Here is a 72,089-nt window from a genome sequence, read left to right as displayed (position 1 = left end):
GCAGGAGTACCCCCGCACATCTTCACCAGATGCAAGCTGCCATAGAAGGGACTTCAATCAGCCAAGGAAGATTGGAGGCCCCTCCCACTATGACCAATGCCAGAGTCTACTCTCTCGCTCAAGATGATGTGGCGAACGCCTCTACTATCGTCACAGGTCAGCTATCTAATTTCAGTCAGTATGCTAGAATTTTTTTTTATTCAATACTGAAAGCGAACTGATGAGGGAATCCATCGAGAAACTGAAACTTGTTTCGTATCCATTAGTTGAAACCATGTCCGGACAACTCTCTACCCTCACCATAACACCAACGTTATTTGAGAACATGTTAGAGAAGCAAACCAGGGACCCGAGCCTTCAAAGAATTAAACAAGAGACCGCAGAAGGAAAGAATGACGGGTTCCGTATCGCAGACGATGGAATATTATACCTCAGGGATCGATTATGTATTCCAGAGGATCCAGAGTTACGAAAGAAGATACTGGAAGAAGCCCATACAACGCCTTATGCAATGCACCCGGGTTCCACTAAGATGTACCAGGACCTGTAAAAGAAATTTTGGTGGTCCGGTATGAAAAGAGAAGTGGCTCAATACGTCAGTACTTGTCTGACCTACCAAAGGGTAAAAGCTGAACACCAGAGACCCGGTGGATTATTACAACCTGTCCAAATTCTAGAATGGAAATGGGAAGAAATCTCCATGGATTTCATTTCAGGTCTACCCAAGACGACAAACGGATATGATGCTATATGGGTGATCGTGGACAGATTGACGAAGTCTGCACACTTTTTGGCGATCAAGATGACTTATTCAACTGAACAACTAGCTCAGCTATATGTTAAGGAAATCGTCAGATGACATGGTATCCCTAAGACCATTATTTCTGATAGAGACGGACGTTTTGTCTCGCACTTTTGGGAGTGCGTTCAGAAGGCCCTCGGCGAAGTTGTTGTTTAGCACAGCCTTCCACCCACAGACTGATGGGCAGACTGAAAGAGTAAACCAAATATTAGAAGATATGTTAAGAGCTTGCGCCCTTGACTTCAAGGGAAGCTGGTGCCGATATCTATACCTGGCAGAATTCGCCTACAATAATAGCTACCAAACTACTATTGGAATGGCACCTTACGAAGCTCTATATGGGAGGAAGTGTAGATCTCCTATATGCTGGTATGAAAGTGGTGAAAAGAAGGAAATGGGGTTCCGAACAGAACTTATTGATGACACCACCCGAGCTATACAAAAGATCCGTCAACGAATAGAAACTGCTCAGAGTCGGCAGAAGAATTATGCCGATAAACGGTGCAGACCTCTAGAATTCAACATCGGAGACTTGGTATTCCTTAAAGTATCCCCCATGAAAGGGATAATGAGGTTCGGAAAGAGGAGCAAGCTAAGCCCACGATACGTAGGACCGTATCGGATTTTGGAAAGAGTGGGCCAAGTTGCATACAGACTAGAACTACCTTCAGACATGACCGCCATTCACAATGTGTTCCATGTATCGATGCTCAAGAAATGTACTCCCAGCACAGATCAAGTGATTGAGCCTCAGTCGGTACAGGTGCAGGAAGACCTGAGTTACGAAAGTAAACCCATCCAAATTCTGGACCGAGAAATAAAGAGGTTAAGGAACAAAGAAATACCCTTAGTAAAGTTCTTGTGGCGGAATCAACGATTCGAAGAAGCCACCTGGGAACGCGAGGACGATATGAAACAAAAGTACCCGGAGCTATTTTAAAGTTCGAGGATGAACTTTTTATGAGGTACGGGGTACTGTAACACCCACTAAGCTTGTAAGATAAATATAAGAAGGTGGGATTTTGCCATAGAAAAATAATAGGAAGTGAGTTGAGGCAAAAAGGAATAAAATGAAATAAAAAGAAGTGAAGGTCAAGGATTGAACCTTGAACCTCTTATATTATAATTCATAGAATTAATTAGTAGAAACCAATTGGGATAGAGAGAAGATATTGATAGCAAAGGAGGGAAACTCATGATAAAGGTAAGAGTAAAATCTAGCCAAAAGAAAATAAGAAAAGAGCAAGAGAAAGGCAACTTGCCTTCCTCCCTTTCTCTCCCTCTTTCTCTCTTCTCTTGCCGAAAATAAAAGAGGTTAATTAAGGGGATTCATTCCCCCTTATTTCACCATGAATGATGAGGATAATTAAATAAATAAAAATAAAAAGAAATAGAAAAAAAAGGCTAAGGGAGAAGGAAAGCAAAAACCAAGTTTTCTACCTCTTCCCCCTTAACATAAAAGAGAATATGTAAAGGGAAAATTCTATTTTCTCTCATTTTCTCTCATTCTTCCTCTTCCTCACCGAGAACACCACAGTCCCCTCTCCTCCATCTTCGGCCCCAAAGCTAAGTTTTTCCCTAAGAAAGCCTAAGATACAAGGAGGACTTAGCAAAGGAATCAAGGGAAAGGAACTAGAAGAAGAGACTACTTTTTCTTCACCATACCTTAGATCCACAAGCGAAAAGGATGTAAGCTTCCCCTCACCTGTGGTACAAGGTGTTTTAAGTGTTTTTCAGATTTTATGAAGATTTTAAAACCTAGAAACAAGTTTGAGAAAATTCGGCCAAGAAGGGCTTTCAAAAATCTAATGATGTTTAAACTAGTCTTCACTACATGATAGATTTTTTCTATGCTATGTAGAGGGGTTCTTCTTCATGCTTTTATACCTATATGATGCTTGATTAGAGGAGTACTGAACCCTAGAATTTCGGCCAAAAATATTCTTAAGAGGCTAGGGAAATTTATTGTTTTACCCAACTAGTACAAGGGTCTCCCTATGAAATATTAAGGATCATGTATTAGTTTTTCTTCCTTAGAAGATATTTTGAAACTAAAAGAAAACCCACTCATATGATTCGGTCAAGAAAGGGTTTAGGGTTAGGAAGACCTTTAAATTTAAATAACCATGCTCATGTGATAGAATACAAAGATCTTAAAGGATTTGTATGTTTGAATATTGCTAGAATTTCATGAACTCCTTCTTAGGGTTTTTCGGCCATGATGAGATGGATAGCTTAGAAAAGCTTAAACAAAATTTTAATATGCTCAAGACCTCTGTGCTGTTTAGATAGGAAAGTTGTTTAATGCCCTCATGCTTAATTAGGGTGTAGAAAAATTAGTTGCACGACATATAACATGTATGACTACAAGGGGTCCTAGCTTATTCATGAACCAATTTGTATATATGTTTCTTAGTAACTTTTGCCATGAAACTTACTTAGGTTTTTCATGATTTAGGCCACTTAAGAACCTAGCTAAAGAATGGTAGGTTTCGGCCATGAGAAAAAAATAAAAGAAAAAGAGAAAAAGAAACCTAGAAAGCCTAAGACACAATTCATATGTATACTCATTATGCTTGTCTTTACATATGCTATGAAACTCGTATGACTTCATATGTTTTTATGTTATTTGAAGTAAGTTTAAACACTGATGAGTTTCGGCCAAGTAGGGTTTAAATGACCTAGAGGCCTTAGAATTTAAACCAAAGGTGTTAAAATGCTTCTTATGAAAATATGATAACCTATTGCTTGTGTCACATGCTTGTATAATTTTTCCATGACCTAAATGGACCATTGTAAGTCTCGGCCATGAAGGTTTAGATACCCTAGGGACCCTAGGACTTAAATTAAATATGCTCATGTCACTCTACATGAAATATGATAAGTAGAAAGCCAAGGTTCAATTGCTATATGTTGTTTTATGACCTAAAATGATGCTAGGGTATGTTTCGGCCATAACTATTGTATGATGCCTTGTATGAATTTATACATAAGGTTAGTCCAAATTCACATGCTTGTATGCTTGTTTGTAGCCCTAATGAGAACTTGTTAAATTTCATCCATGACATATGTTAAGGGCTTAAAGAACTTAGGAACTAATTCAAATGTGTCAAATGTGTTTACCTTGTTCCTTGGTAAAAATGTTATAAATATGATTTAAAGTTGTCCATGCTTTTATGTCATATGGAACCTTGTTTCACACCTTAAGGTTTCGGCCACATGAAATTAGGGACTTGAAGAACTTAGAAACTAAGTTAATCATGTTTATATTGCTTCCTATGAAAATGTTATGATGATAATTTAGGTGTCATATGCTTAGATGTTGTGTTTAATCTAAATTAAGCTCTAAAGGGGTTTCGGCCACAAGGGTTTAGAAAGCTTAGAACCAAGATGAATATAATACCATGTTTCCTATGATAGGATAATCACAAGATACACCCTTATGCTTAATATGTATGCTTGTGAATTATGACTTATGATATGATATGCATGCTTTTATGATATGATATGCTTTGTGCTAAAAATATGCATGCTTATGTTATGATATGTGGTTAAATTATGCATGCTTTAATGCTATGTTTAGTGCTTAAAATATGCATGCTTTCATGATATGCTATGTGGTTAAATCATGCATGCTTGATGATATGCTTTATGCTTAAGATATGCATGTTTTTATGATCTATGCCTAAGTGATGCATATTGTTATGACATGATGTATGCCTAAGTGATGCATGCCTTTATGATGTGATGTATGCCTAAGTGATGCATACCTTTATGACATGATGTATGCCTAAGTGATGCATACCTTATGATATGATGTATGCCTAAGTGATGCATACTTTTATGACATGATGTATGCCTAATTGATGCATACCTTTATGATATGATGTGTGCCTAAGTGATGCATGCTTTTATGATACATGATATGTATGACATGTACTTTACTTTATGTGTGAGTGGCTTGTACCAAGGGTGGGCTCCATAAGCACCCCGGGGACTAAGGACCTCGTTAGGGATGGACTCCTAAGTGCCCCTAGGACTAAGGGCCTAGTATGTTTGCCTCGTAGGGTTCAAGACTTGCTACCTTGGACCTACAAGATTGCGCGCAATATGTAAGTGGTACATAGCCGGGATCCCCCTTATGTTGAGATTATTTTCTAGTATATATGTAAAATAAAATGGTTTTAAAGATCATGAGACATACACATGTTTTTCGGATACATGTTTTCCAAAATCATATTGCTTACACCTTATGATTATGCTATGTTTCATGTTATGCTCTTGATTATGATATGCCATGATAAGGTATGATTATGTTATGTTCATGCTATACCTTATAGACATGTTTCGGCCATGGATTTGTTGATTCTTGATATATAGATTTCGGCCATGAATATGATGATGCCTTGATGTACATGCTTCGGCCATAGTATGATGCTTTGATATACATGTTTCGGCTATGCTTTGATATACCATGATACTTGTTTGTTATGCCATGTCTAGCTATGTTTTATGCAATGCACTATGTATATGTTTCGGCCATGGTGATGCTTGATATGCTATGACTAGTTGTGATTATATTATGATGCATGATATGCTTGAATAGAATGCTATGTTATGCCATGATTAGTTGAGATTATGACTTGTTGATGCATTCTTGATTATGTGCTGATTGTTGGTTTTAGTGAGTAGGAAAGGAACTTACTGAGCCATGAGTGCTCATAGCTTACTTTCCTTGTACCACAGATAAAGGAAAAAGCTGGATGAGTTAGAGGAGCAGCAGGAGGGGCAACGAAGATGTGTGTGGCAGTGGCTAGGCAACCAAATAAATAAGAACCTGCTTAAAGTTTCTTTAAAGAACTATGCATTGGTATTTTATGACTTGTGATACCTAAACATGTGTGGCTTGACATTATGGTTCCACTGGATTTGATGTTATGATTTTGATGCCATGTGATAGTATAGTTCAAAAGAAATTTAAAAGAAAAAGTTTTATTAAAACTATGAAAATTATTTTAAGTCTTCCGCTGTTTTAAAAAGAAAAATTTATACGTAGAGTATCGTAGCCCCGTCCCTTAGGGTAGCAGGGAGGGCGGGCGTTACAGTCCACCACCTTCCGAGCGGAAGCCGCACACTGCTCATCACCCGCCCAGAGGACCTAGGGCCGAAGCAATCCTCTCCCCCCATACTAGGTCCCAGGTGCAAGAGGTAGCTGCCGAACGGCCCAAGCAAAAGAAGAGATGGACCCCAATGTTCTGCTCATTCCACCGGACGGACACGCATAACACCAGAGATTGCCGAAGTCTTCCTCTAATCGCCCATCCCGTTCCCCAGAGTGGCGGCCGTCGATTGCCATCATCCGACAGGCGACAAAGACCTCGTGAAGCCGAGCGGACTAAACTCGACAAGCGACAAAGACAGACTCCCGAGCGGCGTCATACTCCGAGGCGTGAAGACAATCCCCGGAGGTCTAGGGAGCTGCCAAGGCAATCCGTTCGGGAAGAAGAAAATAGAAGCAACACTTCCCGAGGCGAAATCAACATTATTGCTGGGGGGCCGACCGGGGGCGACTCCAACCGAGAAAGGAAAGCGAGCGTAAGACAGCTCCAGATCCATGCGGTCGGCTGCAGCCTGGAACGGGCGAGCGGACCCGAAATCAGCTTCGGGCCCAAGGACTTGGAGGGAGTCGAAGTGTCACATGACGATGCTCTCCTCATCAAAGCGGTAATAGCCAACTACACTATTCACCACGTTTTCATTGATACAGGAAGCTCGGTCAATATCATATTTAAAAAAGCCTTCGACCAACTACAAATTGATCGAGCCGAGCTGCTGCCCATGACAACCCCCCTCTATGGGTTTACGGGCAACGAAGTTCTGCCGGTCGAACAGATCCGGCTGGCGATTTCGCTGGGAGAGGAGCCGCTCAGAAGGACGCAGACAGCAAATTTTGTCGTGGTCGACTCTCCTTCAGCATACAACATCATTTTGGGGCGACCGGCGCTCAGCGAGTTCCGAGCGGTCGTCTCCACCTTCCACTAGAAAATCAAGTTCCCGGTCGAAGATAAAGTGGGAGAAGTACGAGGAGATCAACTGGCTGCTCGGCGATGCTACGTCAAGATGGTACGAGATGAAGCTAATGCCGCCTGGAAGACGCCACGAATCGAGGTGAACGCTATAATAGAAAAACCTTCCTCATTTGTTTATGAATAAAAAGAGGAAGTGCGGATTCACCCAACCCGACCGGAGGCCACCACATTCATTGCGGCCGACCTGGAGGCAAGCCAGAAAGAGGAAGTGATCGAATGTCTCCAGAGAAACTGTGATGTCTTCGTCTGGTCGACGCATGAGCTGCCCGGAATTTCACCGAGTATAGCGCAGCACGAGCTCCACGTCCGACCAGACGCTCGGCCGGTAAAGCAGAGAAAAAGGGATTTCAGCGCTGAACAGAATGCCATCATCCAAGCGGAGGTTGAGAAGCTCCTAGAGGCCGGCCATATACGCGAGGTTCAGTTCCCGAGCTGGCTGGCGAACGTAGTATTAGTCTCCAAGCCGGGCAACAAGTGGAGAGTGTGCATAGATTTTCGGGATCTCAACAATGCTTGCCCGAAGGATATTTATCCGCCGCCTCGGATCGATCAACTGGTGGACTCCACAGCTGGCTGCGAGTTGATATGTATGCTCGACGCTTATCAAGGCTATCATCAAGTGCCGCTCGCCTGAGAAGATCAGGAGAAAGTTAGCTCCGTTACAGCCGACGGTACTTACTGCTACAATGTGATGCCGTTCGGACTGAAGAACGCTGGAGCAACTTACCAGCGCTTGATGAACAAAGTGTTCAAGGAGCAGATCAGACGTAATTTGGAAGTATATGTGGACGATATTCTCATCAAATCCGTCCGATCGGCAGATCTCTTTAAAGACATGGAGGAGACTTTCCGAACGCTGAGGAGATATGGAGTTAAGCTCAACCCTCAGAAATGTCTGTTCGGAGCAAAGGGCGGGCGTTTCTTGGGCTACATAGTGACCGAGCGGGGCATCGAGGCAAATCCCAGTAAAGTGAAAGCACTACAAGATATGCCGCCCCCAAGAAATCTAAGGGAAGTGCAGCGCTTAACCGGTCGGATAACTGCTTTGTCCAGATTCATCTCCAAGACTGCCGACCGGAGCCTACCTTTTTTCAAAATCTTGCGCAAAGCCACTAAGTTTCACTGGGACGAAGAATGCGATCGGGCATTCGAAGATCTGAAAACATACTTGAACTCTCTGCCTGTGCTAGCCAAGCCAGCTATGGGTGAGCCACTTTGTATCTATTTATCTTCAACTAAGCAAGCAGTCGGCTCGGCACTAGTAAGGGCGAGCGGAGAAGAACCTGTATATTTTCTAAGCCATATTTTAAAAGATGCTGAATCTCGCTACACTGGACTCGAGAAGCTGACTTTTGCTTTGGTCCTCGCCGCTCGGCGCCTCCGTCCCTATTTCTTGGCTCATACTATCATCGTCCGGACGAATAGTCCATTGGGAAGAGTGTTGTTGAATCCAGAAGCGTCCGGACGGCTCATCAAATGGACCACGGAGTTGAGCGAATTTGACATTCAATATCAACCCCGCTCGGCGATAAAGGCGCAGTCCTTGGCAGATTTTATCACCGAAGTACAAAGACCAGAGCCCGAAGCTATGTGGAAATTATTTGTGGACGGATCGTCCACCCGGCTCGGTAGCGGGATTGGCGTGCTATTGCTCTCTCCACAAGAAGAAAAGATGCACTTATCCGTCCGGCTGGATTATAGAGCTACAAATAACGAAGCAGAGTATGAGGCCCTTATAGCCGGCTTACAAGCCGCCAGGCATGTGGGAGCCGGACGGGTGACGCTGCATTCAGACTCTCAGTTGGCCGCTCAACAACTCTCTGGTACTTTTGAGGTTAACAACACTCGGCTCAAACTCTACGCTGAGGCCTTTGAAAAGCTCAAGGCCAATTTCAGAGAAGTCATTATCCAGAAGATATCCCGAGCAAAAAACCAGGCTGCAGATGAGTTAGCCAAACTCGCAAGTTCAATAACGTCGGTCGTCATCGAGCAGCCAATTGAGCAAGTATCTTTGGTGGCGCACGTCGACCGGATGGAGGGCCTCCAGTTTCCGAGCGACTGGAGAACAACCATCATGGAGTTTCTTCGATCGGGGGCAACACCATCCGATCGGGAAGCAGCCCAGCAATTAAGAAGGAGAGCCGGTCGGTTCACACTCATTGGAGACCAACTCTATAAGAAGACTTTCTCTTGCCCGTTGTTGAAATGCGTGAGCTTGGAAGACGCGACGTACATCCTCCAAGAAGTGCACCAAGGATCATGCGGAGGGCATCTGGGCGGACGATCGCTGGTTAAAAAGATCCTGCTGGCTGGATACTTTTGGCCAACCCTGCAAGCTGATGCCGCTTGGACCTTCGCGACGTGCCTTTCTTGCCAAAAGTACCATAACTTCTCCCACCGACCGGTGGAGGAAATGAAGGCAGCCACCGTGTCCTGTCCGTTCGACCAATGGGAAATGGATATTGTGGGTCCGTTTCCTATGGCGACCGGGCAGCGGAAATTTCTACTAGTGGCGGTCGATTATTTTTCTAAATGGGTGGAAGCAGAGCTGCTAGCCAAGATCACCGAGCAGATGGTCAAGACGTTTATCTGGCAACACATCATCTGCCGGTTCGGCGTCCCCCGTCGGCTTGTTTCCGATAAGGGTCGGCAATTCGCGGGAAAGTTGCTTGAAGATTGGTGCAGAAGCTATGGTATCGAGCAACACTTCACGTCCGTGGCATATCCCCAAAGCAATGGTCAAGCCGAAGTAGCCAACCGGGAAATTCTTCGCATTGTGCGCGCTCGGCTCAACCATTTGGGAGGAAGCTGGGTGGATGAAGTACCGGGCGTCCTATGGGCCATTCGAACGACCCCGAAGGAGGGAACGGGCGTGACGCCATTCCACTTAGTCTATGGTGGCGAAGCTGTCATTCCGGTCGAAGTCGGCGTCGAGTCCGTCTGGATCCAGAATTATGGTGATGATAACACCGAGAGGAGGAACATGGAGCTGGATTTGGTCGACGAAGAGCGCGCGAAGGCGTCCGTCCGGCTGATGGCGTACCGGCAAAGAATGAAACAGAACTACAATCGGCGCGTGATCCCTAGGGCATTCCAAGTTGGCGACCTTGTCTGGAAGAAAGTAAAGTCGGTCGGCGACATCGGCAAGCTGGAGTCTCCTTGGGCGGGCCCCTTCAAAATCATCGAAAAGCTCCGCCCGGGTGCTTATTATTTGGAGGATGAAGACGGGCAGCAGCTGGATCGACCATGGAGTTTGAATCATCTCCAGCCGTACCGAGCTGGGTAAGAGGTGCGCCGATGTAATTTTGCATATGCTTTGGTCGCCTATGTACTTGTAATGCAGGCAGCAAAAATGATAAAGGATGACAAATAACTTCGCCGAACGACATTGCTAAAGTAAGCTTTGAAGACCGTCGAGCTCCGACGTTAAATATCGAGAGACGAGCCGGCGTCTATAAACCCTCCGAGCGGAAGACCGTCGAGCTCCGACGTTAAATATCGAGAGACGAGCCGGCGTCTATAAACCCTCCGAGCGGAAGACCATCCACACGTTAAATATCGAGAGACGAGCCGGCGTCTATAAACCCTCCGAGCGGAAGACCGTCGAGCTCCGACCTTAAATATCGAGAGACGAGCCGACGTCTATAAACCCTCCGGTCGGAAGACCGTCGAGCTCCGACGTTAAATATCAAGAGACGAGCCGGCATCTATAAACCCTCCGAGCGGAAGACCGTCGAGCTCCGGCGTTAAATATCGAGAGGCGGGCCGTAAAACCCCGGTCGGAAGACCGTCGAGCTCCGACGTTAAATATCGAGAAGCGTCTATAAACCCTCCGGCGGAAGACCGTCGAGCTCCGGCGTTAAATATCAAGAGATGGACCGGCGTCTATAAACCCTCCGAGTGGAAGACCGTCAAGCTCCGGCGTTAAATCGAGAGACGAGGCGGCGTCTATAAACCCTCCGGCGGAAGACCGTCGAGCTCCGACGTTAAATATCGAGAGACGAGCGGCGTCTATAAACCTTCCGAGCGGAAGAGTCGAGCTCCGGCGTTAAAAATCGAGGCGACCGGAGCCTATAAACCCGCCGGAAGGATGGTTCTCGGCGAGACGAGGCGGTGTCATAAACCCTCCTCAAAGGCCGTCGAGCTCCGACGTTAAATATCGAGAGACGGACCGGCGTCTATAAACCCCCCGGTCGGAAGACCGTCGAGCTCCGACGTTAAATATCGAGAGACGAGCTGGCGTCTATAAACCCTCCGAGCGGAAGACCGTCGAGCTCCAACGTTAAATATCAAGAGACGGACCGGCGTCTATAAACCCCCCAGTCGGAAGACCGTCGAGCTCCGACGTTAAAAATCGAGAGACGAGCCGGCGTCTATAAACCCTCCGAGCGGAAGAAGGCGATCAAGAGGACTTGTACTCGCTGTCAATATCGTTTGACCACCTATGCATTCCGCTCGGCCTTGTACCCAAAGGTACTTCATCAATACCCAGTGAATAACCTCTTCTGTTGAAGCAGAATATATTCATCCGAGCGGAAATATTGCGCAAAATACTTCATAAAAATACCTTTCGAGCACGAGAGGTGTGATAAGAGGCGAGCGGACAACACTCATATTAACTAGCAAAAGGACAAAACAAGCGAAAGGATAGCATATTAAAAAAGACCGGCCGAGTGGCCAAATTACAAAAGAGGAGTGTCTTTTGCCGAGCGGCCAAATTACATGTAAAACTTCTACTCTAGGTAATCATAGAGGTCCTTCGGGATGTTGTCGAGGAGCGCCACCTGATCTGCGGCCGGGATGACGGCGGACTCGGGAAGTTGCCCCTTGGACTTCAAGTATGTGGTGGTGGCGGCCATGGCAAGGTCGAAAGCAGTGTACATCCGCTCGCAAACTTTCTCCAAAAATTCGGGTGAGCGGATGTAATTCTGTCTCAGGGCGGCGACCCGGCTTGGCTCGACCTCTTGGTATTCTTTGAAGGCCAATTGGTACGCGGTGAGGGACTCCTGCAGAGTTTTCAGCTCGTCTATATGCTTGAGTGAGTCAACCGAGCGACCCGCTTTCTCGCCATCGAGCTGCTCCATCAGCTCCGTTACTTTCTGCTCCAAGCCCCAAGCCTCTACATTTTTCTTCTCCAGGTCGGAGATAGCCGTGTTCTTCCGCTTGGTCGCCAAGCTTATCTTAAGATCTAGAAATTTGTTCACTCGCTCGAGCTCGGCAAAATTGTGAGCCTGGTCGGCTGTCTTCTTCTGCTCGGCCGCCAACAAATCTTGAGCCTTCTTCAGCTCCTTCTGCAGCTCGGCATAGGAGGGGCCGTGAAATCCAAACGGACCGCTTGCAGCCTTCAGTTGTCTTAATTCCTCATCCACCATCGCCAGGCGGTTGGAGACAGCTATCTCCTCTACCCATCTATGCAATTAACAAAATCATTAATAGACCGATCGGAAATAATGTAGAAAAAACTTGGGAGAAAATGAACTTACCCCCGTGGCCTCTTGCATGTGGCTGTTGGCCAAACTACGGAGGGGGATCAGCGCGACGCGTGCCCGAGCGTCGGCCCACATCTCGGCTAGAGGCCCCTTCAGGGTGATTGTGTGCTCAGGCGTGGTTGGGCGATCGGCCTCGGGTAGCAATTCTTCAGTCGGAAGGTGAAGTGTAACCCGGACAGTGCGGCCATGACCGGGGGTCGTCTGAGCGGAGGATGGGAGAGGATCAGAGGCCGATGCCGAAAATTGGGATAAGATGGTTGAACGCTGGACTCGTTGGGGAGCGGGCGGATGGATGCTGACGGGAACGGCCTCAATAGGGTCCGCCGGCGCGTCCAATTGAGAAGGGGTCCGGTCGGACGAAATAGCCTTGACCTCTGGAGCCTTGCCGCGAGCGCTTGCAGTGGCCCGGGCGGATGGTTGAACCGCAGACGTGGCTGATCGACGGGGAGTCTCGACTCGGCGCCTTTTTTGTTGGAGAGGCCGCTCTTCTTCCAGAGCGGAGCCTTCATCCCGAGCGGAAGGCTCTTGGCTAATAGTTGCTCCATCCGCTGGCTTTGGGAGAGAAGCCTGAGCGGCCGACTCCCCAGCATGTGTCCCGCTCTCTTCTTCATTTGAGCCGACTGGCTGGATACCGAGCGTCTCCATTTCTTTGGCTGCCGCGGCTTCGAGCGCCGCCGCCTTCTTCTTGAGAATGCCAGCCATCACCGACTCCATGATAATATTCGCTACAAAGGGAAAAAGGACAAAATCAATAGCAAGCAAGGCAAATGTACAAAGTGAAAATCTTACCGAAACCGCTCGGGAGAGGTGTTCTGATTGGACTCAGCCCAAATATGTACATAACACCTTCTAGGAGAAATTTGTTGATATCAAAACGTAGCCCGGCGAGCATGTTGGCGGCGTGGAGATAATCCGGCCGGGTCTTGAACTTTTTGACCTCTGGGGAGAGAGGAAGGCCGACCTGCCACTGGGTTCGGAAGGTAGGCCGTTCGGGAAGGCGAATGTAGAAGTAGAATTCCTTCCAATGCTTATTGGAGGAGGGTAGGTTATTGAAGAAGACCAAGCCGGGCCGAGCTTGGAACATATAGGTACCCGGCTCGGATTGCTTGGGGTAATAGAAGTAATAGAAGACCTCCGGTCGGAGGGGAATGTTATGGATTTTGAAGATGACGACTACACCGCATAAAAGGCGGAAAGTATTGGGGACTAGGCTTTTGAGCGAAATGCCAAAAAAGTTGCAAACTTCTACAAAGAAGGGATGAATGGGGAGTCGCAGACCGACCGTGAACTGGTCGCGGAAAACACAAAACGCTCCGCGCGGCGGTTTGTGTGGCCGAGCAGAGTCTGTGGGTATGATGATTTCAAGGTTGGAGGGGATCTCAAAAGTATTAATCAGAAGGTCGGCGTCGCGCCGGTCGAAGCGCGACTCCATGGTAGTGTACCATGGGCCGAGGGTTTGGTCTTGGGATTGAGAAGATTGGGCCATTGTCCGAGCGGACGAAATAAAAAAAGACGATAAAAGAGGACGGCAACAAAACAGTACCCCGAGGATGAAAACCTGGGAAAGAAGTGCAAAGAAAACGCTAGAACCAAAGGGAGAAAGAAGGAGAACCTGGCAGCGAAGAGGAGGATCGAAGAAAGAGCACCGGAGATCGCCGAAACCACAGAAGTGAGATCGCCGGAAAGCTGGGACGCGAGTAGCTAGGGAGGCACACAGGAGCAAAAGTGCAGCGAAGGGAGAAAACGAAGATTTTATAGGGCGGAGCCCGAGCGGCCTCCACCGTTGGATCCATGTCGCGAGAATCGGAGCACGCATCGTGCCGTTCATTTCGAACTGCCTCGATCCCATCAAAGCACCACGCCGCCGCCGTACAATGACGGCAGCACCGCCACATGGCAGCCAGCCACTGGAAGGCATTTAATGGGCGCGTGCTAGACCATAATGATATAGATTGGTGAAAACTTCGAAGAAAGGCTGAGTAATGTGGCCGTTGACTGACGTTTGGCTACCCCCTTTATGCCGAGCGGATGGAAGTTTCAGTATGTTGCTCGGCCAAACTAATGGTCCAGTCAGTCGGACTAATCGCCTCCTTCGACTAGACTTGAAGGGGAGGCAAGTGATCCGGAGGTAAGAACGGGGGACCCCCTTTATGGGGAGTCAAGGCCACGTGGAGGTCAAAAACCATACGTCCGACCGGAGAAGTGTAGACCGTTCGGCTGAACGGGGTCCTAGCTGAACCAAAGACGACCCGACTAGGGATTCCGATGCTCGGATTAAACAGAATCATATGGCCGAGAAGATAGACCGTTTGGCCGAGGATATAAAGTAGCATACTGTGAACAGTCTCCACAAAGCACATTACCAAGAATCTCCCAAGTAGACCAGTACATATGGCCGGCCGGACGTGAGGTGAGAGCCGACCGGCCGAACGCCCAACATGGAGTAAGGAGAAAAGGACAAGGAACATCTTCTGACAGTGGGCATGCTCTATGACCAGGCCATACTCCAAACCTTACGACCAGGGGGTTCCGCTGTCCCATCGAAGACGTGGTTGGACTATAACAGTATGGTGTCAAGTAAGCTTTCTGAAAAGCCCTTACTGAGGTATGGGCTGAGGACACGTATTTGCCTCGATATGTGTACATGAGCCCCTTCCCAGCCCTATATAAGGAGCCTCGCACTTCACTGGAGGTACGCATGCTAGCATATTCGGAGCCACTTCTTTGTTGCCCACTTACCTGACTTGAGCGTCGGAGGATCATCGCCGGGAACCCCTTCCCGACCCGATTTCTTTGTAGGTTTGTCGGAGCGCTGTGCGACCGGCCGGAGATCTACGTCAGCAACTCGGAGAGCGCCACGTGCCCAGCGTCCATTGATTCAGCTTTCGGACAGGATCAGTAGTCAAAATCAAAAAAGAAAATAATGATTCGTAAGGTGGCCCAGTTTGACTGAGCAGATTGTCCTACTGGATATCTTAGCTATTCGGATCCCAAACTTAATCAAAATCAACGTCGGTCGAATCTTCTAGGGCTTAACTTCTTGCTTCTCTTGTACAACTCTCAGCATATGATCGATCAGCCCAAAATGACATTCAATTGGTACCGTGTCATGTTCACATATCTAATTTGGCACTGGGAGAGTCACCATTATTAGTAATATTCCTTCCATCCCTTTCTTTCATTTTGTTTTCTTCCCTCCTCGATCATGTCTTCTGGAGAACTGTCAATCTTGTGGTACAAGTCGATCCAATAGTCTTATACCAAGGATGACAGAGACCTGCTAATGTATATTAGGTTGAGAGAAGCAACGTCATCTTTATTCACATTCTTGTTAGGGAAGCTCGACGCAGGTGCAAGCTAAAATACGTTTTGTAAACATACCTAGCGGAAGATAAAATATAATAATAATTCCTAATTATTACAGCACACACTATACGCATACAAGGATATATCTCATGCAGACATGATCGCGATATAAAATTTTACGAAAATAAATTTACACTAAGTATACCTGATAGTTAGTGTTCGAACCTTATAGATAGCGTTTGTTACCCTTGCAAGGCTAGCATTCATCGAAATCAACTAGAGTAGAATTGGAATCAACCAAGCGATGCACAAGCCTCGCCTCTACTCATATCCACGCCAAGTTATCATCGAGATGACTTCACAAAGCCACGACTCATTCTTCTCCAATTAGTACTAGTCGAGAGTGGAGATGAAGCGATCAAGAGAACTCCAATGGCACAATTTGGTGGGCGGTAGCAGCGTATTGTAGGTGGCACCAAAATCGTCAACATTGAATCTGTCGGCACCGAAATCATCGGCACTGAATCTGTCGACATTGAAATCATCGACAGTGAATCAGTCAACACCAAAATCATTGGTACAGAATTTGTTGGCACCAAATTCGGTGGTTGGAGATGGTTGGCGGTAACTCTTGGGCAGCAAGAGCTTGGGCGATGACTTGAGAGAGGGAGAAGAGGATGAGAAGAAGAGAGGAAAGCCCTAATCGAATTAGGGTTTTTCTCTCTAGAATAAATCCACACATTCTACTCATAGAGAAGTATTTATACACCTCTAATGACTTGTGGAGTAAGTCATCTCCTAAACCCAATAGGTGGAACCAACCTGATATATTACAATTAAGATTAATTTTGGTTCAAAACCAAACCAGCTAGGTTTATAATTAAATCAGACCCTTTTGATTTATTATTAAAGCAAGTTTTTTTATAACTAAACCAAACCCTTTTTTGTTTATTATCAAACTATAATGAATCCATACCACCTTCAAAAGGCATAGTCCATTCATGCATCCATTTTGACAATCTCTTTTCATATTTGCCCTTCATCTGGTCTAACCAGACTCAATCTCTCTCAATCTAAGAATCTAATTCTCAAACTTATTTTAAGTCTCTAAGATAAACTCGTAGTGCGTGTTGTTGGTCCCTTTGGAGACCGACTAGAGGGGGGTGAATAGCTTGCATAATAAAAACAAAAAAACTTTTCTCGAACTTTTGCAACTTTAGTAAATCTAACACTTACATAAAAAATAAGAGACTAATTAAAGAAAGGAAAAAGCTATGATTTTTGACTTGGTTTCAACCGGGAAGGTTGTTAATCCAAGACTCTAAAGCACTCATCAAATTCTCCTTCAGACGTAGGCGGAGAAGCCTCTTACAACAGCTGAAGCACTAAATTACAACGCTAAATTGAAAAAGAAATGATTACAAGTGTTCTATTTTAGCTTCTGGAACTAGGGTTGTATTTATAGCCTTGGTCGGGGTGCCTGAAAGGGTTTCAGGCGCCTAAGGGGATAAACTTTTATCCCCTTCGCAATGAAACGCACTACATCACATTTCGGATAAAAACCTGCCCCGAGCACTCAGAAGGGTTCATGGCGCTCGGACCAAAGTTAACCTTATGTTAACTTGTTTGGTCCGAGTTCTAGCTCTGGCTCCACTCGCATGGGTCTAGGTCTACGCTCCGGCTCCGGCTCTACTTGGATGATCTCAGCCAACCAGAATAGGGCTCACCTGAACTCAACTTCCGACCTTCGAGCAAACTTCCGCTTCGGCTTCTCGTCCCTCGGAAACGTCGTGCGCCTCCTTCCGTCTACCCTCGTACTCTTCTACACCACCTCATACCTTGGACGCACCGAGCTCGTCGGCTCTCTCTCATGTTGTCCTTCTCGCTAGGTGCGTCTTTCGCTCAACTTCCTGTGCTCCTAAGTTCCTGCACACTTAGACATAGGGGTTGACCCTATTGAAATCTGTGAAGTAGTGCGCCGGGTATGGTGAACGACGATCCTTGATGAAGATAGCCTCCTGAAGATCTAGAAGAACCCCTCTACGATCCTGCATATAGTGAGACAAATGAACAAAGCGTTAGTGACCTAAGACTAAGGTGGAGATCCCTGGCTAGGCCCTCCGACACTTAAATCAATTTCTCTCTCTAGGGTGGAAGAAGAAGAAGAAGAACAGTTACTGAAGTACTTTGAAATAGAGTTTAGATGCTAGAACTTGCTTACCTTGCCAACGAAGAGGATCCTCCATTTTATACTACCTCATGTAACCTCTGTAGTCATAAAGTGGTCCCCGATTTGTTAGAGTTTGTTAGGAGATGAAGTCATCTCCTAAGCTTCGTGCAATAATCTTTTTAAGGAATCTTTTTTTACCCCAGATGCACCTCTTTTGTCATTTATGACTCATATTTATGATGAGATATGCACATGAACACGTCATTATAACTGAAGAAGCTTCTAAAAGACATTTCCCGTCGAATTTACCAGGTTGTCACACTTATATACTTTTGTTAAGCATTTCTCGACCGATCGTTCAAGCCGGTCATATATACATTGAGAATACCTTAAGAATACCTTTTGTTAAGCATATTTTGGCCGAGAATGTTTATGAGATTTATAAGGATGAATGCCCTTACGTTCGGTCGGGTTTTACCCGACCAAGCACATATACACACATTGATGTTTGCTTGGCTTTCAACCGGCTGATAATATACTAAGAGTTTCTATAAGGCTAAATGCCTTTATGCTCGGTTGGGCTTTACTTGACCGAGCACGTGTAAGTACATGGGTGCTCACTTGGCCCTCACTGGACCGACATCATACTAAAAATTGTAGATAAGGCTAAGTACCCTTACGCTCGGTCATACTTTGTCCGACCGAGCGCATGTACACATACTAGCACTCGTTCAGCCCTTACTCGATCAGTAATATACTATGAGTTTCTATAAGGCTAAGTACCGTTATGCTCGGTCGGGCTTTGCCTGACCGAGCGCATATAGGCACATTGGTACTCTCTCGGCCTTTGCTCGACTGGTAATATACTACGAGCTTCCATAAGGTTAAGTACCTTTACGCTCGGTCGGGCTTTGTCTATCTAAGCGTGTGAAGGCACCTTGGTACTCACTCAGCCTTAGCTCGACCGGTAATATACTACGAGCTTCTATAAGGCTAAGTACCTTTACATTCGGTTAAGCTTTGTTGGTGGAGCAGGACCGATAAGAGGGGAGGGGTGAATTGCTTGCAAAATAATAACTACCCTCCTCATACTTTCAACTCAAAAAATAACAACAATAAAATAATAAAAAATAACAGAAAAGAAGGAAAAGGAACTCAACAATTGACTTGGTTACAACCAAGAAAGTTGTTAATCCAAGGCGGTTGAATGATGCACTAAAAGTCTCCTTCTTTGAAGGCGGAGAAGCCTTTTACATACTTAGAGAGCTCAAGAGTTGCTAGGAATTGAGTACAGAGTTGAATGAATATTTTCCTAGCTTCAGGGGCCTTTATATAACTCCTAGAAATTCTATCTCATATCTTGAGGGCGCCTCCAAGGGGTTGGCCGGATAAAACTCTATCTGATTACAAACGACCACTTTGGCAAGGTCAAAGGTGCCTCCAAAGGCATTGAGGGCACATCCAAGGCTATTGAGGGTGCCCTCAATGCCATTGAGGGCGCCTTCATTCTGCGAAGGTTGGAGGAGCCTCTAACGACTATTGAGGGCGCCTCCAGCTCTCATTCCAGCAATTCTTCTTCTTCTTTTTACCTTCTGAAGTTCCATTCACTTGGGAGATTGCGACCAACCGAAATAGGGCTCACCCGAACATAATTTCTGGCCTTCTCCTTGAGCAGGCTTCCGCCCCGGCTTCTCGTCCCGCGAACGTCACACACGTTCTTCTCGTCCACCGGTGTACACTCTTCCACAGCTCTTTTGTCCTTCAGATGCACCGAGCTCGTCGGCTCCCTTCCTGTGCCATCCTTCTCGTTATTTGCATCTTCCGCTCGACTTCTTGTACTCCTAAGCTCCTGCACACTTAGACACAGGGATCAAACATAAATAGGACCTAACCTAACTTGGTTGATCACATCAAAACACCCACGGGGTCCTACAATCTCCCCCTTTTTGATGTGCATCAACCCAAGTTCAAGTTAGGGAAAAAACAGACAAGTAGTAATTTAAAGAAATTACTAAACTAATATTTCAAGAATAAATATTGCAATAATAGAATTTGCAATACTAAAAAAAATTTAAAAATATTAACTCCCCTAAAATTCCCACTAAACTTGTCCTATCTCTCTCCCTTTGATCACATCAAAAAATGGGATAATAATTATCAAGTTAAAATTTTTAAGTTTTAAATCATTTTTAAGTTTTTGCAAACATAAATATTTTCGAGAGGTAAATTAAGGTTTTACAAAAAAAAAATTAAGCAAGAAAATGTTCTAAATAAATTTTCTAACTCAGGCAATTTTTTAGACAAAATATTTTTGAGAAATTTTTTAAAAAAATGTTTAGAAAACTTGTTAAAGCAATATCTAATTTTTATTTTCATGCTTTATTAGTAAGTTAATTAAACATTTTATTTCAATATTTTGGCTTCTAGGCAGTGGCGAGGCACTAGGTCTTCTTGGTTATTGGAGCAACAATTACTTTCTTAGACAAAGCCTCATAAAGAAATTAATTGTTTAATTTTTTTGCTGAAAGCTCTAACTTAGAAAAATTTAATCTAGAAAGGATTTTGGAACCCAGTATAGGTTCCTTCCTACGGAATTCATCAAAAACTTAGGGGGTACATAACTTTTGGGAACTTTTCTAAGTTGTCCTTAATATTTTCTAATATACCAATTCAACTTTCCATAACTTCTAAGTTTTGATTTTGGAAATTTATTTAAGCATGCATTATTATTTTTTGATCATTCAATTTTAATTTTCAATTTTTCATTTTCTGATTTTAGATTATCATACATCTCAAGAGGACATGCCTTTGCTAAGTTTAATTTTAACATATCATTTTCCTTTTCTAATTTAACTAAATCTTTAGTAAGCACTTTAATGAACTGAAAAGACTGCTTGGGAGTTAGAGAACGTACCTTACTTACTTCTATTTTTGATGCTTCCCCTTCATCGTAGCTTTCTTCTTCTCATGATCCTTCCCCTTCATCTATGCTCATCTCCAAGCTGGTTTCTTCCTCTGATTGATGGTTGGCCATTAGCGCTAGTTCCGAGAAGGCTTCAACTTCTGATTCGGAGGATGATGATTCATCTCATGTAGCCTTCAGACTTTTACGTTTAGAGGACGTTGGTCTTCGAGACTTCTGCTTGTCCCTTTTCTTTAATTTTAGGCAGTCATCCTTGATGTGCCCTTCCTCGTTACAGTTGTAGCATTGAACCGCCCTTTTATTACATTGATGTTTTCTCGTCTACGATCTAAATTTATTAGTCTTAATAAACTTAATTAATTTTCTTACCAATAGCGCCGCTTCAGTTTCATTGATTGATGCTTCGGAGTTGGGATCGTCCATCTCATCTTATAGGGCAACATTGAGGTTCGACTTCTCTATTTATTTATGTTCTGCAATTCGAGATTCGTGAAGTTCAAATGTAGAAAATAAATTTTCTAGAGTACTTACCTCAAAGTCCTTAGAGATGTGGTATGCATCTACTAAGGACGCCCATTCTGGAGTTCTTGGGAAAGAGTTGAGAGCATACCGGATCGAGTCTTGATTTGTTACCGATTCTCCGAGGTTGTTCAGTTGAGTTATCAGGTCCTTGATTCTTGCTTGGAGTTACGCTACCTTTTCGCCGTTGTTCATCCGGAGATTTGTCAGCTGAGTCCGGAGAATGTCGCGCTTTACTAACTTCGCTTCAGAGGTGTCTTCGTGGAGCTCTAGGAATTTTTCCTAGAGGTATTTGGCGGAGTCATAGCGTCTGATTTGACTTACCTCCTGGGGCAACAGAATGCTGAGCAGATGGAACTTTGCCTTTCCGTTGGCCATGAAATCAGCTTGCTTCTTTTTCATCCAGTTGTATTCTTCCTTGTCTTTAGATGCTGCAAAACCATATTTCATAATTAGAAGAATATCATACTTTATTTTGAAGAATACCTCCATTCGGCGTTTCCATGTCGCGAAATCTCCGTCGAATTTTGGGGGCTGAATACTTGCACCGGCCATCATCTTGATCTTGATGCTTCAGTCGGCGGTCAGTCCTTCTAAGGCGGTCTGGCTCTGATACCACTTGTTTGTGAAGCGGGACCAACAAGAGGGGAGATGTGAATTGCTTGCAAAATAATAACTACCCTCCTCGTACTTTCAACTAAAAAATAGCAACAGTAAAATAATAAAAAATAACAGAAAAGAACGAAAAAGAACTCAGCAATTGACTTGGTTACAACCAAGAAGGTTGTTAATCCAAGGTGGTTGAATAGCGCACTAAAAGTCTACTTCTCTGAAGGCGGAGAAGCCTTGTACACACTTAGAGAGCTCAAGAGTTGCTAGGAATTGAGTACAGAGTTGAATGAATATTTTCCTAGCTCCAGGGTCCTTTATATAGCTCCTAGAAATTCTATCTCTTGTCTTGAAGGTGCCTCCAAAGGGGTTGAGGGTGCCTCCAAGGGGTTGACTGGATAAAACTCTATCCAATTACAAACGACTACTTTCTCTAGGTCGAAGGCGCCTCCAAAGGCATTGAGGGCGCCTCCAAGGTTGTTGAAGGTGCCCTCAATGCCATTGAGGGCACCTTCATTCGGCAGAGGTTGGAGGCGCTTCCAACAACTGTTGAGGGCACCTCCGGCTCTCATTCTAGCTTTTCTTCTTCTTCTTTTTAGCTTATGAAGTTCCGCTCACTTGGGTGATTGCGGCCAACCGAAATAGGGCACACCCGAATCCAATTTCCAGCCTTCTCCTTGAGCAAGCTTCCGCCCCGGCTTCTCATCCCTCGAACGTCATGGACGTTCTTCTCATCCACCGGTGTACTCTTCCACAGCTCTTTCATCCTTCGGATGCACCGAGCCCGTCAGCTCCCTTCCTGTGCCGTCCTTCTCGCTAGTTACATCTTTCGCTCGACTTCCTGCGCTCATAAGCTCCTGCACACTTAGACGTAGGGATAAAAAATAAACAAGACCTAACCTAACTTGGTTGATCACATCAAAACTGTAAAATACCGAAAATGGACGAATAATGATAAGGAAATTTTTAGAAAATTTTCGGGAGTTTTTCGGAGCTTGTATGGACGAGTTTACGGGAATAAAACGAGGCCCGAGAAAGCCTGTTTAGGCTACCCCGTTTTAATGAGGAAATGTTTGATTTTCCTTTTTATTTCCTTTTCTTTTTATTTTTCTTTTATTCCTTCGTTTCTTTTTCCCCCGCCGAACCCACGTCCCTGATGCCTCTCCTCGCGCCGAGCCGCCATTGATTTCCTTACCTTAACCGCACGTGGTGGTTCCCTACTTCTCCCTCGCCGATCCCCTTCCTTGTCCTCTTCCCCTTCTTCTGTGCCATAGCCGCTGTGAGGTATGAGCGGACCAATAGATCCATTGCTGCCGGCGACCTTTGAGCCACCGTCAACCAATTCTTCCCTTCCTCCTCCGACAGCCACTTCTCGCCACTGTCGAACGCCTCCTCTGCCCCGTTGCCTCTCGTCGTGGAGGTCCCAGCGCCGCCACCCTTCCTCTCTTCTGATCTGCGCGCCAAGGCCGACCACCGTGCCCTAGATTGGGACCACAATCGTCCGATCTTCCCCTCATCCTTTGGAGAGCATCGCCGCCACACGGGACCAGTGCTGGCCACCTCCACACCATGCCCTAATTCTCGTCTCGGTGCCCTAACTGTGATCTTGAAGGTAAGGGGTTACTTAGTACAAAATTTGGGGTTTTGGTTGGATTCTTGATCTCCTCCTATTTCGTTCAGTGAAGGATTCCAGTAAGGGTTGTTCGGTGGGTTTTCTTGGGGTCCAGCAGCAATTAACCTTTGCAGGCAGCAACAGTCCTAGTGTGGATCAACAAGCACGACTGTGAGTTTAGGTAAGGTATAGGGTTTTGATCTTGTTGTCGATGATTGATAGATAGGTTAGTAATTTATGTTAACCTAGGTATATGTATTGAATTAGGGATGTTTATGTTGAGTTGTTGGCTGATTACGGTGAATTCTGTCACTGTTTGTTTCCACAGCAGCAATTACTAGTTCCGGTCACTATATCCCCAAAGCACGCGTCTCCGGTAGTGACTCAACAGCCGGGTATACGTATTTGGGTGAGTCTTGATGTTATTTCATTTCTATAAAGGAGGATAATAGTGTGATGTGGATTAGGGTTCTTGGTTTAATAGGAATTTAATTTAGCTACTGGATACAAATCAGAATTTGCTGAAATTATATGTTTGATAATACAGGACTTTGATTCGAGACGGTGTCTCGACGAGGGATCTATTTCGGATTGGACCTTTCTATTTGGAGGCAGGTACCTTGACTTATCTTTGATAATGTCATGTTGATATGTTTAGTAGGTTATAACCTTTAGTAATGATTATGTTCATCTTTGCTTCGGTTGGTCACTACCCGATACCTGTTACATGTTTGTTTTGTTTACTTATTATGCACTTCATGTTAGTACCTACCTGATTATACATGCTTATAGGGGTAGTGACATAACCATGTGTTTATTATGTTCAGGATCTATATGTTTTATATTTTATCTGATCTGTGTACCTTTGATTTGGTTCATTGTCCTATGGTACACATTTTATATATATATGGATATTGCTATGCTGTTCAGGATTTTTCCATGCTTAGTGTCATACACCATTCGCATGATTGCATGCTGCGTGATAGTCTGCTGCTTTATTATTGAGCACATCGCCAGTTTCATCTCTGTCGGTGCTCCGCTGGTCCGCTCATGGGTAGCGTGACGCAGCGTGGTAGTACATCAGTTTTGCTCGGTGGTGCTCCGCTGGGACGCTCATGGGTAGTGTGACTGCAGTGTAGTAGCACGCCGGGATCCCTCCCCGTCATCGTGTACCGGAAGATGAGAGCATTGTGCTCCCCCACTTATGATTTGGGGTAGGAGGATAGGTGTACTCCGACAGCATCCCGTCCACTTGGTCACTTATCAGGAGAAGTGATGACAGAGTGCACGGTTATCACAGCCCTACCCACTCGGTCTCACCATCGTGTGTGAGATGACTGACTGGCAGTAGGGGTGACCAAGACATGTCATTGGCAACATATGCATGATGCATTTATTGTTTATGTTTGCTGCATTTATTTGCTGCATTTGGATGGATGCATATGATTAACATGCATACAGGATTTATGACACTCTCGGTCTGATGACCTGACTATTCTGATAGGAGGCCCTGGTGAGTACATTTCTCTTCAGCCTTTTCTATTATGCATTTCCAGCTTTTGTCGAGGAGACTGTACTCCATAGTTATTACTATTTGTCATAGTTTACTATACATGTCAACTAGGTATCTGCTGAGTTGTTGAACTCACCCCGTGGACACTATCTTTTTTAGGTACCAGGTTGTTTATGGAGTCGCTTGGAGTATCCTACCTGTCTGTCCCCACGTCACATCAGATGACCTGTCTCCTCTTTTGTTTATTTTTATTTTAGTATATGAAATTTGTGTATTTAGCTTTGTGTTCTGATTTTGTTTCTAGAGTGTTGTTTTGTTGTGTGGTATAAGCCTAGCCGGCTAGCAGTCTTCGTTTTTAGTTTGTATGTGTTGTCCATTGTATTTCCGCTGTGTTTGGCTTTGGTACAACCGAGTGGGCTGTTAGATCTACATATAACTGTGTGGTTGTGTTTTTATTATATCAGCCAAGTAGGTTGCATATAAACTGCGTGGTTGTGTGTATATTACAGCCGCCTGTGGCTAAGGTATATTGTGTCTGTAGAAATGATTAAGATTATCACCCGTATAGGGGAGGTGCTACCAGAATTTCCTCTGGCAGGGACTCCTCTGGGGCGTGACAATTTATTTGGTATCAGAGCTAAGTTTACGAGTCCTATTTTTTGGGTTGTAATTTTCATGATTTGGTTTTCTCGATGTGACTTTTCGAGTTTTGAGATCAGGCAGCAGCAGGACATCTCCAAGCTATAGGAGGTATGTTGGTATATTGTTATCCTACCTTTTTGTTAGTATATGTACTATTGACTATTATAGTTATGACATGTATTAACATTCTTTATTATTACCTGTCTAGTTGATATAACATATATTTTATGTATTAGGTAAACCACTGATTATGGTCGACCCTAATAGAGATCAAGGATTACAGTCTCTGGTGATTTTTCATATCATACCACCAGTAGTTTTAGCTTCTATTACTACTAGTTGGTTAGGAGATGGAGGCACATACCAACCTCTGCTATTATTAGCTGTGTAGTGGATAGTATCTACATATTCATGTTGACTTAGCCAGTAGTATGCCATTTTATCTTAGTTAATTTTATCAGTAGATAATTGATTTACTCTTGTTAGATCGGTTAGAAGAAGTCTGATTGACACTTGTTGATTTGGGTAGTCGTGGATTGATATACCTTAGTTGCTTGTGGAGGATTAATGTATTCTTGATTAGTTAGTAGATGATCGATTTAGTTTTGTTGGTTCGATCAGTAGGGGATTGCCATACTCTATTTTTAGATGTTCGAATCTTTAGATTATGTGTGCTTAGTTAGGTATCTAGAGCACATTTGAGTACATGGCTTGTACTGACGTGGAAAAGACATTGTCGGTTTAGTCAGTCTATAGAGGATCGATGTATCCTATTCCATGGGTACTTTAATTTTAGACTGTATGTACTTAGTTAGATAACTTAGAAGGTAGCATAGGGAATGTCAGGTTGATTGGGTTAAATATGGTGATTATTCATATCTATGTTGCGTGTACATATGATTGTTATGTGTTGTAGGAGTCCTGTGGTAGATTGTCCATTTGCAAATAGTATTTGTATACATGTTCTGATATGGTTCTTGTAGGTTCCTTGTGTATTATAGCTATATAGTTAGGTGTACGTGTCTGATTGTATTATTAAAGGTATCATGTCGATTAAATCTGTGTTATGGTATGTGTACATCTGTTTGGTGTTTTATGGGAGGTATCTTGTTGATTATAATTGTTCTGAGTGTTCACTCGTGTCTATTATGATTTGTTGGAAGTATTACGTTGATTATACTCTTGGCATAGGTGTATATATATGTCAGGTGAATGTTGTTTGAGGTGTATTGTCGATTATACCTATGTTGATTTATGCACATGGGTTCGGTATGTATTGTTGGAGGTATCACACTGATTTATACCTATGTTATGAGTGTGTTGGGTGTGTAATAATTGGAGGATTATGTCATCATACCTATGTTGTGTGTGCACGTGTGCCATGGGTATTGTTGGTAGCATCATGATGATTCTACCTATGTTGAATGCAGGATGTGGAGTGTCTACATTATGTCATTTGTTGTATTACCCTGTCAACTAATTCTCTTATTGGTGGGTGACCCACTAGGATGTTGATATAGTTGACGATGGATTTGATTTTCTTACTAGGTTGTTATACCCCTAGCTGCCCACAGTGATATGTGGTAGAATGATCTTGTGCAGTCTCTAGTTGGATAGTTAGATGTCTTGGTCACTTATGGATTGTTTGTGGTGGAGCGTTGCTCTCACATGTTATGGATTGTTTGTGGTGGAACGTTGCTTCCACATATTATGGATTGTTAGTGGTGGAGCGTTGCTCCTACATATTTTGGATTGTTGTGGTGGAGCATTGCTCCCACATGTTATGGATTGTTTGTGGTGGAGCGTTGCTTCCACATATTTTGGATTGTGTGTGGTGGAGCGTTGCTCCCACATATTTTGGATGGTTGGGGTGGAGCGCTGCCCCCATATAGGTTGCCTTGTTGGTGGTAGAGCGTTGCTCCCACATATGTAGTATTTCTTGTGATGGAGCGTAGCTCTCACATTAGATGATCTATTCTTTGGTGATTTGTAGTTAGTGATCAGATTTTGGACTTGTTATCGGGGATCTTTGGTTGAGAATGTTTGTTGTACATACATTATGAGTTTTTGGTAATGCCATTTGGGCTTACCGATGCTCCAGCGGTATTTATGGATTCGATGAACCGCATCTTTATGGAGTATCTAAATCAGTTCGTTGTCGTTTTCATCGACGAAATATTGATCTACTTGCATTCCAAGGAGGAACATGCACAGCATCTTCGCATAATCTTGGAGACTCTTCGACGACATCAGCTATACGCGAAGTTTAGTAAGTGTGCTTTCTGGCTATCCTCAGTCAGTTTTCTGGGTCATGTGTTTTCTAGACGAGGTATTTTAGTAGACCCTCAGAAGATCGAGACTGTCACCAGTTGGGAGCAGCCGAAATCAGTGCAGGAGATTGGCAGTTTCTTGGGACTAGTAGGATATTACAAATGTTTCGTCGAGCGTTTCTCCCATTTAGCTATGCCACTAACACGCTTGACCAGGAGAGGCGTGAAGTTCACTTGGACTGAAGACTGCGAGACCAGCTTCCAGGAGCTGAATCGGAGATTAGCGTCGGCTCCAGTTTTGGTTTTACTCTCCGGAGAGGACGAATTTGTACTCTACACCGACACGTTTCTTCAGGGTTTGGGCGATGTTCTGATGCAGCACGGCAGGGTAGTCTCCTATGCTTCTTGACAGTTGAAGGAGCATGAGAAGAACTACCCAGTACATGATCTGGAGCTAGCCGCCATCATCTTTGATTTGAAGATTTGGCGTCATCTTCTGTACGACATTACCTTTGAGATTCTTACATATCATAAGAGTATCAAATATATTTTCACCCAGAAAGAACTTAATCTCCGACAGAGGAGATGGATGGAGTTCCTGAAGGATTATGATTGTACCATTAGCTATCACCCGGGGAAAGCTAATGTGGTTGTCGATGCACTCAGCAGGAAGTCCAGAGGGACTTTGGCTTGCCACCGAATTTCAGTCACAGACTTGGTTCAGGGTTTCTCCGAGTTGGGCCTTCAGGAGCAGGGACAGACAAAGCAGGGTATTCTGGTTACCATGGTTGCTCAGTCGTTGATCAGGACGAGGATCCGAGAGGCCCAGGCCGGTGATCAGCATTAGCAGTTTATTGGCAGCCAGATAGCTTCCGGATAGCAGACCGAGTTCACACGAGATGAGGAGGGTATTATATACTTCCGAGGTAGATTATACGTACCTTAGTCTCACCCGGTCTTACAGGAGCTACTTCAGGAGGCTCATCGCTCTCGATTTGCGATCCATCTAGGTGGGACCCGCATGTATCGAGATTTGAGGCGTTCCTACTGGTAGAACGGTATGAAGAAAGACATCGCGAAATTTGTAGCTAGATGTCTTGTCTGTCAGTAGATGAAGGCCGAGCACCAGAGACCCGCTGGCTTACTTCAACGGATTCCTATTCTCGAGTGGAAATGGGAACACATTTCCATGGACTTTGTGGTGGGTTTTCCGAGGACACGACGAGGCCATGACGCGATTTCGGTAATCGTTGATCGATTAACTAAATCCGTGCACTTTTTAGCGATCCGGAAGACTGATTCCCTGGATCGATTGGCAGATCTGTATTGCCGGGAGATCATCAGATTACATGGTGTCCCTTTGACTATTATTTCGGATAGAGACCCCCGGTTCATGTCTTATTTCTGCCAGAGTCTACAGCAGGCCTGTTAGTTAGAGCCCTAGAGCCAATCATTTGATGATTGTATGGACTCATGTATATCATATTATTGTATATTAATAAAGGCATTTGTTTGGTTATTATACTTATTTGTATTAGTGCCAAATAGACTAAGTATAATAGCGTCCTTGAGTAGAAGGTTCATACCTATATCAATCGATTAGTTGAATCGATAGTGAGATGATATAGGGAACACTACTCTAAATCATTCCTAGTCGAGTATTAACATTCAGGGACAATGTTAATACAATAAGACTAGCATGTAGGTCAGCTCGATGACTTGATCTCACAAGTCATGGATATAGAGATATCAAGCTGACACATGGGTATGCATTAGAGAATGCATACTGAATGACCCGCCATGAGAAAGTATCATGGATCGTTATATGAGTGTCATATACTTTCTCATGTGGCTATTAGTATGACTATTAGTCCTTAGACCTGAAGTCACCATGGATCCCTACATAAGAAGTTATGTACTTTGGTTTCGTCAAACGTCACCCGTAACTGGGTGGACTATAGAGGCGATTACTGGGTATATAACGAATTATGTAGAGAGATGTGAGTGATGTAGATGAGATCTATCTCTCCCATATGACGGGAGCGACATCGGTATTCTTGATAGAGTGAGACCACTAAGTGCATGGTTATGCCCAAATGAGTCAACATTAGATGTTGAGCTCATTTGATCGAGTGAGTCTACTTGGAGTTCAAGATTTAGATTGATTAGAGGATGACACGGTCTATGCCTCATATTGATCAATCTAGATGTCTAGGATAGAAGGACAATGTCACATATATTGTGAGGAGTCACAATTAGTAGTCACAAGGTGATGTCGGATCTCGACATTCTTGTAACTTGGGTAGTAATGATGTGTTGCTAGATACCGCTCATTACTTATGCTCCTAAATAGGTTTAGGGCATTGCCAACGTTACAAGAACCTATAGGGTCACACACTAAGGACAATTAGATGGAGATTTGGTTCATATGATGAACCAAGAGGATTAGATTCATTTGATGAATCATATTGGATTAAGAGTAATCCAAATTGGGCTAATTGAGTTGGACTCAAGTTGATTCATGTATTCAATGAGTCTAATTTAGATTATGACTCATTAAATCAACTTAATTTAATGAATTAGATTCATTATATTAAGTTGGCTTGAATCATAAGGTTGGATTAGATCAACCATGAGAGAGATTTGATCAAGTTTGACTTGATTTGAGAGGAAGAGAAAAAGTCATGTTTGACTTGACTTTTTGCCACATCACTAGTGAGTTGGCAAGATGTGGACCAATAGGATTGCTCCACATCATCAATGTGTGCCACCTCATGGAGGTTACAAGCCTCCATAGCATTTAATGTGGCCGGCCCACATTAAATGAGGAGGTTACACTTGTTGCCATGTCATTTAGTGAGGTGGCAAGATGTGGACCAATAGTGTTGATCCACATCATCCTAGAGTGCCACCTCATGGGGGTTACAACTCTTAATGGTCTCCACATTAATTGGAATTAATGTGGAGGTTACACCTCCTTGAAGGTGGCCGGCCACTTGAATGTGGAGAAGGATTTTCATTTTGAAAATTATTCCATCATTCATGCCTTCTTCTTCCTCCTAGAGTTCTTCTTGCTCTCTCCCTCTCCTCCTTCCTTGGCCGAACCACATAGGTGCTAGCACACCTTGGTTTTTGGTCACCTCTATCTAGTGTGTCCGTGTGGATACTTCTAGAGGACCGTACGCTTGACGGTCTTGAGATCCGGCACCATTTGGACGAGCGGGATTCGCGTGGGGCGCGCATCAAGGGTAATGATCTTAACTTTAGTGTAGATCTAAAGTTTTTACAAACTCGTACAAGAAAAAGGTTTTTCAAAAACTTTTGTTTACGAATCTTTGCACGAGATCCATGGCTTTGGGTGACTCGGGGTTTCCGCGACGCGAAAAAGCGGTTTTCGCGGCCCGACCAAAGACTTGTACGAGTTCGTTTGTATTTTTATTAAAAATATACCTTCTGTGATTTTCTGTAAAAATTGAGTTTTTAGAGTTTTTATGAGTAATTTTTCCGTAGAAGCGAAGCACAAGTGTCTCAGCACTTGTAGGCTTCGGCTACCGGAAAGTTTTCTTTTAAACGGCTTCGTTTTGCCCCAAATCCGTTTGGGACAGCGGGGTCGGGTGTCATTAGATCTCAAAGGAGCAACTCACGATGGTTAGATCGTGGGTAGGGGCATAGCCCCTAACCGCGCAAGGGAATTTGCTTCGCAATTGCACCCGAAATCGCTAAAAGCAAACCCGCCGGGAAGATTTTTCCGAAACGGCAATGTCTCGACCCAAATCGTTTTGGGACAGTGATAACCATGATTTTACTGCATTATTTTGATTCATTTATGCATGGTTTTGATGTTGGTTTCCTAGTTTAAATCATGGTTACATTACATTTTTGTGCATTGCATAGATTTTGGACTTAATTGCAAATTATATTATTTTTTGGTGTTATTTGATGCTAAATTTGATTCTTATTTTGTAGGCATCAAAGGATCTTAGATTTGGATCTATTTGGACCGGAATTGGGCTCGAATCGGAGTTCAAAAGACAAGATCAAGCTTTGGGTCGATTTGGGCCATTCATCAAGAATAGGAGAGATCTGGACCATCCGTTGAAGATATGGCCGATCCAACCTAATGGGGAGCAGATATGAGCCATTGATGAAGATCCAGAAGTTTTGATCCAGATCTGAGTTCATCCAGCCATTGATCCAGCCGGATTAATCTGGGCCGTTCATTGAAGATCGGAAGATCTGGGCCATCCAGTGATGATCTGATCGATCCGACCTACGGGAGAGTAGATCCAGACCCTAGATCAACATCAGTACCTTCAGATCGGATTTTGGGCAAACTTTCACCGTTGATTTAGCTCCAAATCAATCCCAGCCGTCCGTTCAGATCCAGATCTGATTCAAAACAGAAGTTACAGTACCCAGCTTCCTTCGTCGATCTCTCCACGCACAGCAGCTTCGTCCCGGCGACATTTCTCCGGATTTCGACCCCTTTCCTTCTCCAATCCATTTCCCGAGCTTCAAACTTAGTGGGGACTTCTCGGCGGCGTTATCCCGATCTTCTGGAGCCATCAGAGGGTGTTCCCTTCGGCGCAATCTCTACTTCTTCGATTCCCTATTTCACCTCAGATTTGGCGGTGGTCCTCCAAATCTGAGCTCCGATTCCCATCAGCAACATTTGGAGGTGGTCTTCCGGTGTTCCTGAGCTTCACTCGACGTTCATCCGCGTTCCACAGCCTTCCATCAGATCCAGAGGCAGATTTCCATATTTTCGGCATTTTCTTGGGTTTTGGCTTGTTCTAGCTCGTCGGGGGTGGTCCGTCGGCGTTCTTGAGCAATCCTGGAACTGATACGCTGTAGAGAGTCTCCACTGAGGTCCAGAGTTGGGTGGTCTCGACTTTGGCACTCTTGTGTGACGGCTTGAGTGTGAAACTTGTGGAATTGGTTGTGAGTTGGATTGGTTTACATTTTAATTCATTTTTTTTATTGTTTTTATAGCTTAGCACAGATTACTTTTAATGTTCGTTATATTTTTATGTAAGTAGTTAGCATTTCTTTCCTTGTTGAAGCTTAGTTTAAGTTTTATTTGTGCTTGGTTACTTGTTTAGTGTTTAAATTCTAAGTTAGGGTTTCATTTCTGTTTAGATCAGATTTAATCGTGTCTTGCTATTTTATCTTTAGTTTAAGTGTGTGTCGATGGTTTAATCACAACGTAGAGTGACAATACGTTGAGGTTTGATTATTGGCACATAGTTAGGTTTTACTCTTGCTTTAGATTAATCTCTTTATTGCTGTGTTTTTCCTTTGTTACATTTAGATTCAAGCTTAAACCCCCCATTTATTTGCAAAACCCCCAACTCCATTTTTATATCGAAAACCCCAAAAATAGGAATAAAAAGACAATCCTAAATTACATTCTACCGTTGGTTCCTTGGATCGATTCTGGGCTCGTTACTACAACATTATTGTTTAATTAAGGGGTTCAGTGAAATATACATTTGTATCAATTTGATTAGCGGATGTGACAGATTCGCCTCATCAAATTTTGGCGCCGTTGCCGGGAAATTTATAAGCATTGTAGTAATTTTAGGATTGTTTTGAATGCTTTCATGTTTATATCCATGTGTTTGATTTTATTTGTTCCTGAGTCTTCTGATTTTATTTTCTAGTGTTTCAGTGTAAGAATAGGACATTTATGTGACCATGGATCCATATCAGTATTTTGGAGATTGGAGGGAAAGCTATCAGCCTCAGACTCAGTTTTACCAGCTTGAATATCAGTCCTACCTACCTATGGAGCAACGGAATAGGTATGAGGAAGCACAAGAACAAATTGAAGAATCAATGTGGAAATGCAATGAAGTTATGCAACAAATGAGAGAACATCAAGAGCAACAATTTGCAAGGATACAGAATATTCAGAGTCAGTTAGATCAAATTGCATCATCCATCAACCAATTACAAACACAAAGCGCCAGTGAAGAGGTGGATTGTGGAGATCTTGTCAGGCCTGACACTACTTCTATTTCTTCACAACAATTTGCTAATATTATTTGTGATGATGATGTAGTTATTCAAATTTCTGAATCTACTGATAGTGTTGCTTTAGATGTTGTTGAAGATGCAGGTATTGTTGCAGAAGATAATTTATGTGTAGGGGAATGCTTACTGGAAGCATTACCTCAAGAATCACCAAGAAAAGAGGATGTAAGTGTAGGGACTTGTGCTATGGAGCCAAGTACCCAAGAATCACTACATGAAGTTGAACCTTCACCAGAACTAGAGTCTGAGCATTTATTTGAGGAGAAAGAGGTAACAAACACCACTCCAGGTACCTCTCAAGATGACAAGGTGAGTATTTTGTGTGATTTTTCAGAAAATTTCATAGAGGTACAATTTATTGATTTTATTAGATGTGAATCATTTCTTGAAATATCTTTTGCCCACACTAATATTCTCCTATTTTCTTTTTGCCCCACATGTGTGTGGGAGGTGTTTATTTTTATTGATGTTGTAGGAGAACATGAGCTTCCGGAGTGGGTGCTAAAACTGAACCGATTAAGACCTCCGGAAAGAATTTTGAAGGGAAAAATGAGTAATAAGGAGAATTTGAGTGGAACCAAGGTTACTCCACTTCCGGGGTGGCTTCTTCTTCTAAACCTTCTTCAACCACCGGGAATGAAAGGGGAGTGTTTCCAATTTTGCTTGCTCTTGCATTTTAATTCATGCTTTGTGTTTAGTTTTTATCTAATAAATTCTTTATACATTTATTTAGTTTCATACTTTGAATTTTGTTTAGTACATAGCGTCTCTTTTTAGAATAAAAATCTCCATGGGAATTTGCTTAAGTAATACTTTTAAGATGGTAAAAGTCTCTTAAATTTGATCATCAATTTTAGGTCATTTGACATGATTGGATACTCTACTTACATGATATTAGTTAAAATGGTGGTGGATTCCTTTTTGATTAATTGAGCTTGATTGCATAAAAATACCTAGAGAGGACCGCTCTAAGCCTAATCACTATTGTACTTTTGTGTGACATGCACTCATAGCAATTGAAACTCTAGAACTTGCTTAGTTTATTTTCAAAGTCACAATAGCATTTGTATGCATGGAGATAAAGGATATTTGTCATTCTTGTTTCCTTATACTTTCCAATTCCTTTCCTCATAATTTTCTTTATACATTCTCATCTAACATTCTGATTCTTGATAATCTTTGCTTGTATTTCTTTTTCATTGAGGGTTTTGGTTGATTATCTTGATGAGTTAGATTGTTTGATGATGGACAAAGTAAGTGTGGGGGAGAGATGATGAGATGATAAATATTTTGGCAAAATTACTTGATGATGGAGTTGCTCAGTGCAATTGTGGAGCTGAAATTTTTATGCAATTAAATTATTCTTGCTCTTGTTGAAGTAAAGAAATTATTAGAAATGCTTTTTGATTAATGGACAGCAGTTGAGTGTGCCATTTTGAGAATTGTTTGTGCCAAATCTTTATAGTAATGAAGCAATTGAAGAAAAGTATAAATTACTTTGGAAAATTGAAGAAAAGGGCAGCAATCTATTCTCAAACAATGAGGTGAAAGGGGAGGTATTGTGCTTCCATTTTTCTATCATTTGTTGCATCTATGGAGTGGGATGAGAGTGCTGCAACACTGAACCAGTTGTGATTCAGATCAAGTTAAGGAGGTTTTGGAAAAGCAAGTGTCATGATTCAATCTACACAATGATAATGCAAGCTTCAAAAATCAAATTCGGCATTCCAACTCAATTACAGCAAGTTCATTTATGAAATTGTAGTATCAATGGAGTCTTGATTTGGTACAACAATGTATGCTGAAATTGATCCATTGAAGCTGATCCTTTTGTCTGATTTCTGAATCTGACCAGCAAACTTCAGTGCAAGAATTCAGTAGGTTGGCTTGAGTTGGATTTGTCATAGTTCTGTTTCGGAATGGGCCTTTTTGATGGGTAGTCTGTAACTTAATTAAGTAAGTTCATGCTTACAAGTTTAATCCTTGTTGTAGAGTTTCAATGGAGAACAGAACTGCAGTTAAGTTTCAGCAGGATTATACTCCATTCCCTTAGCAAATTTCCTGTTTTCATCAGTTTTTAAGATACGAGCTGCTGTGAAAAATTCCAGCAGTATTTCTGATATCATTAGCACTCACAAAACAGAATTTTGGGCAGCTAAACTCCATTGAATCCTTGCTGAAATTGGATCAGACATGTAGAAATAACTGAGATGCAGTAATAACAGATGTGTATAAAAAGTTACCAATCTGAAATTCAGACCCTAAAAGATATGTGCAGAACTATGCAATTCTGAAAAATTGAAAAGCTGTGCAGTTTGGAATGAATAAAGTATTAAAATTTCAGAAATGATATCAAGACAAGGAGAAGATCTGGTGAAGTTTTTAAATGTGAAGGAACAAATGGTTATCTTGTATCAAATGACTGAAAGATGCAGTGGGCTATAAGAACTAGAATGTGCAGTAAATTAAGCTGTAAATTGAAGATTCTGTTCAGATATGTGCAGTGGAGAAGTAGTTTAAAAGCCTCTACAAATTCTGTAATTTTGAAGTTGAAATTCAGTATTCTGACACTCCGTAAATTGAGTGCAAGTTTGGTGTAGATCCTACTTTGAGTTTTAATTCTTTTGAGATGAGTATATTGCTCTGATTGCTGAAATTCTATGAAAGGAAAACAATATTAAGAGTTCCTGTATGGTGCAGCAGTGTAAAATCAGTGAGTGTCAAATGTAGTGTTGTTGCTGATTAGTATGAGTTTTAAGTAAAGCTAAAATTCTTCAGTTTCTAATTTCTGAAATCAGATTGTTGATGAAGTCTGAAAAATCAAAAGCTGTTAGTTGCATAAATGGTTGGGAGATGGGTTTTAAAGCTGCTGTTGAAGAATTTAATCTTGTTCGGGTTTCATGATTAGTGTAATACGAATGCAAACTTCAAAATAGAAGAAGGGGATGGTTTCATTACTGATGTTTCAACATGTTGAGTGCCAAGTTTTCATTGAAACTCTCTGGTCATTGAAGAACTTAAATGCAGCAGCAGATGGGAATGAATTAAAAGTATATAAGACTTTGATATCCTTTACTATCAAATGTATTTGTCAAGAATCTGCAAGTTATCTGGAATTGAAGGGAAATCTGTAGAAAATGGCAGTGCAGAAATGTGCAGGGACAGAAATGATCAGAGAGTAGGAAATCATGAAATGCAGAATTCTGCAGCACAAGGAATTTGGCATTTCTGTGCCAATATGGAAAATGAATTGTAATGAGCTGTATTGCTGGAACCTGGGAATTCTGCAGAGAAATGGAAGAGGCATTTCTGTGGTTGGAGTTGTTTGTGATGTGGTGCTTGAATGGCAGAAATAAGTAATGTGCAGAAACTCCAGAAATGCAAGATTCTGCACAATAATGGGTAGTTCTGTGCCAAATTGGGAATTGAAATTGATTGAGCAAAACTTACTTAAATCTGGAATTCTGCGAAGTATGCATTGAGAGGGATATTAAGAAGGTAGATGGAAATGGAATTGAGATATTTGGCGGCTAAATGATGTATAGTTGACACAAAATCAGGATGCTATACAGCGAATTCAGGTTTACACTAACTATGCTACATGGTAGAACTATTGAACCACTGTAAAGTCATAAACCAGGTGTTGTTTGAGTATGGTTGGATGATAAACTCGTTTCTCTATTGACATGGTTTTTAGACTGTTAAGCAGATACAACACCCACAGATAAACAAGCTGAAAACTGGGAACTGCGATCTGTTTTGAAGCTGTTTCTGATTACTGAAATTGCAGTTAGCAGGAATTCAATTTCGAGCTGAATTTTATTTTCTGCTATCATTAAGTCTTGAAGAGTATTCAAATGGTGACAGCCATGAACAAAGAAACTGAAGCAATACAAATATTTTAATCAGTAACTTGGGTTCCAATTCCTGATTTGTTTCAAAATCTGTCTTGAAGAGTAAAATTTCTGTATTTAACAGTTAAGCTGAGTTCTAGTTTGGATATTAAATTTGCTCAAGCTCGAATAAAAGAAATAAATTGAAAGTAGGAATTGAAGAGTGCTGAAGTGAATCAAATTCTACTTCTATGTTAATGAAAATGAATTTCTGACAATCTGTTTGCAGAATTCAGTTTCAAGTTTAGTGAATGCAGAAACTGAATTATATTCAGTGAAAATTCTGAGCAGCTGAATCTGTAACTAAATTCCTGATTGCCAAGAAGGAACAAGGGTTTGAATCTTGGTGTCAATTCCAATTTCTGAACAGCAACTTTTAGCTAAAAATTTCTAGAAGTCCAAATTCAGAAATCTGCTGGAGGAAGCTGTGATTGATGCATCAATCCTTTATTGCTGTGTGCCAAGTTTTCTGGCTATTTCTGAATGATTATGGACACTAAAGAACAGATTTTTACAGAACTTGCAGAATCTGTGAAAATAGACCCTAGAGCCATATTCTGGAGTTGAGTATGTGAAAAGGTCAGATCTGTTTGACTGAAAAACAGGAAGTAGTTGCTGATTGGAAAAGTTGCATAATTTGATTTTTTTGCTGCAATTCTGTGAATTCTCCTCAATTCAGTTGTACATGTTCAACAGATTAATTTGGAAACAGATTAAGTTTCAACAGATTTCAGATTTTTGATACATAATTTCAACAGAAATAGAATTCTGTTTTTGTTGACTTGAATTCTGAATTCTAAAATTCCAAATCCATGTGCCAACTCTTTTTGAAATGTCTCAGCAGAGACAACTATGAATTAAGTTTGAATCCTATTAGCCTAGTATCAAATACTATCCTTTGTTAAGCCAAATTCTTGAGGATTTAAGCTGAAACTAATCAAGCAAGTTGAATTTGTTGGGTTGTTGAAAAGTTGAGCTGTGGATTAACTATCTGTCATGTATAAAATTCGGAATTTCTTATATACTGGATTTATGGAAATCTGAAGTTGGAATCCTGTTGGTTTTTGCTAGAGCTAAATTAGAAGGAGGAGTTGTGAGTTGTTAGAAATATAGAATTTGAATTCTGCAAATCTGTGCATGCATAACTGATTTCTTGAAGTCAGATTCAACTGGAAACGTTTGATCTTGAAGCTGAATTTAATTGTATGCCAACTCCAGACTGAGATATTAAGGGACATATGGCCTAACTGATTGGAAATTGAAAATGCAGAATGAACAAAAGTAGAAAAAGAATGCAGATTACAGTTTGAAGTTGACATTTTGATCTAGAATGGATACAGAATCCATAGAAACAGATTATAGAAGCTGCAAGTTCTATAGAAGTCACTGAATTATTGTTCAGTAACAAATGCAGTTGCTGGGTTTTACTCTATTTTCAAAAGATGCAGATATGAAGAATGTTGTAAGTTGCAGCAGTGAGAAAATTTGACAAGAGATCATTCCTGTTTAGTGCCAATTTTGTGTGCAGATTCTGACATTTTATCAGCAGTTTTCGAATCATAGAGGGACTTAAGTGAAGATCTTGAATTTTAGTTTAGATTTTGATGTGCATTTTGCTCTACAGATGCTAGGATTCTGTAATTTTATTGAAGCTGATCCAGTGAAGAAAATTCTGAATTTGTGAGTTGCAGAAATAGATTTAATTGCTGGTTATGGGGTTGTGATTGATTGATGCTGAATTTCTCCAATGCATTAGAGATGCACATTTTTATTGTATCTGCCATTTACAGAAACAAAAAAACAGAAAGGAAGAAATAAAGGAAAACCTGCAGAAAGAGAACAGTGAGCAGAGTGTTATTGCAATTGGATGGCATGATATATTTCATTGGCTGAGACGGCCAACAATTTAAGTGTGGGGGAGGGGACTCTTCTTGGCAAGTTGAAGTGAGATATTTGAGCTTCCAAATTGCTAAAATTGAAGTGGAAAAATAGTGAAAGAAAATTTTTGAAAAATGGCACAAGAAAAGAGAGTATCAAGTGGAAGATAGAGTATCAAGATTCTTTGTTGGTCATCAAATTGAAGGGGAGGTTAGCTTGGTCTTTTGAATTGGTTAAAACAAATGGTATTCATCTCTTTTCACATCAAATTGGTCAACTCATCAAGTATATTCCTTCAATACTCTCATCTTCTCATTTTCTTCATTAAATACTTTTCTTTTGCCTATTTCACTCACTTTTATTGTTCTTCTTGATTTCATTTCAATTCTTGTTGATTAATCCTTTTGATTCATGTATGCTATATTTATAGTGGTGGAGAATTAGAAAATAAGCAAGCTTATGGTAGTGAAATGTTGTGAGTGACATCGAGTGAGCTCCATTTATATGCATGATTGAGTGTGAGAGTAAGAATAGGTAAATCCCTTGTGAGATTGCAACTTGCTTAATTTTTCATTTGGATTGAAACTACCATACCTACTGATTATTGTTTGGATTGTATTCATGATTATTTGTGATCTTTAGATGGTCTTAGTTAAATTCTTTTTACCATGTTTAGGTATTGCTAGGGAAATTTCTATGGAGATATTTTTTAGTTTTCTTTACTTTCACGGGACGTTAAAGACTAAGTGTGGGGGATTTGATAACCATGATTTTACTGCATTATTTTGATTCATTTATGCATGGTTTTGATGTTGGTTTCCTAGTTTAAATCATGGTTACATTACATTTTTGTGCATTGCATAGATTTTGGACTTAATTGCAAATTATATTATTTTTTGGTGTTATTTGATGCTAAATTTGATTCTTATTTTGTAGGCATCAAAGGATCTTAGATTTGGATCTATTTGGACCGGAATTGGGCTCGAATCGGAGTTCAAAAGACAAGATCAAGCTTTGGGTCGATTTGGGCCATTCATCAAGAATAGGAGAGATCTGGACCATCCGTTGAAGATATGGCCGATCCAACCTAATGGGGAGCAGATATGAGCCATTGATGAAGATCCAGAAGTTTTGATCCAGATCTGAGTTCATCCAGCCATTGATCCAGCCGGATTAATCTGGGCCGTTCATTGAAGATCGGAAGATCTGGGCCATCCAGTGATGATCTGATCGATCCGACCTACGGGAGAGTAGATCCAGACCCTAGATCAACATCAGTACCTTCAGATCGGATTTTGGGCAAACTTTCACCGTTGATTTAGCTCCAAATCAATCCCAGCCGTCCGTTCAGATCCAGATCTGATTCAAAACAGAAGTTACAGTACCCAGCTTCCTTCGTCGATCTCTCCACGCACAGCAGCTTCGTCCCGGCGACATTTCTCCGGATTTCGACCCCTTTCCTTCTCCAATCCATTTCCCGAGCTTCAAACTTAGTGGAGGACTTCTCGGCGGCGTTATCCCGATCTTCTGGAGCCATCAGAGGGTGTTCCCTTCGGCGCAATCTCTACTTCTTCGATTCCCTGTTTCACCTCAGATTTGGCGGTGGTCCTCCAAATCTGAGCTCCGATTCCCATCAGCAACATTTGGAGGTGGTCTTCCGGTGTTCCTGAGCTTCACTCGACGTTCATCCGCGTTCCACAGCCTTCCATCAGATCCAGAGGCAGATTTCCATATTTTCGGCATTTTCTTGGGTTTTCGCTTGTTCTAGCTCGTCGGGGGTGGTCCGTCGGCGTTCTTGAGCAATCCTGGAACTGATACGCTGTAGAGAGTCTCCACTGAGGTCCAGAGTTGGGTGGTCTCGACTTTGGCACTCTTGTGTGACGGCTTGAGTGTGAAACTTGTGGAATTGGTTGTGAGTTGGATTGGTTTACATTTTAATTCATTTTTTTTATTGTTTTTATAGCTTAGCACAGATTACTTTTAATGTTCATTATATTTTTATGTAAGTAGTTAGCATTTCTTTCCTTGTTGAAGCTTAGTTTAAGTTTTATTTGTGCTTGGTTACTTGTTTAGTGTTTAAATTCTAAGTTAGGATTTCATTTCTGTTTAGATCAGATTTAATCGTGTCTTGCTATTTTATCTTTAGTTTAAGTGTGTGTCGATGGTTTAATCACAACGTAGAGTGACAATACGTTGAGGTTTGATTATTGGCACATAGTTAGGTTTTACTCTTGCTTTAGATTAATCTCTTTATTGCTGTGTTTTTCCTTTGTTACATTTAGATTCAAGCTTAAACCCCCCATTTATTTGCAAAACCCCCAACTCCATTTTTATATCGAAAACCCCAAAAATAGGAATAAAAAGACAATCCTAAATTACATTCTACCGTTGGTTCCTTGGATCGATTCTGGGCTCGTTACTACAACATTATTGTTTAATTAAGGGGTTCAGTGAAATATACATTTGTATCAATTTGATTAGCGGATGTGACAGATTCGCCTCATCAGACAGCGGGTTTAGGCGCTGTTGGATCGCAAAGGAACCCTCGCGATGGTTAGATCGCGGGTAGGGGCGCTGCCCCTGGGCCCCGCAAGGGGATCCGTTCCGCGATTGCACCCGAAACCGCTAAACGGGACCGCCGGGAAATTTTATTCATAAAAATTGTAAAAATTATTTTTAAAATTATAGAAAATTATGAAAAATATATAATTTTGAATTATATATTATTTTGTGATAGTCATGGCCCAAAAACCCAATATGATTGGTTGTGTTGTAATTCATAATACGGCCTGCGTGCCGTTATGTGTTTGCGAGTGTTGTATTATATTCGTGACCTACGCGTCGTGCCTTCTCTTATATTCTTGTTGTAAATTAGATTTAGACTCGAATGTAACTCGAGTTTCAAATTGTAATGTACAAATTGGAGCGGTGGAGGGTCCACACGAGACGGAGTTCCGAGGCGGGCACGAGCAACACAAGGTGGTCAAAGGGAGGAGCTTGGAGAAGCTGTTGACCCTAGGTTGACCAATCGATCTTCTCATTGGCTTGAGAAGATCGTAGTAGGGCCATGACTAAATCACAAATAGATTAATTAATTGCTTGTGTATGTGATGCATATTTAATAAGTAGTTAATTAAATAGTGCCTTAACGATTAGATTAGATCTAAGTCGTGCACATGATGCACCCTTGCGATTAGATTAGATCTAAGTCGTGCACAAGATGCATCCTTCTCGATTAGATTAGATCTAGATCGAACCAACTCTAAATGCCTAACCGTGCCGTGATACCTATCACTACCTCGATCACATGTATTGTTGAATCTGCCAAAGCAGAGCAATACATATTATCTTGGTAGGGTACGGAGGGACAATCTTGGTCCCGCCTATCAACGCATGGGTGAATACAAACTCAATTAGATTGAGTATTCCTAGTTACTCGGTTGGATCGAGTCAACTATAGGCATTATTCCAACGGTTGAAAAAGATAGGTCAAAATCACATCTATATTAACTCTCGGGCGTATTAGCCAAAGCTAACTCGAGTTTTAATATAAATGCAGATATTGATTCTATAAACAAGAGTTGCATAGAGATGTAATTGGTAATCGTTACCTACCGATCATACTAAGCCTTGGGGGTATTAGCCAAAGCTAACTCAAGGGTTAGTATGATGTGGATCTTGTCCCACATGAATTATAGTATTCAGTGGGAGCATCTTTTAATTAAAGGCCTAATTAATGTGGCCGGCCCACATTAAATGAGGAGGTTACACTTGTTGCCATGTCATTTAGTGAGGTGGCAAGATGTGGACCAATAGTGTTGATCCACATCATCCTAGAGTGCCACCTCATGGGGGTTACAACTCTTAATGGTCTCCACATTAATTGGAATTAATGTGGAGGTTACACCTCCTTGAAGGTGGCCGGCCACTTGAATGTGGAGAAGGATTTTCATTTTGAAAATTATTCCATCATTCATTCCTTCTTCTTCCTCCTAGAGTTCTTCTTGCTCTCTCCCTCTCCTCCTTCCTTGGCCGAACCACATAGGTGCTAGCACACCTTGGTTTTTGGTCACCTCTATCTAGTGTGTCCGTGTGGATACTTCTAGAGGACCGTACGCTTGACGGTCTTGAGATCCGGCACAATTTGGACGAGCGGGATTCGCGTGGGGCGCGCATCAAGGGTAATGATCTTAACTTTAGTGTAGATCTAAAGTTTTTACAAACTCGTACAAGAAAAAGGTTTTTCAAAAAATTTTGTTTACGAATCTTTGCAAGAGATCCATGGCTTTGGGTGACTCGGGGTTTCCGCGACGCGAAAAAGTGGTTTTCGCGGCCCGACCAACCCAACAGTGGTATCAGAGCCACGTGCAAAGACTTGTACGAGTTCGTTTGTATTTTTATTAAAAATATACCTTCTGTGATTTTCTGTAAAAATTGAGTTTTTAGAGTTTTTATGAGTAATTTTTCCGTAGAAGCGAAGCACAAGTGTCTCGGCACTTGTAGGCTTCGGCTACCGGAAAGTTTTCTTTTAAACGGCTTCGTTTTGCCCCAAATCCGTTTGGGACAGCGGGGTCGGGTGTCATTAGATCGCAAAGGAGCAACTCACGATGGTTAGATCGTGGGTAGGGGCATAGCCCCTAACCGCGCAAGGGAATTTGCTTCGCGATTGCACCCTAAATCGCTAAAAGCAAACCCGCCGGGAAGATTTTTCCGAAACGGCAATGTCTCGACCCAAATCGTTTTGGGACAGCGGGTTTAGGCGCTGTTGGATCGCAAAGGAACCCTCGCGATGGTTAGATCGCGGGTAGGGGCGCTGCCCCTGGGCCCCGCAAGGGGATCCGTTCCGCGATTGCGCCCGAAACCGCTAAACGGGACCGCCGGGAAATTTTATTCATAAAAATTGTAAAAATTATTTTTAAAATTATAGAAAATTATGAAAAATATATAATTTTGTATTATATATTATTTTGTGATAGTCATGGCCCAAAAACCCAATATGATTGGTTGTGTTGTAATTCATAATACGGCCTGCGTGCCGTTATGTATTTGCGAGTGTTGTATTATATTCGTGACCTACGCGTCGTGCCTTCTCTTATATTCTTGTTGTAAATTAGATTTAGACTCGAATGTAACTCGAGTTTCAAATTGTAATGTACAAATTGGAGCGGTGGAGGGTCCACACGAGACGGAGTTCTGAGGCGGGCACGAGCAACACAAGGTGGTCAAAGGGAGGAGCTTGGAGAAGCTGTTGACCCTAGGTTGACCAATCGATCTTCTCATTGGCTTGAGAAGATCGTAGTAGGGCCATGACTAAATCACAAATAGATTAATTAATTGCTTGTGTATGTGATGCATATTTAATAAGTAGTTAATTAATTAGTGTCTTAACGATTAGATTAGATCTAAGTCGTGCACATGATGCACCCTTGCGATTAGATTAGATCTAAGTCGTGCACAAGATGCATCCTTCTCGATTAGATTAGATCTAGATCGAACCAACTCTAAATGCCTAACCGTGCCGTGATACCTATCACTACCTCGATCACATGTATTGTTGAATCTGCCAAAGCAGAGCAATACATATTATCTTGGTAGGGTACGGAGGGACAATCTTGGTCCCGCCTATCAACGCATGGGTGAATACAAACTCAATTAGATTGAGTATTCCTAGTTACTCGGTTGGATCGAGTCAACTATAGGCATTATTCCAACGGTTGGAAAAGATAGGTCAAAATCACATCTATATTAACTCTCGGGCGTATTAGCCAAAGCTAACTCGAGTTTTAATATAAATGCAGATATTGATTCTATAAACAAGAGTTGCATAGAGATGTAATTGGTAATCGTTACCTACCGATCATACTAAGCCTTGGGGGTATTAGCCAAAGCTAACTCAAGGGTTAGTATGATGTGGATCTTGTCCCACATGAATTATAGTATTCAGTGGGAGCATCTTTTAATTAAAAGCCTAATTAATGTGGCCGGCCCACATTAAATGAGGAGGTTACACTTGTTGCCAAGTCATTTAGTGAGGTGGCAAGATGTGGACCAATAGTGTTGATCCACATCATCCTAGAGTGCCACCTCATGGGGGTTACAACTCTTAATGGTCTCCACATTAATTGGAATTAATGTGGAGGTTACACCTCCTTGAAGGTGGCCAGCCACTTGAATGTGGAGAAGGATTTTCATTTTGAAAATTATTCCATCATTCATTCCTTCTTCTTCCTCCTAGAGTTCTTCTTGCTCTCTCCCTCTCCTCCTTCCTTGGCCGAACCACATAGGTGCTAGCACACCTTGGTTTTTGGTCACCTCTATCTAGTGTGTCCGTGTGGATACTTCTAGAGGACCGTACGCTTGACGGTCTTGAGATCCGGCACCATTTGGACGAGCGGGATTCGCGTGGGGCGCGCATCAAGGGTAATGATCTTAACTTTAGTGTAGATCTAAAGTTTTTACAAACTCGTACAAGAAAAAGGTTTTTCGAAAAATTTTGTTTACGAATCTTTGCACGAGATCCATGGCTTTGGGTGACTCGGGGTTTCCGCGATGCGAAAAAGCGGTTTTCGCGGTCCGACGAACCCAACAGTGGTATCAGACGAGCATGAGACTTAACGTGTTCATTTGTATTTTATGAAAAATATACTTCTGTGATTTTCTATAAAATTGAGTTTTTAGATGTTTAGTATTTCAGAGCGAAGCACAAGTGTCTCGGCACTTGTAGGCTTCGGCTACCGGAAAGTTTTCTTTTAAACGGCTTCATTTTGCCCCAAATCCGTTTGGGACAGCGGGGTCGGGTGTCATTAGATCGCAAAGGAGCAACTCACGATGGTTAGATCGTGGGTAGGGGCATAGCCCCTAACCCCGCAAGGGAATTTGCTTCGCGATTGCACCCGAAATCGCTAAAAACAAACCCGTCGGGAAGATTTTTCCGAAACGGCAATGTCTCGACCCAAATCGTTTTGGGACAGCGGGTTTAGGCGCTGTTGGATCGCAAAGGAACCCTCGCGATGGTTAGATCGCGGGTAGGGGCGCTGCCCCTGGGCCCCGCAAGGGGATCTGTTCCGCGATTGCGCCCGAAACCGCTAAACGGGACCGCCGGGAAATTTTATTCATAAAAATTGTAAAAATTATTTTTAAAATTATAGAAAATTATGAAAAATATATTATTTTGAATTTTATATTATTTTGTGATAGTCATGGCCCAAAAACCCAATATGATTGGTTGTGTTGTAATTCATAATACGGCCTGCGTGCCGTTATGTGTTTGCGAGTGTTATATTATATTCGTGACCTACGCGTCGTGCCTTCTCTTATATTCTTGTTGTAAATTAGATTTAGACTCGAATGTAACTCGAGTTTCAAATTGTAATGTACAAATTGGAGCGGTGGAGGGTCCACACGAGACGGAGTTCCGAGGCGGGCACGAGCAACACAAGGTGGTCAAAGGGAGGAGCTTGGAGAAGCTGTTGACCCTAGGTTGACCAATCGATCTTCTCATTGGATTGAGAAGATCGTAGTAGGGCCATGACTAAATCACAAATAGATTAATTAATTGCTTGTGTATGTGATGCATATTTAATAAGTAGTTAATTAATTAGTGTCTTAACGATTAGATTAGATCTAAGTCGTGCACATGATGCACCCTTGCGATTAGATTAGATCTAAGTCGTGCACAAGATGCATCCTTCTCGATTAGATTAGATCTAGATCGAACCAACTCTAAATGCCTAACTGTGCCGTGATACCTATCACTACCTCGATCACATGTATTGTTGAATCTGCCAAAGCAGAGCAATACATATTATCTTGGTAGGGTACGGAGGGACAATCTTGGTCCCGCCTATCAACGCATGGGTGAATACAAACTCAATTAGATTGAGTATTCCTAGTTACTCGGTTGGATCGAGTCAACTATAGGCATTATTCCAACGGTTGGAAAAGATAGGTCAAAATCACATCTATATTAACTCTCGGGCGTATTAGCCAAAGCTAACTCGAGTTTTAATATAAATGCAGATATTGATTCTATAAACAAGAGTTGCATAGAGATGTAATTGGTAATCATTACCTACCGATCATACTAAGCCTTGGGGGTATTAGCCAAAGCTAATTCAAGGGTTAGTATGATGTGGATCTTGTCCCACATGAATTATAGTATTCAGTGGGAACATCTTTTAATTAAAGGCCTAATTAATGTGGCCGGCCCACATTAAATGAGGAGGTTACACTTGTTGCCATGTCATTTAGTGAGGTGGCAAGATGTGGACCAATAGTGTTGATCCACATCATCCTAGAGTGCCACCTCATGGGGGTTACAACTCTTAATGGTCTCCACATTAATTGGAATTAATGTGGAGGTTACACCTCCTTGAAGGTGGCCGGCCACTTGAATGTGGAGAAGGATTTTCATTTTGAAAATTATTCCATCATTCATTCCTTCTTCTTCCTCCTAGAGTTCTTCTTGCTCTCTCCCTCTCCTCCTTCCTTGGCCGAACCACATAGGTGCTAGCACACCTTGGTTTTTGGTCACCTCTATCTAGTGTGTCCGTGTGGATACTTCTAGAGGACCGTACGCTTGACGGTCTTGAGATCCGGCACCATTTGGACGAGCGGGATTCGCGTGGGGCGCGCATCAAGGGTAATGATCTTAACTTTAGTGTAGATCTAAAGTTTTTACAAACTCGTACAAGAAAAAGGTTTTTCGAAAAATTTTGTTTACGAATCTTTGCACGAGATCCATGGCTTTGGGTGACTCGGGGTTTCCGCGATGCGAAAAAGCGGTTTTCGCGGCCCGACGAACCCAACAAGGCCTTGGGCACTCAGCTCTGTTTCAGTACAGCTTTCCATCCGCAGACAGATGGATAGTCAGAGCGGATCATTCAGACTGTAGAGGACTTGTTGAGGTCTTGTGTATTGGATTTTGGAGACAGTTGGGAGGACCATTTGCCATTGGTAGAGTTTGCCTACAACAACAGCTTTCATTCGGCTATTCAGATGGCACCGTTTGAAGCGTTGTATGGTAGGCCTTGTCGGACACCCACACTTTGGGATGAGGTTGGGGAGGCCCAGTTGTTGGGACCTCATAGAGCTCAGCATGAGGCAAAGTTGGTCCGTACTATCAGACGGAGGATGTCAGCGCAGGACCGCCAGAAGAGTTATGCTGATCGGAGACGCAGACCCCTAGAGTTCTCTACTAGCGACCATGTATTTCTGCGAGTTTCACCCACGAAAGGGGTGAAGAGATTTGGCCTCAGAGGTAAGCTAGCTCCACGGTACATTGGCCCTTTTCAGATCCTGGTGAGGATTGGAGCAGTAGCTTATCGTCTGGCACTACCACCGTCCCTGGCAGGCGTCCACGACGTATTTCACATATCTATGTTGAGGAGATACATACCCGACCCGACACATGTGCTGACAGACATCTTAGTTCCCGTTCTGCCTGACGTCACTTATGAGGAGGTTCCAGCACGGATTCTGGACCGGAAAGAGCGTTAGTTGCGGAACAAGACTATCCGGCTAGTTAGAGTCAGATGGCAGCATCATACAGACGAGGAGGCTACTTGGGAGCTCGAGGATACTATCCGAGCTCGATACCCCCATTTTTTCACTTGAGGTATGTGATTTAATTTACCGTTTTGCATTTATACTCTTTACTTGTTGTTAGTATTTGCTAATGGTAGATAACGAAATTTGGGGGACCAAATTTTTATTAGTGGGGGAGAATGTAAAATACCAAAAATGGGTAAATAATGATAAGGGAATTTTCCGAAATTTTTAGAAATTTTTCGGAAATTTTTCGGAGCTTGTATGGACGAGTTTACGGGGATAAAATGGGGCCCTACGAAAGCATGTTTAGGCTACCCCGTTTTAATGAGGAAATGTTTGATTTTCCTTTTTATTTCCTTTTCTTTTTATTTTTCTTTTATTCCTTCGTTTCTTTTTCCCCCGTCGAACCCACGTCCTCGATGCCTCTCCTCGCGCCGAGCCGCCGTTGATTTCCTTGCCCTAACCACACGCGACGGTTCCCTACTTCTCCCTCGCCGATCCCCTTCCTTCACCTCTTCCCCTTCTTCTGTGCCCTAGCCGCAGTGAGGTATGAGCGGACCAATAGATCCATTGCTGTCGGCAACCTTTGAGCCACCGTCGACCAATTCTTCCCTTCCTCCTCCGACAGCCACTTCTCGCCACTGTCGAACCCCTCCTCTGCCCGTCGCCCCTCGCCGTGGAGGTCCCAACACCGCCGCCCTTCCTCTCTTCTGATCTGTGCGCCAAGGTCGACCATCGTGCCCAAGATTAGGACCACAACCATCTAATCTTCCCCTCTAACTCTTGAGAGCGTCGCCGCCGCACGGGACCAGTGCTGGCCACCTCCACACTGTGCCCTAATTCTCGACTCGGTGCCCTAACTGCGATCTTGAAGGTAAGGGGTTACTTAGTAGAAAATTTGGGATTTTGGTTGGATTCTTGATCTCCTCCTATTTCGTTCAGTGAAGGATTCCAGGAAGGGTTGTTCGGTGGGTTTTCTTGGGTTCCAGCAGCAATTAACCTTTGCTGGCAGCAACAGTCCTGGTGTGGATCAACAAGCACAGTTGTGAGTTTAGGTAAGGTAAAGGGTTTTGATCTTGTTGTCGATGATTGATAGATAGGTTAGTAATTTATGTTAACCTAGGTATATGTATTGAATTAGGGATGTTTGTGTTGAGTTGTTGGCTAATTACAGTGAATTTTGTCACTGTTTGTTTCCGCAGCAGCAATTCCTAGTTCCGGTCACTATAGCCCCAAGGCATGCGTCTCCGGTAGTGACTCAACAACCGGGTATACAGATTTCGGTGAGTCTTGATGTTATTTTGTTTCTATAAAGGAGGATAATAGTGCGATGTGGATTAGGGTTCTTGGTTTAATAGGAATTTAATTTAGCTACTGGATGCAAATCAGAATTTGCTAAAATTATATGTTTGATAATACATGACTTTGATTCGAGACGGTGTCTCGACGAGGGATCTATTTCGGATTGGACCTTTCTATTTGGAGGCGAGTACCTTGACTTATCTTTGATAATGCCATGTTGATATGTTTAGTAGGTTATAACCTTTAGTAATGATTATGTTCGTCTTTGCTTCGGTTGGTCACTACCCGATACCTGTTACATGCTTGTTTTGTTTACTTATTATGCACTTCATGTTAGTATCTACCTGATTATACATGCTTATAGGGGTAGTGACACAACCATGTGTTTATTATGTTCAGGATCTATGTTTTTATACCTTATCTGATCTGTGTACCTTTGATTTGGTTCATTGTCCTATGATACACATTATATATATATATGGATATTGCTATGTTGTTCAGGATTTTGCCATGCTTAGTGTCATACACTATTCGTATGATTGCATGTTGCGCGATAGTCTGCTCCATTATTATTGATCACATCGCCAGTTTCATCTCTGTCGGTTCTCCGCTGGTCCGCTCATGGGTAGCGTGACGTAGCGTGGTAGCACGTCAGTTTTGCTCGGTGGTGCTCTGTTGGGACGCTCATGGGTAGTGTGACTGCAGCATGGTAGCACGCCAGGATCCCTCCCCATCATAGTGTACCGGGAGATGAGAGCATTGTGCTCCCCCACTTATGATTTGGAGTAGGAGGATAGGAGTACTCTGATAGCATCCCGTCCACTCGGTCACTCATCAGGAGCAGTGATGGCAGAGTGCACGGTTGTCACAGCCCTACCCACTCGGTCTCACCATCGTGTGTGAGATGGCTGACTGGCAGTAGGGGTGACCAAGAAATATCATTGGCATCATATGCGTGATGCATTTATTGTTTGAGTGTTGCTGCATTTATTTGCTGTATTTGGATGGATGCATATGATTGACATGCATACAGGATTTATGACACTCTCGGTCTGACGACCTGACTATTCTGATAGGAGGCCCTGGTGAGTACATTTCTCTTCAGCCTTTTCTATTATGCATTTCCTGCTTTTGTCGAGGAGACTGTACTCCATAGTTATTATTATTTGTTATAGTTTACTATACATGTCAACTAGGTATCTGTTGAGTTGTTGAACTCACCCCTGTGGACACTATCTTTTTCATGTACCAGGTTATTTATGGAGTCGCTTGGAGTATCCTGCCTGCCAGTCCCCACGTCACATCAGAAGACATGTCTCTGTTTTTATTTATTTTTATTTTGGTATATGAAATTTGTGTATTTAGCTTTGTGTTCTGATTTTATTTCTAGAGTGTTGTTTTGTTGTGTGGTGTAAGCCTAGCCGGCTAGCAGTCTTCATTTTTAGTTTGTATGTGTTGTCCATTGTATTTCCGTTGTGTTTGGATTTGGTATAACCGAGTGGGCTGTTAGATCTACATATAACTGTGTGGTTGTGTTTTTATTGTATCAGCCGAGTAGGCTGCATATAAACTGCGTGGTTGTGTGTATATTCCAGCCACCTGTGGCTGAGGTATGTTATGTTTGTAGAAATGGTTCAGATTGTCACCCGTACAGGGGAGGTGCTGCCGGCATTTCTTCTGGCAGGGACTCCTTTGGGGCGTGACAAAAACACCCACGGGATCCTACAGGCTTTGCTTAATCGAGCGCGTGAAGGCACCTTGGTGCTCGCTCGGCCTTCACTTAGTCGATAATGTACTATGAGCATCTATAAGGATAAGTAGCTCGGTCGGGCTTTATCTGTCCGAGCGCGTGAAGGTACCTTGGTACTCACTCGGCCTCAGCTCGGCTGGTAATATATTACGAGCTTCTATAAGGCTATGTACCTTTACGCTTGGTCGAGTTTTACCTGTCCAAGTGCGTGAAGGCACCTTGGTACTCGCTCGATCTTCGCTCATCCGATAATATATTACGAGCTTCTATAAGGCTAAGTACTTTTACACTTGGTCGGACTTTGCCTAACCGAGCGTGTGACGGCACCTTGGTGCTTGCTAGGCCTTCACTTAGTCGATAATGTACTATGAGCTTCTATAAGACTAAGTACCTTTACGCTTGGTCGGGCTTTGCTTGACCGAGCGCGTGTATGCACATTGGTGCTCACTCGACCTTCACTCGGCCGGTAATATACTACGAGATTCTATAAGGCTAAATACCTTTATGCTCGGTCGGGCTTTGCTTGACCGAGCGCACGAAGGTACATTGTCTATATACCTCTCCTATCCTTCTCGATCATGACTCCTTCATTTGACAGGTCGGCTTATCATAACTCATATCACTAGTCTCCCCTTCAAGTCTAGTCGAAGGAGATATGACTGACTGACTAGACACGAGTTTCAATTTTATTTATTTGCCTAACTTATTATTATTTTTTTATACCTTGAAAATCATGCAATTTTTCAAAATTATCTTTTTGGTAATTAGTCCTTCAACAGAAAGAGAATGTTGGAGGCACTCAAAGATATGACGTCTTAGCATATGATTCGGTCTGTTTTGTCTATCATAAATGCCTCTTTATGGGTGATCGCCACGTAGCATTTTTGTAATGACCACCCTTCTTACTACTACTACTCTCTAAGAGTGACCGTTACTTAACTACTAACTCTACTTAACCGTTATGATTAAAAACCACATGGAAACCCTACCGAAAAATTTCGACAGAGTCTCCCCTGTACTAGTGACCTTAAACTGATATACAAACACAATATACCTCAGCCACAGGCGGCTGGAACATCTATCAAGCAACTCATGCAGTAAACAATTCAAAACAAAAGGAAACTATACCAGAAATCATCACACAAGATTACAATTCATCTACTATGTCCTAATAACATCAAAATAACATATACCATCCCAAATACTAAAATGCGGAAACTTAATAATGAATTACAACTTCTTACTTCCAAATTTTCTTATCATCCTAAATAAAGAATTACTCTAAACAAATTCTTAACTAAGTCCCAGGGCTTCCATAGTCCTGGCATCACACATCCTTCGAGCACCTCCTTGTCGCATTCCTTTCTATATCTTTTCCTTTTCTGTATCTGCAGTAAGAGGAAATGCAATCTATAAGCAAAATGCTTAGTAAGCGCTATCTAACTCACAAAATCTCGATATGCATGTGAATATAATGAAAACTAAAACAGAATGCTCAAAAGGAAATCTACTCATGCTCATCTACCAGTAAAAGAAACAAACATACTGAAATGCTAAACATGTAAAGCTACTCATGCTCTTCTAATAACAATGAACAGTAAGCTAATCTAGGTAACATGCTAGCATAAAAGAAAACTCAACTTGCTGATTTTAAAACAAAGTGAAACTTAATTCATCATTCTTTAATTCACTTGTTTAAAACTTATTCTTTAATACTTTATACTTATGTAAAACTTGTTTTACTTGTTTAAAAACTTATACTTATAATACTTCAAAATAATAATCAACTTTCTTCTTGGGCCCGACAACTGTACTTGCTATGCGCGCATCCCTAACTAGACCCGAGATAGTTGGTCCCGAATCTAGTAGGGTTTACTAGGTTATCTAAACCTAGGGACGACTATGGGAGCCCAGCCCAAGGACAACTGAGAGTCCTGCATACTAGGTTATCTAAACCTAGGGACGACTATGGGAGCCCAACCCAAGGACAACTGAGAGTCCAATACAGTGCCACTGATAAAAGTAAAATACTTGTTATCTTTTAATACTTCTAATATATAATGCCTCGGCATTTTCTTTAGCACCTTGTGTGCCAAAATCCCTAAAGTCTTGACTTTGGGATCTACTTAAAGCCTTGGCCTTTTTCTTTCTTTTCTTTATCTGTCTTATACTTGTTAATACTTCTCATAAAAGAATGCTTCTTAAAAAGACACTGAAATGTTTAAAACAATGTCTAACATTGAAGTACTAAACTGCACAACCAAGAGATCTAAACTGCACTAAAGTTCTACATACTACGCTACAAAATTCTGCATACTATAAGCTTTAACAGAACCTGCCTTGAAGCTTAAATAGAAAACTGCATATATAACTCACGAAAATCTGCATACTACTTAATAAATTTCTGCATACTATTAATAAAATTCTGCATACTACTAATAGATTTTTGTATACTATTAATAAAAATCAGCACTACTCCACTTAATAAAAATCTGCATTACTATTCTTAATAAAAATCTGCACATGCTCACATTACAGCGATTAAAAAAAAACTGCTCGTGCTTATAAATAAACAAGAAAAACCAAATTTTCAATGCTACTAAACAGGGTTGATCATGTTTATTAAATAGCAAGAAAGCTAGCACTATGTTCCTGGATTTAGGGCTGTTCGTGCCCACTACCTAGCATAAACAAAACTAAAACCTGCTGAAGCTTAAAACCTATGTAAAACTTAATCTTACTTTACTTGCAATTACCCATAAGTCTCTAAAAGAAACTAATAGGGCACCCAACTACTTAAATAATATCACTTTCCTAGTTAGGATAGCTATCCAGAAAAAAGAGATATTTTATCATCTCACATGAACCTTTCCATATCCTTATTCAGTAGACATAACCCACACATATCATATTTTGCACCTAACTTATAAGAATGCTGGTAAGAAACAAATAAATGCTTGCATGCATGGGGGAGAGCTACAGGAAGAGAATTCAGGACCTATACATTTATCAATGCGAGGTTCACAAAAATTAAACTAACCTGGAAAACCTAAATCCCATCAAACTCATGTTAGTGTATTTAATACTGAAGCTCCACAGTTAAACCATAGTGGTTAGAAGAAAACCGAATTCTGTACCTTGCACTTATTTGAAACCAGTTCTACAACTAGCACCTGATTGCCCTCACTGAAGTATAAGAGCACCACAAAAATATATTCCAACATGAAACTCAAATTATAAGGCTGAAGGGGCTGATCTACATGCGTAGTTCATACATTTTAACTCCTTCCCTTAAGATTCTCGACCGTAAGCTTCTAAACAACATTCTTTGCAACATGCTTAACTAATAGCAGATGGGAACATACACTATTTATTGATATTGATGTTATAGTAAAATATCATGTGTTTCCATCATAGATTAAAAGTTCATAATGTGGCACCCAAAAGTGGATGGCATGCACTCTTATGAATAGAAATCAGACTCTCATCTTCAAGAAAACCTTACACAAGTAAGCTTCTTAGTTCTGCTTCCTCTTTCCCTTCTTCTTTAATTGGTGCCCACCCGTACCAATTCAAACTGACACTCAATTCAACGATCACGACCAAAATAGTACTGCTTTTGGCAAGCCACTAATGTTCAGGCCAAAATGATATACTAAGCCTTGGCTTCAGTAAACAAAAGGAACAGGTGAAGACAGCAATCGTGCCAATGTAAATCGATATCAAGACCATAAGATTATTATGCAGCTAGTCATTTGTAACCCTAACACTAAACAACTTCTCAAACAACAAACTAAAGAGTTAGGACGGCGTGCTTCGAGAGAAAACCTTCTTTACAGAATGCTTCGAAAACCAAAGAAAGACTCAAGAATCTGAAACCTCAATTCACCGCAGCAAGATTCAAAATCAACTAGTTCCAAATCCTCAATTCACGGCAACAAGGACAGAAAATCTCGAAACTACTCTTACAGCAGGTGAGTAGCTAATTACCATGATTCTTGAATTCAAACCGAAGGAGAAAACTGTTGGAGGATCGGTGGCCGGCTTGAAGGGGGGTTGGATAGACGACACCCCCAAAACTCGCTTCCTACGTATTCGTTAGTGCGCAAGCGGAAATACAAATACTAAAACAATGAATACGAAAGCTAAAGACAAAGAAAAAAACTAGCAAACCAATACACGTCAATGTAACGTGGTTCGGAGATGATGCTCCTACTCCAAGGCTGTCCGTAAGGTGGACGATCCCGATCCTTCAGTGGATTAGCCCCCGGAAACTCCGGCTATCTCAAGTCGCTCCTTGTGGGTGGAGAAACCTCACCACAACACACCAAGACCTCTTGGATTCCACAAACACTTGAGAACTCTTGTGACTACTAATTAGGCTTTAACCAAGTCTAATTTCGTCGCCTTGGCCAGCCAAACCAAGCTCCTTCTTATAGATCTTAGGGAAATCAGCCTTGCTGATTTGCCCGTTACCAGTCGACTGGTCCTTGCACCAATCGACTGGTGCCAGCCCAACGGCACTCCAACGGCTATCTACCAGTCGAATGCTCCCAGGACCAGTCGACTGATCCCAGCCATTTCGGGCACAGAACCTCTCTGTGCTCACCCCCAGTCGACTGGTTCCAGTACTAGTCGACTGGTACAACCCTAAACTTAGGGTTTCCCATCCCGAGTACATTTCTCTCGCACTCGGACCCTCACGACTCACTTGACTCTTCTTTGCAGCCTTGACCTCTTGCCTTCAAGCCTACTTCCTTTGGCTCTCGTCCCTCGGATGCATCCAAGCCCGCGGCTCGTCCCAATGCCATCCTTCGCGTATGCCTCGAAGTCGCTTCCCTCGACCCTTGTCCTTGCTGCCTTGTCCACGGTCCCTCGGATGCTCCATCCTTCACCGGACCCGAAGCCATCAACCTGAGTCACATGTGTCACCTGTAGTCCTGCACAACTCAAGTACACATATCAAATAACAAGGGTAAACCTAACTTAAACCCTTTGCCCAAACACCAAAACACATGGTCCCACGAACCATTGGGATTGCTCCAACAATCTCCCCCTTTTTGGTGTTTGGCAATACGTTTAAGTTAGGGAAAACATATAGCAAATAAACATGCTAAAAACAATGGACTTACGATGACAAGGCTACACACTTGGACTTACTCCGCCGAATGGACTTACATTGCCAAGGCTACACACTTGGCAACCGCCGAATGGACTTACATCACCAAGGCTACACACTTGGCAACCGTCAAAACAATGCACAGGGCTTTTTAAGAACCTATCCCAAGGCTCCCCCTACACCTAAGCTCCCATTGAGCTAGGATTTTCCACATAAGGCTTTTTAAGGACCTATCCCAAGGCTCCCCCTACACAAAGGTACTTTCAGGTTTTCCTAACTAAACCTTACTTCTCCCCCTTTGCCTAACATCCAAAAAGTTCTCCAACAATATCCCAATTGTTGAAAACTTATCATCCAAACTGACCCTAGACTCATGTATTAATCCCCCTTGGATCCCATACATCTAAACGAGTTGACATGGTCAAGAACAGCGCTGAAAAACACTTTCAGGCTGGTATCAGTCGACTGCCCCAATTGTCAGTCAACTGCCTTCGTCAAAATGAGCTTACAGAACCATTCTGTGCTCAAAAACATTGTTACCAGTCGACTGGTATCTGCACCAGTCGACTGGTACCTTAATTCTACAAAAATCAACCTTTTCAGGCCAACTTCAGAAATGCACCAGTAATTCCCTAGACCTCCAAAAATTCCCAAATTTTGTGGAGAGGTCTATTGTACCCTTGTCTACTTGGGAAAAATACATTACAAAATGTATCTATCACCAATCCCAAGATTGACACAAAATCCAAAACTAGCTAAATGGTTCAATTGAACATTGACCTAAAGTCCTAGTTTTGGCTTCCTTTTGATGTATTTGCCCATACCAACCCACAATGCATCCCTAGCATTGGTTTATATGGCATCTATACATCCAAAACCAATTATCATGCTATATGACCCCAAATGTCATATTTCTTGCATAAAACACAATCCATGTGTGCCAAATCCCTAGGTTTGAGACTCAAGTTCGTCTCCAAACCATTTAGCACACTCCATGACTCCTCTAGACCCCCAAGTAGAATCCACCAGAGATCCATTGGCCATGGGTCCCAATTTGACTCTTTGAACTCCCCCTAGAGCTCTTAACCTTAGCCACCTCCCTAGGTGACTCATCTATTTTGGCTATACCACAATGATGTCCCTTAGAAGATCTCCTTATCTTCTTGACCTTGGACACATCATCCTTGCCATAATCATATGCAACCCTAGCATATTTCTTTTTATTGGCCTTGGATGACTCTCCCTTGCCCTTATCATGTGCCACCCTAGCACATGGTCTCCTTTTGACCTTGGAGGGACTAGATCGGTATCCCAAGCCCGATCTATCATTGTTGGGTTTTTGGCTACCCAACACCATACTTAATCCCTTAGATCCAATAGTGAATCTCTTAAGGAATTTCTCTAAACCATCAAGCTTTGCCTTCAAAGCTTGATTCTCCCTTTCTAGGTTCCTAACCCTAGAGTCAACATGTCCACCTTGGACATTCCTAGACCTACCCTTTCTAGGCATATGTCTCCCCTTCTTAGGATTAATGCCTTGGGTCTCCTTAGGTCTACCATTTCTAAATTTATCATGCATAGATTTCCTAGGGTTATGATCCACATTTACCCTATTCCGATCATGATATCTAAATCCAAAATTTTTCATTGCTACATAATGATAATCATTATTTTTCCTAGCATGCTTGGAAGAATGAAAATTTGAATTACAATTCAAATTAGGATATACCTCCCTTACCCTTGAAGCTCCCCCATGATTTGAGCTCATGTTCTTCTCCCATTTCTTTAGATGCGCAAGCTTCTTGATTTCCCCCTTCTTGGGGCATTTGGTGTGGTAGTGTCCCTTCTCCCCACACGTGAAGCACACAATGCGCAATCTCCTCCTTTGGGCTTCTTCACTCCTACAACCCTTGTTAGTGTTTAAATTAACTTGAATGGGTTTAGGAGATACCTTCTTCTTACCCATAGGACATCTACTTTTGTAGTGCCCCCTTTTATTGCACCCGAAGCACACAATGTGATCTTTTGATTTTGCTTCGGTGTAGGTGCTCACTAGGTTGACCTCCAAGACCTCTTCTTCATCCTCTTCACTTGTCTTGGACTTTTCTTCAACCCTTGAGGATGTCTCCTCATCCACACTAGTGGATAGCATTTCTTCATCCTTCTCCTCGGAAGTTGAGCGTGACTTAACTTCCGGTTGCTCCACCTCCTCTTCTTGAGCAACTACATCCGTTTCTTCGGATTTTTCTTTTCCTTCTTCTTCTAGTGTAGGCAAAAATTCCTCCCATGGAAATTTCTTCACTTTGCTCCATAATTCATGGGCATTTTCATACTCACCTACATCACTTAACACGTTAGAAGGCAAAATATCTACCAAAATTGATATTACCTTATCGTTTGCCTTTGACCGTGTGATTTGCTCCTCGGTCCAATGTCGTGGTCGGAGCTTCTTCCCTTTCTTGTCTTTTGGGACTTCGAACGGGTACTTGATCACCATCATTGTATCCCAATCCGTGTCGAAGAAGACTTCCATCTTCATCATCCAAAATGTGATGTCCCCAAGGCTTCCTCCTTCAAACTTTGGAGGGACAATCAACCCGGCCATCTTCTTATGCGTTGCTCTTCTCGGCGGTTAGTCCGATGGAGAGCGTCCTCGCTCTGATACCACTTGTTGGAGGATCGGTGGCCGGCTTGAAGGGGGGTTGGATAGACGACACCCCCAAAACTCGCTTCCTACGTATTCGTTAGTGCGCAAGCGGAAATACAAATACTAAAACAATGAATACGAAAGCTAAAGACAAAGAAAAGAACTAGCAAACCAATACACGTCAATGTAACGTGGTTTGGAGATGATGCTCCTACTCCACGGCTGTCCGTAAGGTGGACGATCCCAATCCTTCGGTGGATTAGCCCCCGGAAACTCCGGCTATCTCAAGTCGCTCCTTGTGGGTGGAGAAACCTCACCACAACACACCAAGACCTCTTGGATTCCACAAACACTTGAGAACTCTTGTGACTACTAATTAGGCTTTAACCAAGTCTAATTTCGTCGCCTTGGCTAGCCAAACCAAGCTCCTTCTTATAGATCTTGGGGAAATCAGCCTTGCTGATTTGCCCGTTACCAGTCGACTGGTCCTTGCACCAGTCGACTGGTGCTAGCCCAACGGCACTCCAACGGATATCTACCAGTCGACTGGTCCCAGGACCAGTCGACTGATCCCAGCCATTTCCTCTCTGTGCTCACCACCAGGTTCCAGTCGACTGGTACAACCCTAAACTTAGGGTTTCCCATCCCGAGTACATTTCTCTCGCACTCGGACCCTCACGACTCACTTGACTCTTCTTTGCAGCCTTGACCTCTTGCCTTCAAGCCTACTTCCTTTGGCTCTCGTCCCTCGGATGCATCCAAGCCCGCGGCTCGTCCCAATGTCATCCTTCGCGTATGCCTCGAAGTCGCTTCCCTCGACCCTTGTCCTTGCTGCCTTGTCCACGGTCCCTCGGATGCTCCATCCTTCACCGGACCCGAAGCCATCAACCTGAGTCACATGTGTCACCTGTAGTCCTGCACAACTCAAGTACACATATCAAATAACAAGGGTAAACCTAACTTAAACCCTTTGCCCAAACACCAAAACACATGGTCCCACGAACCATTGGGATTGCTCCAACAAAAACCTCTAGGGTTCGCGGAGAAACTTCAAATTTCAACCCTTCCTCGTGCCCACGAGCTCTCTTTGATGAGGAGACCTCGAATCTGTGAAGAACCGACGGAGAGAAATGCTCGCCGGCCGCCGGAGACGAAGCCCTAGCTTCGTTTTCACCCGAGAAGGAATTGCCGTCGCGAGAGGAGAAGGAAAAAGAAGAGGGTTTTCGGGAAAAAGAAAACTTAGGGGGCGTTTGATTTAGGGGAATATGAGTGGGGAATGAGAATGAGAATCATTGATTACCATTGTTAATGTTTGGATTATAGGAATAGGAATACAAATAAGGGAATGAATCCTTGAAATTAGGTAATAACTCATTCCCATGTACCTCCCCTTCAATGAGCCATTACCATATTTCCATCAATCAAAACATTCCCTTATTCCAAAAATACCCTTGACCTAAAACTAAAATTTTCTCCCTTAATATCAAATATCAAAATTTATTTATTTATTTTTTCTTTCATATCACTTCTCTCTCCTTGTTCTCTCTCATCATATTTTCTCTCTCATCATTTTATCACACACTTTCTCTCTCCTATCACACTCTCTTTCCTCTTTTTTCTCATTACACTTTCTCTCTCATTATACTCTCTCTCTCCTCAATCTCTTCTATCACACTCTCTTCCTTTTTTTAAATCATACTTTCTCTCTTATCATACTTTCTCTCTCATCATACTTTCTCTCTCCTCAATCTCTCCCATCACACTCTCTTTTCTCTTTTTTTCTCATTACACTTTCTCTCTCCTCAATCTCTCTTGTCACACTCCCTCCTTTTTTTCCTCAACACACTTTCTCTCTCATCATACTTTCTCTCTCATCATATTTTCTCTCTTCTCAATATCTCCCATCACACTCACTGTTCTCTTTTTTTCTCATCACACTTTCTCTCTCATCATACTTTCTCTCTCCTCAATCTCTCTCATCACAGACTCCCTCTCTCCTCATTTTTCCTCATTACATTTTCTCTCTCTTCATCCTCTCTCATCATAATTTCTCTCACATCATATTTTATCTCACATCTTCTCTCATCATGCTCTCTTCTATTACACTCTCTTTTTTCATTTTCTCTCATCACACTTTCTCTCTCTTCATTCTTTTTCATCACACGTTCTCTCTCATCATACTTTCTCTTTCTTTATTCTTTTTCATCACACTTTCTCTTTCATCATACTTTCTCTCTCATCATTCTCTTTCATCATATTTTTCTACATTCATCTTTCTTTTACATCTAATTTTTTTTCTCTTATTTTCCTTTAAGGGTAAAAAAGGAAATATTGATTTATTCCGATAGAAAGTATGCAACTAACCAAACATTGCTTTTAAAAGTGATATCCATGCTCATACTCATTCCCATTCCACAATACAATGATTCCCATTCCGATTTCCATTCCTATGCTCATACCAAACGCCCCCTTAATTCTCTTCTTATAACTAGGGTTTTCCCAACTAGGGTTGGCTGCCTTCTGCTTAAGGCGCAGCTCGCGGGTTCGAATCTCGACTGCAACCATTTTTCCGCAACCCTTTTATCATGAATATTTCTGTTCCTAAAAACTGCTTAATAGTAATTTGGTTCATATAGGATCACAAAATATCTGCAGCACACTTGGTTAACCCGGTTTACTTAAAGTTTGACTTAATCCGAGGTCCACGGTTCGAATCTTGACTTGGACATTTTTTTTGTCAAAACTTCCTTCGTTTAATGAAATACCAAACGACCTTCAAAAATTACATAAAAATACTCTAAAAATTTCTAAAAATCTCTAGAATATTTCTATAGCATTTTTAAATATTTTTAAATTACTTTTAGGACTCTAATTGAGGAAATTTGGGTTGTTATAATTTTTTCTTATTTCTTGAAGTAACCTTTAATATGCTTTTTTATCGACGTCCTATCACATTCCCCTTAGAAAATCAACACTTCTACCATCGCGAGCCGTTTCACTTTGACGGTGATCCTTGCACCATCTTAAACCCTAAACCTTTTTCATTTCTTTACTCTTCGTCTTCCTCTACTCATTTTCTGGCGATTCTCTTTTTCAACTTTCTCCAACACTCTGCGCTTCTTCATCTTCCCTGACCTTCTTCTGTTATCTTTCATCCTTAAGGACCTAGTAAGTTACCTATCCCTTAAGTGTTTCTGTTTCACCATGGCTGAGGAGTTACTAGTTCCTTGGTACGCTCTGACTCATTCCTCCTTTAGTTCCAATGATCGAATTTCTATTCGCTCTCAATATGAAATCCCTAAAGAATATCGCATCAATGTCCCGCAACCTGATGCTCATCCCCATCTTCCTCCTAATAACTATGTTACCTTCTTCAAAGATCAATTAGTGGTAGGCTTACGCTTCCCTACTACTTCCTTCTTGTTGGAGATAAGCCAGTATTTCAGTATCCCTTTACAATAATTTGCTCCAAATGTTTTTAGATATCTATGTGGGTTATACATGTTATTCCACATTTTCATTATCCCCCTACTCCTCAAAACTTCTTCATGTTTTCCTATCACAAAACATCAGAGCCGGGAGTATTCCTTTTTCAGTCCCATCCTAAGATGGTGTTCTTCACAAACATGCCTTCCTCCAACAAAGCCTGACCGAGCATAAAGGTATTTAGCCTTATAGAAGCTCACAGTATATTACCAACCGAGTGAAGGCCGAGCGAGTACCAATGTGCCTACATGCTCTCGGTCAGGGAAATTCCAACCGAGCGTAAAGGTACTTAGCTTTATAGAAGCTCATAGTACATTATCGACTGAGCGAAGGCCAAGTGAGCACTAAGGTGCCTTCACGCGCTCGGTCAGGTAAAGCCCGACCGAGCTTAAAGATACTTAGCCTTATAGAAGCTCATAGTATATTACTGGTCGAGCGAAGGTTGAGCGAGTACCAAGGTGCCTTCACGCGCTCGGACAGGTATGTTGGTGCAATCATGCTCTGGAAGTTTCAATGTGTTGATAATTATTTAAGTTTAGGTTAATACGGTGGAACTAACATGCATTGTGAGTTTGCAGGAGGAGTTTCTTGCAGGTCAGAAGACCAGATGCAAGGGAAGTCCAAGAAGGTCGAGGACTGGATTCTTGGCAAAAAGAGTTCTTGCGGGTCAGAAGACCAGATGCAAGGCAAGAGAAGTCCAAGAAGGTCGGGGACCGGATTCTTGGCAAGAGAAGCTCCTGCAAGTCACAAGATTATGTGTGTGATAGCCTCACTGTGAGAGATCAACTGGTAAATTGATTCAGACATAGTTGTGTGGCAGATTGCCTCTGAATCGATCAGCCGATCGATTGAAGGTAAGACAATCGATTGGCTGATCGATTGGTAAGGTTCTGCGCAGCACAGAATGCGTCTGAATCGATCGGCCGATCGATCCGTGAACATTCTGTGTGAAGCACAGAATCGTTCTGAATCGATCAGCCGATCGATTCAAGGGATTGAATCGATCGGCCAATCGATCCATGAACATTCTGTGCGAAGCACAGAATCGTTCTGAATCGATCAGCCGATTGATTCAAGGTATTGAATCGATTGGCCGATCGATTCACGAAGCTACGATTTCATGAGCAAGTGGTTGAATCGATTCAAACGCTGCCCCAATCGATCCAAGTCAAATAAAAGAATCTGCACCGTTGATCTTGACGCGATGGCTTCCAACGGATACTTGTGAATCGATTGGGATATAACCTCAATCGATCCACGGCGACGGCGGCGTGAGAAACGACTAGTTTTCTCAACGTTTAAAACACGGGAAGAAACTGGAAAACATATAACAACGAAAACCATACTGTTCCATTGCTCTCCAAGTCTTTTAAAAGCTCTCAAATGATCAAGATTCAAAGCAAAGGGTTCAAGCTCCTCTCCACTACGTACTGAAGTCTCACCTGCAAAGAAGAAGCCGGTTAAAGCTTGTAATCCTTCTCTTCTTCTTCTTTGTAGTGTTTGTAATATTTACTTTGAAGAGAAGGGAGAGTTGTATTTCTGTTAAGGTTTCTCCACCTTCGGTGTGATTCCGAGAAGGAGGGTTTTGATAGTGAAAGAGTGTGAGTGGTGTGGATCCTTGGACTAGTCACCTCCTTGAGGAGGTGGATACCAAGTAAATACCAGTGTTAGCATTGCCTTCAGATTTCCTCTGTGCAAAACAAAGTTGGTCAGCAAAAGAAGTGAGCCATTCACCCCCCCCCCCCCTCTAGCTCAACCGATCCTAACAAGTGGTATCAGAGCATTGGTTTGCTTTTGAGGATTCATCATCAAGAAATCACAAGTTAAAGAGCTACAAGATGTCAATGAAGGAGGGACATAGTACTTCACGACCACCATTCTATGAAGGCAGGAATTTTGCTTATTGGAAGAGCCGCATGGAACACTATCTCATGACCGAAATTGATATGTGGTTCTCAATCACGGAGGGATTCATGGCGCCAACTGAAAATGGAAAAATGCTTGAGTCATCAAGGTGGACTGCTGAACAAAAATTGAAGGCTCAAGCAAATGCAAAGGCGATTGTGACTCTTCAATGTGGATTAAGCTCGGAACAACTCAACAAAGTTGGACCCTTTAAGAGTGCCAAGGATTTGTGGGATAAGCTTATTGAACTAAATGAAGGAACCAAGGATTCAAGAATTACAAAGAGGGATTTGTTGATAAATCAACTTCAAAACTTCACCATGAAGGATGGAGAAACGGTAAGCTCACTACATGGGAGATTCAAGGAACTCCTAAATGGTCTTCATTCAGTTGGAGAGAGTGTGGAGAACCGAGATCTCATATGGTATGCTTTAAAATCTTTCCCAAGAAACTCTTTATGGTCATCCATGGTGGATGCTTATAAGGTTTCAAGGGATTTGTCAATAGTGAAATTGGATGAATTATTTTGTGAACTTGAATTGCATGAGCAAGCTAACACAAGTCATAAGGAGAAAGGTATAACCTTGGTTGCAGGTGAAAAGAGCAAAAAGAAGCACAAGGAAAAGAAAAAGGAGAAGAAGGAGTCATCTTTAGAATCCGAACAAGATAGTGATAGTGATAGTGATGAAGAGCTATCATCAAGTGAAATGGCAAACTTTGTTCGAAGAATGATGAGACATTCAAGGAAGTTTGACAAGAAGGATGTTAAGAAAATCTTCAATGATGAGAAAATAAAAGGTAAATCTCTTGTGGATTCTAAGAATAAGACTGATGTAATTTGCTATGAATGTAAGAAAAAGGGGCACTACAAAACGGAGTGTCCAAAATTGAAGAAGCAAGAGGAAAAGATCAAGAAAAAGAAGAAGGCGTTGAAAGCCACATGGGATGACTCATCATTAAGCTCATCGGAAGAAGATGAAAGGAAGAGCTCAAAGCACATGGCTCTCATGGCCTTAAGTCATGTAGAAGACAGTGAAGATGAAGATAGTCATGAAGAAGATGTGGAGTCTTCAAGTGAGTCATCATCTAGTGATGATGAGGTAATTTCTCCCAAGCTTGATAAGATGTATGCCACCATTGCATGCTTAACCAATGCACTAGCTAAATCAAAGGGAAGGTTAAAAGATTGCAAAATGAATTGAAATCACTCAAAAATGAAATTGTGCCATGTGAAAGTTGCATGCTTCATGAAAATGACAAAAATGATGTTGATGATCTTGAAAAAGAAAATGTATCATTGAAATCACAAATTGATGATCTTAGATGTGCTCTAGTAAAATTTACTTCAAGCTCAAAATACTTAGACATGATTCTAGGAGCTCAAAGAGGCGTGTACAACAAAGCGGGACTAGGTTTTAAATCTCAAGATAAGGAAGTTAAATTCATGTCCCTAATTAGTAGAAACCATGCTTCAAGGGTTAAGGTTGTTCAAGCTTGGGTACCCAAGCAATTTGTTATTGATGCTACCGGACCCAAAGTGTGGGTACCAAAACATTTGGTTCATCGTGTTTAAACAGGCATGCGAAAAGGGGGAGCATCCAACAACATGGTTCGTAGATAGTGGATGCTCTAAGCATATGACAGGAGACTCATCAAAATTTTCATCATTTAGACACAAAAGTAAAGGTACCGTTTCTTTTGGTAATAGTGGTGAGCTAAAAGTTATTGGAATTGGAGATATTAGAATTTCTGAGAAATTTGTAATAAAAAATGTGTTACTAGTAAAAGGCATGTCTTTTAATCTTTTGAGTGTTAGTCAACTATGTGACTCGGGGTATAGAGTTGAGTTCAACTCATCTCAATGCCTAGTCAAACATAGTGAACTAAACACCAATGTTCTTATAGGCCATAGAAAAGAAAATATTTATCAAGTTGAACTATTTGGTGCTACTAATGTGTTTTCTTAGTGTCTCATGTCCAAAGAAGAGGAGACGTGGCTTTGGCACCGGAGACTCGCTCACACCAACATGAAGAATATCAAAAATCTTTCAAAGAAGGAGTTGGTGCACGGATTGCCAAAGTTGAAGTTTCAAAAAGACAAAATATGTGATGCATGTCAAATGGGTAAGCAAACCAAAGCTACTCATAAAGGTAAAAATGTTGTAAGTACTTCAAATGCTTTAGAGCTCATTCATATGGATTTATTTGATAGTAGTAAATATATTTCTTTAAATTGTAGTAGATATTGCTTTGTGATTGTGGATGATTACACTAGATATACATGGGTGTTTTTCTTGAAACATAAGGATCAAACTCTAGATACCTTGATTGTGTTTTGTAATAGAGTAGAAAATGAAAATGCTCATAAGATAAACAAAATAAGAAGTGATCATGGAGGTGAGTTTGAAAATGATAGATTCACAAGTTTTTGTATGGAAAAAGGCTACAAACATGAGTTTTCAACCCCTAGAACACCTCAACAAAATGGAGTTGTTGAGAGGAAAAATAGGGTGTTACAAGAGGCCGCTAGGAGCATGTTAAATGAATATTCACTACATAGTTTCCTATGGGCCGAAGCAATTAATACGGCTTGTTATGTCCAAAATTGAACTTTAATACATAGGTTTCTAGGAAAAACACCTCATGAATTATGGTTTGGTAAACAACCTACAATTAAGCATCTTAGAGTATTTGGGTGTAAGGTCTATATTCTAAACACCAAGGATCACTTGGGAAAGTTTTCCGCTAAGGCGGATGAGGGGATTCTTGTAGGTTACTCAAGTCATAGCAAGGCATACCGAATTTACAACAAAAGATCAAAACTAGTTGAAGAATCACTAAATGTTGTATTTGAAGAAAATCTCTCTTTAAACTCTATAAGAACAAACGATGAAGAATTACAATTTGAGTTAGAGAAACTAACACTAAATGAGGTAAATCATCAAGGAGAAGAAAATCAAGAAAGTGATGGTGAGAAAAATGAACCTTTGCCACTTGAACCCGAAATTATAACAAATCAAGACTCAAGACCTACTAGGACTCATATAAATCATCCCTTAGATCAAGTAGTAGGAGACATTACTCAAGGAGTGAGAACTCGATATTACTTTAGAAATGAAGGAAGTCAAGTTGCCTTAATATCTCAAATAGAACCAAAAACCATTGATGATGCCTTGTTTGATCCGGATTGGATTTTAGCAATGCAAGATGAATTATCTCAATTTGAGAGAAGTCAAGTTTGGGATTTAGTTCCTAGGCCCAACAACAAATCAATTATTGATACAAAATGGGTTTTTAGGAACAAACTTGATGATAAAAGGATAGTGGTGAGAAATAAAGCTAGATTGGTTGCTAGGGGTTTCAATCAAGTAGAAGGGTTGGACTATGATGAAACTTATGCACCCGTAGCAAGATTGGAGTCAATTAGAATGATGTTGGCCTTTGCCGCCCACAAGGGCTTCAAATTGTACCAAATGAATGTAAAATCAGCATTTTTAAATGGTGTAATAAAAGAAGAAGTATATGTTGAGCAACCACCGGGATTTGAAAATTTGGAGTGTCCAACCCATGTATATAAACTTAAAAAGGCCTTATATGGACTAAAACAAACTCCTCGGGCTTGGTATGAACGATTATCAACATTTCTAGTATCAAAAGGGTTTCATAGAGGAAAAATTGATCCTACTTTATTCTTGAAAAATAATGGTAATGATTTGTTTGTGGCCCAAGTATATGTAGATGACATTATTTGTGGTTCCACAAATAAAGACTTTTTAAATGAATTCATTAATCACATAGAGAGTGAATTCGAAATGAGTTTGGTTGGTGAGTTGACATTTTTCCTAGGATTACAAATTAAGCAAACAAAAGAAGGCATTTACATTCATCAATCCAAATATGTCAAAGAGCTATTTAAGAAATTTGGAATGGAAAATGCAAAGGAAATATCTACCCCCATGGCCACAAATACTAAGTTGGATAAAGACATTGAGGGGAAAGAAGTTGACTCCAAAGTGTATCGTAGTGCTATAGGAAGTCTTCTCTATCTCACGGCTAGTAGACCGGATATACTTTTCGCCGTAGGTATATGTGCTAGGTATCAATCTTGTGCCAAGGAGTCACATTTGAGTGCCGTTAAGCGAATTCTTCGTTATCTCAAGGGGACTCAAAATGTTGGTCTTTGGTATCCTAGAATCGAAACTTTTGATCTAGTGGGCTATACCGATTACGATTATGCCGGATGCAAGTTGAATCGCAAAAGCACTAGTGGTACCTGTCAATTTCTAGGGTCCTCTTTAGTAAGTTGGTCAAGTAGAAAATAACATTATGTAGCTCTCTCCACAATCGAAGCGGAATATATTGCCATGGGAGAGTGTGTATCACAATTATTGTAGATGACTCATACTCTAGAAGACTATAAACTTACCTATAACAATGTTCAAGTACTTTGTGATAATATGAGTACAATCAACTTAACCAAAAATCCCGTTCATCATTCAAGAACGAAACACATAGAGGTTAAACATCATTTTATCCGTGATCATGTAACTCGAGGTGATATCATTTTAAATTATGTTGGATCAAAATCAAACTTAGCCGATATCTTCACCAAACCTCTTCCCGAAGTTGAATTTAGCTTTCTTAAAAGAGAATTGGGAATGTGTTGTATTGATTAAATCAAATCCTCCATGGTCACTTTATGGGTAAAGCTTTTAGGTTCTTCACCTTAAATTTTGCCTCTCACAAACACATAGGGTTATCTTCTTTGTGTGATTTAGATGGGGGTGAGAGGTTAGGAACATTTATCTTGGTCATAATGCTTGTTATGATGCATTAAGTTGGCCAAGAAAAAATGATTTTCACATGAAACATTCATTTGTCCAATCATAGGGAAAGCAAGTGTACAACTCATGTGCCCGTTGCCCTACGATTATGATTGGAAATTTTCAATTTACCATATAACAACTCACTTCTGAAACATTGGTTGAAGTGTGTTATTGGATGGGGATTATTATGAAACAGGTAGATACAAACTTCCTCATATCTTTGAAGTTTTCAATAATTTATGGTTTTGTGAAAGTTTTCACTAAGGCGAGTTCATTTTTATTAAACTTTATTTTTTTTGTAATTTGGGACATACATATAGTGTCTATGCAAAATTTCATGATTTTTGGAGTAGTGTACAATTAGTTGTGCTTTTCCAAATCTTCATTCTGAAAGTTTTTCAGACGTGCAGAAATATCAGGCTTCCCAATCGATTGGGAGGCTCGCACTTGGCCACAGAAGGCATCTGAATCGATCAATGGATCGATTCAGAGCACCTCGATCGATCAATGGATCGATTGAGACACTCTTCGGTTTTCCACAGAAGGCATCTGAATCGATCAATGGATCGATTCAGAGCACCTTGATCGATCAATGGATCGATTGAGACGCCCTTTCGGTTTTCCACAGAAGGCGTCTGAATCGATCTATGGATCGATTCAGCCGTTTGTTCGATTTTCACAAAAGCATTGTGAATCGATCGACCGATCGATTCACTTACTCTCAATCGATCGGTCGATCGATCGAGACCTTAAAACCCGTCTTAAACCCTTAGATCCGAATCGATCCCCTCATTCTATTTCTTCCATTTTCTCTCTCTCGACGCGGTCTTGCCCTAGGCGACTTACCAGGCGATGTTTTCGTCTGTCTCGATCGTCACTCCGGCGTGCTTCTCCGGCGAAGGGGAGCTATTCCACTTCTCTTCCAGTTCTCTCTCGACGCACTGGGCAGCTCCTTTCCTTGTCTTCGCGTCCTCACACAAAATGCGGACTCCAAACCCTAACCCTAGGTAAAGTTTTTGCTCTCCTCCTTGTTGTTCTTTTTGCTCCTATTTTTGACCTAATTTATATGTTTCTTGTGTGTCTTTGTGCATTGCATTATCCCTCATGCATTGCATTACTTGCATTGCCCTTGAATCTTTGCTTATCCTTCCCGTTCACTGTCAAACCGTGTGCATCTCTTGCATTTGTTTTCTATCCCATAGAAAGAAACAAAAGGTTTGTGAACCGGGCGAAGGATCGTCTGTACCTTCCTCACGTCCTCAACCTCCCACTGATCCTAGGTTTCCAAATGCTGCAATGCAACAAGCTTTCACCAAAAACGCTTTCAAACTTATACCCCCTAGATCAACTGATTTGCAATATACTATAGGACATCTTGTTTTGATACCTATAATAGGTTCAAGCATTATAAACTTGACTCCTTATTGACCTGTGAGAGGGACGTCAATATAGGTCTTGTCTCCGAATTCTATAATAATTTACACACTTCAGATGGTGTAAATTATCGCACTCGTGTTGCAAAACGGAGCCTGGACTTCTCTTATGAGATTCTTCAATCTTATCTCGAATGTCTACCTTCAAACAATGAGTTTGTCTTTTATCCAAATCTTCCCGATGAGCTGCCTCCACCTTTTGAGCATATTAGCATTGCATCCATGCATCAGTTCTTCTTTGGTCGTCCTCGTCCGGATGGGCCAGATGCTCATATCACTAAGTTTTCTTCTCTTGAGTTATCGGCTGAAAATGCCGCTTTG

The sequence above is a fragment of the Zingiber officinale genome, chromosome 6B, assembly GCF_018446385.1.
Source record: "Zingiber officinale cultivar Zhangliang chromosome 6B, Zo_v1.1, whole genome shotgun sequence".
Classification (NCBI taxonomy): Eukaryota; Viridiplantae; Streptophyta; class Magnoliopsida; order Zingiberales; family Zingiberaceae; genus Zingiber; species Zingiber officinale.
The sequence above is the reverse complement of the archived record's forward strand: the minus strand, read 5'-3'. Positions refer to the sequence as shown.